The 54478-nt window shown below is 33.4% G+C and overlaps 1 protein-coding gene and 2 long non-coding RNA genes across 3 annotated transcripts; 2 read left to right on the top strand and 1 right to left on the bottom strand.

Moving 5' to 3' along the window:
* Positions 1 to 25: 25 nt before the first annotated feature.
* On the bottom strand, positions 26 to 616 carry LOC145315149 (uncharacterized). Its single transcript, XR_013877960.1, has 2 exons — positions 528 to 616; positions 26 to 326 (listed from the first exon to the last, which is right to left on the bottom strand). It is a non-coding gene; the product is annotated as an uncharacterized LOC145315149 (long non-coding RNA).
* Positions 617 to 12511: 11895 nt separating this feature from the next.
* Positions 12512 to 49760, top strand: LOC145313615 (uncharacterized). The gene is made up of 14 exons (XM_080153089.1): positions 12512 to 12804; positions 13346 to 13395; positions 16037 to 16107; positions 16741 to 16775; positions 27492 to 27594; positions 29770 to 29851; positions 33651 to 33709; positions 33843 to 33905; positions 34201 to 34259; positions 34724 to 34796; positions 34965 to 35065; positions 35523 to 35578; positions 37058 to 37154; positions 49634 to 49760. Exons 1-13 carry the CDS (start codon positions 12735 to 12737, stop codon positions 37136 to 37138), a joined length of 903 nt encoding a protein of 300 aa, XP_080009215.1. The 5' UTR covers positions 12512 to 12734; the 3' UTR covers positions 37139 to 37154; positions 49634 to 49760.
* LOC145314794 (uncharacterized) lies at positions 49113 to 52483 on the top strand. Its single transcript, XR_013877879.1, has 3 exons — positions 49113 to 49126; positions 49858 to 49915; positions 50359 to 52483. It is a non-coding gene; the product is annotated as an uncharacterized LOC145314794 (long non-coding RNA).
* The last annotated feature ends 1995 nt before the right edge of the window (positions 52484 to 54478 follow it).

Genomic DNA, 54478 nt, shown 5'->3' with positions numbered 1-54478 from the left:
TTATACTGCCAAAATAAAACAAATATTGAAGTTGTACAGATTTATTAAAATAAAGAAAAAGATAGATACATACAGGTTAGGTGCAAAGCTTCTCTACAGGTGTCACGCCAGGATGACCCAATCTAACCACTTAGTCCTGGAATTACTAACCAAGACAAGGTTCAGAAGGCAAAGTAGAAGGAGATGACTCTAAACTCTGTTGTTAGTTGCTAACCTTTGCCCTGTCTCCAATCCTAGTTGTCAGTACAACCCGTATTGAGTAGGGCGCCAGTTAAAGCAACACTGGGTACAAGGTACACGGTATGGTGGAAACAGTTTGGTAGATTCTAAATAATAACATATTAAGAACAAATAATATAATAGATAACAACTATAGATTAACTATTAGAGTATCATAATAGAGTTAAACCTTACTATATTGCAATAGGCAAAGTACAAAAGTTAATTGAAAGAAAGCTGTTCTAATAGAGTGTCTATAGGGCCTTATATCTATTGGATAATGATAATTACAATTAATATCTACATACCTAAATACAGTGCTCATTAGGCGGCGGATTTCCTTAAACTGCAATTATCTACCATTTAGCTAGCCCTAACGTAAACTTATAGTTGAGCGATAACTAGTTTAGGACATAAACAATAGAAATTTAGTGTACTTAAAACAGAATATTTATTAAAAATCACAATAATTCTATAATTTAATGTACATGTTTTAAGTAATAATTTGTCAACGTTTTGTATTCATTTTTATTTATTAAGTACAAATGAACATTAATTAACCCTTTGGGGAAGAGTGCATATTCACCTTGCTGCTCATACGACAGCAGCTTTTAGCCAGCAGCTATACAAGCTTGCTATCTAAAATAAATAAGCAAACAACTTTTAGCAAAGGATACTACATCAAAATAAAAACTTTCATGTTGTGTAGTAAAAACAATACACATTGAATAACTTTATATGTATTGTAGTGGCGTGAACAGGATTTTGGAATGGGGGTGCATGCATCGAATAATTTTGAAAAAAAACCTTTAAACCCAATTCGAGGGGTTGTGAGGGTCCTAGGACAAACGCAGGAATCCAAAACGTCGAAGTGGACACAAACCTAACCTATTTTAGACCATCTTATAGGTTTTTTAATGCCTAACCTCCTGCGGGGGGCTTATTTGTACATTCATATATTAACCTAACCTAATCTGTATAGAAACACTTAATTAAATTAATATTTTAACTCTTCTGCGTTTGTCCATTGTGACCATTTGGGACACCTGCGTTTGTCCTGGAACCGTTATGGCCTTTACGAGGGTGTAATACAGACAACAAGAGAGGTGTTTTATTTAAGAAAAGAAAAAGTTTTAACTGGGACTTTAACTTTAGCAATCACTGTGGCTGCTTTAAGCGGGGGGAGGATTGTGTAAAACTCCTGTCAAGCGGGTTTAGAGGAGTGTAGGTGGGTGGACCCTTAGGGAGGCGTAATCAATTTACCCAACTAGCAAAACCTTTCAGCAGGCTTGTGTATGTATATATATGAGATAAGTAAAACAAAGCTTCTCTTTGTTCACCTATTCAGTGAATGATATTTTTATATGACAATTTTGATTTTAGTATCAGCGTTTAATCAAATAAATTGTCCTCTGTAAGATTGTTCTTATATGATATACTTCAAACACAAATTTTTAAGTGAAATTACACCCAAGCAAAGCAATATCTCTCCTCTGACATATATAAAGGTAAAAACTTTGAATTTTTTGTTTGTTATTTTTGCTCCTTTATGAACTAGATAATTTGAAAATGAAGATAGTATATCTATGCTTATAGAAGAGTTTTTAGCTCAGCATTTTTGTAATTTATTATCCTAGTTATTAGTTTCCATACTCGTTAGGAGTTAGGAATAGTCGTGTATTGGAATTGCATACCAGAGTAGTAGGACAATTTATCAGTAGGGTATATGAATAGAAAATTATATTCCAAAGTAGTAGGACAATTTATCAGTAGGGTATATGAATAGAAAATTATATTCCAAAGTAGTAGGATAATCATCGGTTGTGTATATGGAAAGAGAATTACATAGCAATAAGAGTAGTAGGTCATTTATCAGTTGGGTAAAATAAAGAACATTATACCATAGTAATAGTCTAATTTTTCAGTTGAAAATATAAGTAGAGAATTATATACCAGAGTAGTAGGACAATTTATCAATAGCAAATATGAGTAAGAAATTATATTCCAGAGTAGAAGAACATTTATCAATTGGGAATATGAATAGAAAATTACATCCTAGAGTAGTAGAAAATCATCTGTTGGGTATATGAATAGAGATTTACATGTCAATAAGAGTAATAGGACAATGCATTAGTTGGGCAAATGAGATGAGAATTATAAACTTAAGATTAAAATAATATGATATTAATTTTCAAAAATAAATATTCCTTGATTTAAGTGTATGCAATTATTTCTTACCATTCAAGTAAAAAAGAATTCCTTTACACACCACACTGTATGAATACATACTATGCCAGAGAATCATGGCTGTAAGGAAGATGGTAACTGCATTAATTATACACCATTCGTCTTGATTGATAATCCTTTTTTGTTTCTTCTGATAATTTGTGAAACGAATTGCTACTCAGAATATCTAAAAGAAATTCATTACCATTCCTTTCAGTTAATTTTTTTTTGTCAAAAAGTATATTCTTAGATAACTGATACCTTCTCATTCCTGCAAGGGACAAAGTGCACTAAGATGTACTGAATTTTAGTTTCCGAAAGTGTACCTAGCATCCGCGTCTAATCTCAATATTTACTACTTTCTAAAAAAGCTTCAAACTTCCAAAAAAAATCTAAATTTTAAATATTAAAATTTTGAATGTATAATGTATAAATCGTTTATACATTATATCGCTTTTCCCTTTGACCGGAGTAGCTGAAAATAGCGTTTGCAATAATTGGGTTATCTGCTGTACACATTTGGAAATTAATGAAGAAATAGGCAATCCATTTTCAGCACATCTGCACTAACTATCTTCAGTGTGTATACAAAACTAAAGAAATATATATACTATCATTGAATGGTATAAGATTGCCTGACACTTTCAGATTGTTTAAGCTAGATCCTTAATATGTGGATAATGAGTCAATAATCTTGGTTTAAATTTATTATGGAGGGGGGGAGAGGAAGAGGTTATAATAGTATCGTTTATGTCCTTCCCCCTTAAATGTTTATTTGAATTCCTATCCTGTTTGTTGCATAATATACATTAATGTTGGATCGAGCCAACTATTTTCTGTGTTGTGAGGACACCTTTATTGTGAATAGAGCCAACTACTCTCTGTATTGTGAGGACACCTTTATTTTAAATAGAGCCAACTATTTTCTGTATTGTGAGGACACCTTTATTTTAATTAGAGCCAACTACTCTCTGTATTGTAAGGACACCTTTTTTTGAATAGAGCCAACTATTCTCTGTATTGTGAGGACACCTTGATTTTGAATAGAGCCAACTATTCTCTGTATTGTGAGGACACCTTTATTTTGAATAGAGCCAACTATTCTCTGTATTGTAAGGACACCTTTATTTTGAATAGAGCCAACTACTCTCTGTATTGTGAGGACACCTTTATTTTGAATAGAGCCAACTATTTTCTGTATTGTGAGGACACCTTTATTTTGCATAGAGCCAACTATTCTCTGTATTGTGAGGACACCTTGATTTTGAATAGAGCCAACTATTCTCTGTATTGTGAGTAGACTTTCATTTTGAATAGAGCCAACTATTGTTCGATACTTGACCATCCATTATTTCAACATTCCAAGGATGGTAGAATTAACCAAAACCCTTTTATTTTTAATTATTTACCATCTTTCGAAGTAATTTGCATATAAGTCTCAGAGGGAAGATTATTAAAACCGTTTTTGTATCTGTACCAAACTATCTCGTAAGGTACTTCTACATTGAAATTTAATTTCTCATAGCAATTGATTACATTTAAATTACTATCCTTTTTGTTATCATTAAAATGATTGATTACAATTTTGCCTATGGGTTTTCAAAAGCATGAAACGGCTACAGGCATAAATATATTTCTCCAGATTGGTAAAATTCTAATAAGCAAGAATCTTATCTTTAATGTAAAAAGGTCTTCTTTAATTTTTAAAGTTATATTACCTAATTGTTTAATGAGCTAAGTTTTCTATTTTTGGGGTCCTAGTTAGGGCTGCAGGGTCCCTCCCCCCCCCCCCTCTGAAAACACAAAAATCTATTCGTGTATCTAACTGGTAAACATGAGTAGCAACTTTTTAATTTGCCATCTGTTTGAAATTAAACATTTTATTATTACAACTGCACGAACATATAAATAGTTATGATATTGCATATAAACTTAAGATCTCCCTCAAACATTACTTTCATACTGTCTCATTTCAAACTATGTAGCTGATTGTCTAGGGTTGGTAGATGCCAAAATACAACTTTGCTAGATCAAATTTATTATACACTTTAAAATAAAATCAAGGTATTTTAATAACAAAAAAATGTTTGTATAAGGATTTAGTTGATAGAAATTTTTTAAAAATGTTCTAGGTACTTTTTATATTTTTGAGAATTTTAATTGTTTCTGCAGGTACTCGTCAGTTCAGAGTTGGAACATGGAAATTAGAAACTAACCTTCTCTCTAAATCAAAGCTATTTTAAAGCTTTCAGCAGTTTCTGAAGAGGATAGGAATCAAAATAATGATATACTGTATGATTACGTGAAATATTAGTGAAGCCATTTCAAATAGAACGCTTTTTTGCTTCAGATATCGTAAACTCTATTTACAATATAGTATTCTGGATATGCTGAAATTAAATGAAATGCAAACAAAATGAGAAATTTCTCTCTGTGGATATGTATGTAAATATCTTCAATTTTAGATCCAGAATGATTTATGTGAGGAATTCTTTTTTTCATTCTGTGGCATGTTTTGCATCACATCTCAATTGTATTAGGTAGCTCAGGGGTTGCTTAACGCTATCTGTCCTAAAACTCTCTTTGTTTTACCAAAAAAATGTGAAAACAGGGAAAATATTTCCGTTATAACAATATTTGTAAGAACTAAAATTTATCCCTCACAAATTAACTACTCTTGTAATACTTTTATATTACAACCATTCACTAAGAAAAGTAATGTAAATGCTTTTGATATTGGTTAGGTTACATATTAGGGAATTTAGGCGTTAAGGGGGGAGGGGGAGTTCCTACGAATTCCCCCTTCAGTTATCACACCATTGATTTGGGATCAAGTTATATGCGGATTGAAATCCTTCAAATAGTATTTGTATTTGTTGCAATATATATATTTGGTATAAAATTGCAATGTTGGGATTTCATGCAAACATTATAATTCATTTATCATTGCCAAAATAGACTATATGTAATACATTTATACTGACTCACTGAGTTACTGAGGAACTTATGTATACACTTGTCAAAGGCGTATTCTATAACTCTGGTCTGTCCAACTCCACAGTCCACTTCTATGTTAAAATGAATATTCATTCATGAACTTTCATGTATACCGCTTTCATCGATTTTAACCTTATAAGATGTCCAGTATGTAAACACAGAAATTGATATCGTAATTACTTTTAAATATATGTAAATTATTCAAAATTATTATTACCAATGAATTGAGGATTAGCTATATGTTATATTTATGGTTTTAATTGTCCCTGTTTATATAACAAATTAGTTTAAGGGAAAACCTATGTTTAATCAGGAAGGATCTTGAACAAAGTAGCTTCGGACAAAGTAGCTTCATGACAAAGTAGCTTCAGGACAAAGTAGCTTCAGGCCAAAGTAGCTTCAGGACATTTACTTAAGAAAAGTAGCTTCTTAAGAAAAATTATTCTCCAATAGTAATAAAGGTCATGGCCGCAGCGATCGGCCCCTTGGCCTGCCTAGCCGCGGGCGCTCGGCCCCCTAGCCTATAACCTAACCTAACCTAATCTATGTTAGCCTCAGGACATTTAATTAAGTAAAATATCCTCAACTGTTAATACATAGGTGGTTTGGAATTTCATGGATTTTACAAAAAGTGGTTGGTAGATTTTTACAATTTTTAAAATGATGTTTTTACAAATTTTAGGTTAGGTTAGGTTAGTTTATAGGCTAGGGGGCCGAGCGCCCGCGGCTAGGCAGGCCAGGGGGCCGAGCGCTGCGGCCATGACCTTTATTAACAATGGAGGCTACTTTGTCCGAAGCTACTTTGTCCTAAAGCTACTTTGTCCTGAAGCTACTTTGTCCTGAAGCTACTTTGTCCGAAGTTACTTTGTCCGAAGCTACTTTGTTCGAAGCTACTTTGTCCAAGATCCATCAGGAATAGGGAAACATTTTTTAGCAATGTTCATGAGTTAATCGATCGATTTTATACGAAACTTCTTTAGATGATTTCAGTTTTCCACCATCAGAATATCCTATTTTTTTCAAATTTTCTAAATTTCAAGTTAAGCTTGACTAAATTTCTAGAGACGGTATTTTATATATTTATCATTTTCATGTTCTCTGTCATTTATTTTTCCCCCGGCATAAATACTGAAACCTATTGCATTGCATGTTATGCCAAATATTTTTTTCCCTATAAACTTTTTCATTCTATACCTATTTAAATTTTTTTTAAAGATAAATTTTCAATATGATTTATATTATTGATATATTTCAATTATCTATTTTTATCGGCTCTGTATGGTTTGTATATAGACTAATCAAATGAATTCAATACAATTAGTTGACAAAGCCTTAAACCAAACCCTTTGGCTATTGCTTTTTTTCTTTAGAATCGAAGCTACTCAATAATTTTCAATGGTTATCAGTAATAAACAATAAAGAGAGGTTTTTTCTCGGCTGTCCAAAGATTCAATGTAAAGATTCCCATACAAAAGAGAATTTATTCTAAAACGCTATTGTGATAATGGGTTGTATTGGAGGAATTAAATTTACTTCATTGCTTATTAATAGATATCTCAAAATTTTGTTTTTAAGATTTCTAAGACTCTTTTTACATACCAGCGGCTGTGCTCCTAGCGTCTTGGAGATATGTACTAAAGAAATATGGAAAATAGCTAAAAACCAAACTTAGATATAAAATTTGAATAGTCTAAAACAACTTAGGAACCTATAGAAAAATGCCATAAAATGAAGAACTATATCAGTTCAGTTATCGAAATCTTAAGCTACAGACAAAAAACCTTACTTTTTTATTTAATAATTTTATAATTTGCTTTGCTATTTTAATATGTTGTCAATCTTGTTTTATAACAATTTATTTAATTAGTGAAGGATATTTTGATTAATGGCACATGGCTATAAAACAGATTTAGATTAACTTAAAGAATAGACAGATAAATAAATCTAAAACATATGTAAACTTGGATAACAACATCCGTATGAACCATTGAACATAGCTTTAAAATATCAGACATTAAGTGAAAGCGCAATGAATGCTATCCCATTAAATTTTAGTTGTGCGCTGGTTAGTTTCAAATCATTTATTTTAACTCTCACTGTCCCCCATACTTTTAAAGGCGTCGGCAGATTTTCCTGAAGAATACTAGTTTTTAAAGTTGTAGTGACGAACACATACTTATTACAGAAAAGCCTTGTACACAAGACAAGATACTAAGAAATATAATCTAATTGAGATAATTTTCAAAATTAGTTATGCTATGTTCCTTAACTGTTTATAATTTACAAAAGTAAATACAAATCCTAACATACAGTAAAATGACGACTGTCTTTCCGATTGTCTGTCTACGAGTACAAACCATGAGACTGATTTGGTCCTCTACTATTCAAAGAATGCCTAACTGTTTATATGATATCTAATTTAAAGAAAAAAATTAAAGACCATAATCTATAAATGTTTTTTAATCTATCTATGAAGGGGCGCAAAAGCAAGTCTAAAACAATAAGAAAAATGGCCTACCAATGATGTACTTTTTCAAGAAAATAAGGTAATCTGTAGCAACTATAATACAATAACAATTCTCATTCAATTTTATTTAGCGTGACAAAACTGAATATCACGTACATAATATAATTTTGTTAAATATTCTTAGACAGTTGCGAACTTGAAATAATACTTAAAGAAGAATTACATTCTCAGATATTAATTTAATTCGATCTATGGCCATTTTTGCTCCCTTGACTTTTTGTCTGAATAAATTTACGGCAGTATTTTTTTTAATTTAAGCTAAAAGGGAATGTTATTTACAGGTAAAAATTTGATTTAGTAATTCAACGGATGAATTTTTGGTCCAGCTTGGCGGTGTGTGGCGGCGGGTTCTCCTATCTTAGGTGAAATGATAAACAAGAAATTGTATATTTCAAAATAAATACTGACTAAACTAAAAAAAAATTATACCAGGTAAAAATAAAGTTGTAAACTAAGAACATTTATTTTTAATTTATTGTAAGAATAAAGCCCGCAACAGTAATACATAGGACAAAATCATTATTTTCTGTGACCTTGCAAAATAATAAGTTGAAAATTTCAAAACACTAAAATTATAAATATACAAAACCATTTGATTTTTTATATTCTTAATTTACTTTTGTAGTAGATTCAATTGCATTTTGTTGATGATTTGATATAGGTCGTGATAACTGATTTTTATTAAAAAAGATACTACAACATTCATACACATTTGTGATTTTCGAAACTAATGCTTCAAGGGATTTATATTTAGAAACTACGCAACAAGAACTAAATTCAATTTTTAACCCCGAAACCAATCAAAGCATAACTTGTGGAGGGATTTCGCAACTACATTAAATTTCAGTATGAATTTACATAAATTTAATTTCTTGAAAATGAAAATTTTCAAACTTTGAATGTAGTTATAGAACTTTAATCATTATCTATTCAATTTTATAATATCTTAAATATTTTCAATTAATCTGTTTAATAAGAGTGCAGTATTATACACTGTCCTTACATACATTTGTAGTCTATTGAAGGTTTGTAAATTCCTAAGAATTACTTGGAAGCAAATTGTTAACTACCTGTGACAATGACATAAATGTGTCGCTTAAGCATAAAATTAAACCTAGTCTTGCTATTATAGGAGGAATGACAAGTGAAAGTTTTTGATATGAACCGCTATTACATCTAAAAAATGGTTGGTTGTCTACTAAGTTAATAAATTAGTTCATAAGAACCTATCACAAAGGTCTGACTCTTCGCTGATAACCATAAGCATCCTACAAAGTATTGCTTAGGTGTTAGATCAAGCTTGAGGCCATGTGCGACTTAGAGTATACCGAATTCTATACCATTAATCCATGAAAGACCTTGGTATGCTTTGACTTGGTATTGATTATAAGCTCTGTATTCGGCCTGGTATTCAAACTTGATTCAATACTTAAAGCTTAAGATTCCTTGGATGAATCAAATAAACTGATTTCACCAATAAATGTGTTAATGTATGTAAGTGTATTTTACAGGGTGTATCAGACTTTTTGTAAGTATGATACATAACTCTTAAAATTGTATATTGATTTCCATTAACCCTTACAGATCGGGCCCCAATTACCACCTTATAGGATCAAGGAGAGGGGGGGGGGGGCTCTAAGAGCCCCCCCTCTATCTCAGCGCCTTTTACAGATAAATAGCTGTCAGACCGCTCCTTAGTCGCTTTTTAGCGGCCAGCCGCTAAATATTAAAACAGCTGTAGAGCGGACAATTTTAAGGCTAAGATAACCAAATTTTAGGACGAACTTTTATTTTTCATAATAAAAAAATTTACTTTTGCTGACCATCGCCATTTTCTGCGGTTACGGCGGTAAAACGGCGGTTGTTAATATTGATATTGTTATTTTTATCTGTTTTAAAATTCGGCAACTGGCAGCTTAAAAACGGAAAACTAAAGGCAGGAAATAGAAAATCGGTCAAAGATCGGCCAAGAAGTGGTCAAACAGTCATGACCTTACTATTCACGGAGGTTCATTATTGCTCAAGGATTTACCAAAAATAGCTGTAATAGAAGCCACGATATTCATGATATAAGCCGGACAAAAAATCGGTCAGGGTGTGATCAAACGGTCAAGGGTCATAACACCACTTTTCTCAGATGTTCATTGATATCTTAGTATTCACCAAAAAAATTTTAGGTCTCTACCTTATACACAAAAGTCATGATGTAGAAATTAAGATTTATTTAGAATTTTGTTTAATTTTGGTGCATCCTAACCGACTTTGACCGGACACCACGACCGACACAGACCAGATATCCTTATAAAATCAACTCTTGCTGACGTTGTATAATTACTAAACTTAAAAAGTCATGAAGTCACAGCTCTCTATCTTACCTACTTAATAAATTACATTGAAAAAACTAGAGGGGGGAAGGCTCCCCCCCCCCTCGATCTGTAAGGGTTAATAATCCTTCTATGGATATAGAAAACTTTTGGAAAATTTGAAGTAGGTATTGTAAAAAATAGGTTAATCATGCGGCTGCTCTATTTTTAGAAGAAAATATAGGTGTAACACTCTGTATGTATATTGTATATGAATGTGTATTGATAGAAATTGTAAATATGCAGCTATTACGTATTAGGTAAGCTTAACATATGCATTAGACCAAAAGCATAAAGAACAAACATTAAGATTAATAAGACTTTAAAAACCTCCCATCCTGGCGGCTACAGAGAAATTCAAAATCTAGGCCAATAAATTTACATTTCTAATAAGACGTTTTAGAAAATGTTTAATTACAAACAAATAATTCTTCTTTGGAGCTTTATGAAATCTTGCAACCTTTTGCTTTTAGATAAATAAAGATTAATTCAAATGGATGATATTATAAACCCCTCCCTCTACTGGAGGCAGCATTCAAGCTTATTAAACAAGGATGACAACATCCATAAAAGCGAAGCACTGAAACGGTAGGACAAACGGACATTAACACTTGTATAGTATCTGAACTGAAAAATCGGAACATAAATGTATAAATGTCGAATCAAAATTGTAGGTAAATTTGTTGAAAAACTGCTTAAAATAGGATAATGTTTATGGACATACTTACATTTTTGGACTTGATTATAGAGTTGCTTCGCTTATAATATTGTTCTTTGTTGTCCCAGGAATCAATATACCAAAAATCAGATCAAACGGATAATTAAAACACTTGAAAATTTGTTGTTAAAAAAGTAGAAAAATCAACATGTTTAAAATGGACGTACGGACATTCTGGTAATGATTATAGAGTTGCTACGCTTTCTAAATCGTACCCAACTACTACAGGAATCATCATGCAAAGTTTGAAATCGATAGGACAATTCTAACATGCCTAAATTAACGAATAAAAGCTATCTATCTCGGACGGACGTACGGACGGACGGACAGACCGACCCTAATTACAGAAAAGCTTCGCTTTTAAAAATACTGTCCTTCGTATATTCTATTTATCTAAAATGTATAATTTGTTGTTAAAGTATATTTTCATTTATTCAACTTTTGTAGTTGTACTCGAAGATTCGGTACAATTAGGCTGAATTGTATTTAGTTTCTTTGAAATTCAAAAATTTGAACGTAAATTCACTCTACAAAAAACATTACATATAAGTTATTTTTAGTTTCTTAAGTATATGGTACAAGAAATATGATTTCTTTTCAAACAAGGATAACCATCCCGTAGCAAAAATTCCTATTATAAAAATTTGAAAGAAATGTGGAAAAAAGTTTTGGATCAGGTTCAGTTCACGGTAAAATGTATCTGGGAACGATTGTCTGCAAAAATCTATAAACTTTAAAGGCGTATGGTGGCCAAAAAAATTAATGTCTATATTACATTCGCATAAAATTTACTTACAAAAGAAGGCTTCCAAATTATCAGAGCTGGATCTTTAAATGTGTAGCCGTTGCCGTAGCTGTGGCCGTTGTCGTGGCCGTAGCCGTCGTCACTGCCAGTGCTGCCAATAAAACATGGATTTTTAAAACATTTAAAGATCCAGCTCTGTATAGCCCACATCCAATAATTCACAGATATCTCGCGGCGCACATCAATGCGCGGAAAAGAATTATTATACGAGTGTTTCTTCAGTCAAGATTTTCCTTCCATCATTAGATCTAGTCTCTTCCAGATTACTTATAGGCTTATACCGCTTATTACGATGTAAGTTCAGTCGTTTGGCAATACGATACCAGGAGCATTTCAACTTGAACTGAACAAGATCCAAAGTTTTTATCAACTCAAAATAGTAACAAATGTTTAAATATGTCATTCATATTGATTTGAAACAAAATACATAAAATAATAGTGTAGCTTTGCTACTTACAGAATAAATACCTTACCCAGTATTGAAGGTTGGTAAATGTTGGGTCTGCATGTCTGTATTAATTTATGTGTATCTGTTTGTTTGAGTATGTATGACTTTGTTCATCAACTATATGAAGGAAAGGAAAGCTGAGTTTCCTAGTTTTTAATGGACGCAACCAAATTGTATTCTAACTAAAACTAAGTAAAAGGAAGAAAGTAATGTTAGTGGTTTACAACAATATGTGGTAGAGCTGGTTTATAATAAACTTTCTTCTTTCATAGCATATTATATTTAATTCCTCAAGATTTACAAAGTTATGAGAACTTTATACTTTCAAATCATAATTGAAATAGTGAAATAGTATACCAAATAAATCCCGCAAGAGAAATGCTAAGACCAGCATGAATAATGTGAATTAAAAATGCGCCAATTACTTAATAATGGGTGCTAAAAATGACTTCTTAGTTTTGGTCATTACATTATATTTCTCCATTACTTATTCTAAGAAAGGTAAAATAGTTCTTCTCGTATTCATTCGAATCGGGTGGATAGGAACCGGTTCTCATCCATACGAAAAAACTATGTCTAGCATCTTATTATATCAAGCTTTCTACGTACATATAAAAATGTACAACCATAAGACTAAAACCAGTTTTTTAGCCCGTGTCTTCGGCACCTCAGAGCTAAAAAAACTGGTTTTAATCTTATAATTGTACATTCTAAATACGCGGAAAGCGGTTTATAATACGATGAAAGAAATAACTATTCCACATCTTTTTGAGTTTTAATGGTTTTCATTTACTTTGATTCTGTCTCTAATAATAACCATATTTGGTTTCTTTAGTTTCATTTGGATTAACAATTTTAAGTAAGGAAAAAATATTAATGGAAAAATTATACTTCAGTTAAGTATTTCATTAAAGTTCCTCATTAATAGATTTGTTTATTTCAAAAACCAAAATATATATAGCTTGTATCTGTATGTATAAGTAAATTTACTATTCTGTATCTATTTTATGTTTATCTTTATATATTTTTTATTTGTGTGTAGACTGTTTTGAAATTTGCTCATCTGGAAACTCCAACTGCACAATAAATCAGGTATTTATTTACATTCAGAAAGATAGGCATTGGAAAAAAAATAATTTATAACTTTGAGGAAATAAAAAGGTTGATGAGATATTATTATTGATTTACCCATCTTTTCAAGATATCATTAACATAAGAAAGTTTTAAATCTTTTGTTGAGTCACATTTGTAAATCTTTATCTTTTACAAAGAGGTAATGAATTGTGTTTATTTATGGTTTAATTTATTCCCCTTGTATTAATAGCAATAACACACAATTTACATTTCAGCATTACTTAAAATTTCACAGTTCTATTTTTAGAATCTTTATTTACTCACTAGTGGCTACGCTCCTGGAGGCATCTAGTGGCACTTGAGGCAGGGAGGAGGGGTAACATGACCGCCCTACTTTCATTTTTAGTTTTAAACAGAAAATAAAATAAAAAATTTGTGTGGTGGAGATTTTTTTTGTAGGAGCATTACTCTTGAGAGGTTCGTGGTAACCTCCCAAGTCCTTAAAATAGTCAAATCTATCACGGCCATGAAAAACTACACTTTAAAGAGAACCGTATCTGCTCGGCGGTTAGCGATATCCATCAGATTCAGAATACACAGACAGATACACATGATATTATATGATGTGATGATTACCTACTCGACTTCTAGTGGACACGTTTTTTTCTAAAGTTGCCCTGTGGATTCTTATCTACTTCTACCACTAGGCTAAATAAGTTATTTCATTTGTTTGTCAGAGTTTTATTGCTTTACTATCTCCTAGCTACGTTTACATCTATATAGAATGTAGAAGTTACTTAATCAATGATGTAAATTTACAAAGTTCACTGTATTAGATACAACTTTTGGAATCTAATTTTAAGCCAAAATTGTAAAATTTATTATAAACTAAAACGAGATAAAAATCAGTGTATTTAGAAATAAGCATATACCATGCATTACATTAATTATACCTAGCTATTCATGTGACATATTTGTTCCTAAAGTTTATTTTATATTGATGCCTCATAATTTAAGGTTGTTTATCAAAACTTGTTTGTTTAAACCTAGTTCCAAGATTAAGGGATCTTAATTCATGTCAATAACATAAAAACAAAGATTTGAAAAAACAGAATTGATATTTTCTATGAAAAAGACGACAATTCAAACAAGTTCAAAATTATTCTTGTGTATATCACAATATGTTTTATTTTCTTTGATAATTGATGTGATTTTCTTAATTAATTGCATTTGAAGATTTTTATAGACCAACAATGTAGGGGTTGTTTGGAAAATTTGAAGCAATAGACTTTTTTTTACATCTTTACTTATCTTTATATACCTAAATATAAGATAATCTAAAAATTTGAGAATTTTTTAGAAGAGCTCATGTCGAGACAATATATATGCTTCAAATTTAAAATATTTTTAAACATCAAACAATCTCAAGAAGATACTTCCACAAAATTTATTTCTAACATAAGATGCAGTATGAACAAGGGTAAACAAATACATTACAACATAGCTCTATGGAAAATCAAATATATATGATCATTTACTTAAATTATGAATGCATATTAATAAAGTATCAAGAGAAAAATGAAATCCCAAATTAAAAAAGGGTTCTTTTTTTGTCTACTAGCAAATTGCTTTCTGCTCTTTTGTAGCGACTTTCCTTTGTTAATATTTCTGACGCTATTGACTGATATTGAAATTCCCAATTAAAAGTTAGCACAGGGTCCATGTAGTGGGGACATACAGTTATCCTTCGGTATTCCCACATATTGTTTTACTTTTATGGTTAATATAAGTATTATGCTCTGAATATAAAGTAGCTTTGCTCTTTAAAAATATATACATACATAAGTGAATAAGTTGACTGTACTCTCTGTTTAAAATAAGTTGTTGTGCATTGAGAAAATGTGGCTTCTTAGAATCAACAGCATCACATCAAAGTTTTTCGCAGTTCAATCCTTATTTTGTGATGTAATTTGCGCTAGATATAGATTTTAAGAAGCGACTAAAGTGACCCAGTTTAGATGCATTTTTTGTATACACCCCAGGACAATACAAATTAAATCTTTCTAAATTTTTTATTTGTTTTCTGTGGGTTGCAGTTACATATTTAAATCCCTTTTGTTCAAGTGAATAAAATTTAGGATAGAAGTTGCAGCTTTTTTAAAAGTGCACAGATACCCTCATCTTATCTCATGTCAAACACAGTCATTAACATCAAGATGATTACTCTCTCCATTCAGTACTGATTTCTTGCAGTTTTCCTAATGTCCTGTTTTGGAACTCCAACATGGTTGAATCCCTCGACACCTATATAATGTAAATAAGAAAGAAAATTAGAAATTAGGGAAATTGGCACATTTTCTTATCTCAATATAAAGATTATAACATTCATGCATAAAATACATAAAATAAGGAAAATTAACAATTTTTCGTAGGCTAGAAGAAGTTTTCTTTTTTTATATCTAAAAACATGTGAAAAAGACAAAGGCTTTAAAATTAATTTAATTTGAATCGAAAAATATAAATTTAATTGCAATATCTAAAATGTATCTTTGACTTAAAATGTAAAAGTTAAGACTAGTATTACAAGAATTTATCAACATCTCAATTGAAAGGTTTAGTGATTTTCTAAGATTTATTATATTTAATCTTTAATTCTCAGGATAGTTGTGAATTTTGTAACACTAGTTCAGACTGCACTGAGGGGACTTGCCTTCATCTTCAAAATATTGGGTAATACACTTTTAAATAACATTTGCTTTTAAGAGATGATTGTTTTTTCATTTACACTTATTTTGATGGTATTTTTAACATTTAAAAAACTAATATTTTTCAACTTTCTGTAAATATTTAGGGTTTGCTATACAATCAATGACTAAAAAGTATAATATTCCTAATAAATTTGTAAGATAGAATTCTTATTATATATTAGTATATTAAGATAATTAGACATTGGATTAACATAGAAATAATATTATGTAAAAATAATTCTGGAAGCATTTAATTATTTCCGCAAATGAGCCTCTTTTTCAGAATGGAAATATCCTAAATTTCGATGGCCCTTTGTTAACTTTTATTGATGATTATTACTCTGAAGCCTAGCTTGCCAATAACAAAGAAGTTGATTCCACGACCCTTGATTTTTAAAGCCAAATGATTATTGATTTCCCCTGGTAACTGTTATTTTTGACGTCTCAGATACGGGTAATGCTGAGATTAAAGACTTTATTAAATCATATTGCCAAAAGTTACCTTATAAGAAAAAAAATAGTAAAGCAATAAAAAAAACCTGTGTTATGATTGTTGGACACCTCCTTGTGTGGTAAACTAAATATATTCCTAATTATGTATTTATACTTATTACAGATTAATTCATTCTGGATACTGTAAAGAGTTTCAAGGTTAGTCACATTTTTTGTACCGTACATTCTCTAACTATAATATGTCAATTTGACAGATCTAATAAACAAAATAAACTTTTCTAGCGAATATGAAAGATAGAAGTCGGTTTTTAGGTTTGTGTAGAATTACATAACTGCGCGTTTATGCATATATATTAATATTGGCATGGAGTCCGCTCTTCAGTGGCGTGCGAAGCACTTTGTCTAGGGGGGGGCATTTTGAAGATTTTGTAAAATTTTGCCCCCCCCTAAATCAAAGTGCCCCGGGGGGGCACTTTGCTTTAGGGGGGGGCATTTTGATTATTTATACTAATTTTAAATAAGGGCGTTTTAAGGGGTGGGATTATTTGATTATGGGCCTTCTAGTCCTTATCCCTTCTTCCCCATCCTTTCCCCCATCCCTATTTCCCATTTATATCCCCATCTCTTCCCCCCCCCCATCTCTTCTCCCCCATCCCTTCTCCCCACCCTGCAATGACCGAAGGGAAGGGAGCTAGAAAGCATCTTCGAAAAAAAAGCACAGAAGATAATTTAACCCCCCCCCCCCCCCACCACAAAACATTTTTTATGGGTGGAAGGGGATGTTATAAAATTTCAGCAGGAAGGATGAATAACCCCATTAAAAAAATTTTGGTGGTAGGGAGATAAAAACACTCATTTTGGAAATAATTTACCAAAAATTAACCTAATATGTAAAACTGATTTTAAATATTTCTTTATTGTATGACAACAAGGATGACAACATCTTTAAGTAGCAAAGCACAAAAAATCATTAATAAGAATACAGACAAGTAGATTTAAAGAGCATCTGTTGAAATAAATATATATTTTAGATAGAAAAAGTCACAAATCCTTTTTGCTGTATGTTGTGTGATGACAGTCAAAGTAAATTACGTACTGGATGCTCGAAACAGCTAGAAATTTTTTTTTTTTTTAATTTTATAATCCACAAACAAATTTATCGTACCATAAAAACCAAAGATATAAAGAACTATGTAAAAAAAATTACTTGTCCTTTCATCTACAGATATAAAAATCTCTTAGAAATATGGAAAACTTTGGGGTATAGTCTCTTTTGTGGCAACGACTCTTAAGGGGCATTTCGTCGTATTTTCATAGTAGCTTTTAATAGGTTATTCTAGGTTAAGTTAGGTCAGGTGATTTCCCTGCAGGGTTAGGCAATTGGCCCCGCAGGAGCTATAAATAGGTGAAAAGCTACTGTGAAAAAACGACGAAATGCACCTTAAGAGGCAATGTCACAAAAGGGACTATACCCGAAATTTAAAAGATACAAAAATAGCCTAAAACGTCCTGAAAAGCAGTCCGACCTCCATGAATTTTTAATAGTTAATTATACTCCATAATGATGGGAATGTTAACATTAAGTTTTAGCCTTCTATCTTTAATTGCAGTTGAAAAAATCACATTTCCCCCTTAGCATTATGTACTGACAGCCATAGTGAATTATAGAGAAGCTAAAAAGTTATAACAACATATCCTACTCTCTTTAAATGGCACTTTAAAACTCTGCTAATTTTTGATTAAGTGGTGTTTCCAATGATTTATAAGGGCGGTGCGTGGAGTGCACCTAAAAATATTTACTCCCCCTTTGAACTAAAATTAATTAAAGACAACAAGAGTGGCGTATTTTATCAAGTTAGGAATATAGAGTGTAGTTAGTTTTAAGGGTTTTTAATGAAAATTGCCATAAAAAAACATGTCTTTTTCTAAGGGTATGTACACAAAAAAAATGATAAACTTATCTGAAAATAATATGACATCATATATAGTTATTCATTTAGACAGACATACAGTGTTGAGAAAAAGCCTTAGATAAATATTAACGCTGTTTCTTTTTTATATAAAATAACTTTTTGATTAAATATTTGTTGTTAACACATGTTTTTATAGAAATAAAAACAAAATTACAATGTGATAAAAAGCAGAAACCATTTGGAAGGGCGCGAAGCGCAAATTTTTTTCTTCAAATATGCAGGGAGGGAAGGGTTTTTGGGCTGTTTATTACACTAGTCCCCAATATTTCATATAAAATTTTCTTATTCGTTGGCTCAACAACTTTGGGGACTTTAATGGAATTTTGATTGGTTGGTTAATTAAGTCGAGTTTCCATACATTTCATCCACTAATTGTAATCTATATAAGGGGTAATTTTGTGTATCATCATTGGGGATGTACAAAATTTCTTTGGTAAAAAGTTTATATTATACAAAATAAAATACTTCCTATTACCTGGTTTGTTATGTTCAGTGAAAAAAGATTATAACCTAATTTCTACACTAATTAAAAAAATTTGGTAAGGTTAAATGAATAGTAACTGTCTGTTTGGCGCGAAGCGCCAAAATTTTTTTTTTGAGTATTTCTTGATCTTTTTTTTGGAAACTGGGTGTCTCAACCATGACACTTTGGTTGAGCTTGACTTCCGAATTAGCGGGAAGTTCACGAGATCAGTTGGCGAACATACAAACCCCCAATACCAGGAACCATCAAGTTTCAACAGCAGGTTTGAATATAGATTTATTGATGAAATTATTTCAAAGACCTGAAGCTCTTATGGTTTCAAATCCCTGATATACTAGGGTCGTTCACACACAATGAGACCAATGATAGGCCCAATTTTGTTCTCCGAAATCTTCACACTCTCATATCTCATTCAAAAGTAAAGAACGTGCGCATCCAAAATAAACAAACACTCTATGCCGCGCCACATTATGAAAGGAAAGCCCTAAAAGACGACATTTGCGCTTTGTTTTTGGTTAATGATAAGGAATTTAATTTCGAACTTGATAAACACAAAGCTTCCTCGAAAAGAGGTTAAGACACACCCCCCGTTTGAAAGTCAAATTAACTTCCTTAACGAGATTCAAGGTTTTTTTGCGCTGAGCACTAGCAACATTTCTCACTAAACTCAACTCACCATAATCACATGAGAATGGCCACATCCCGAAAACGTGACAATTTTGCTCCTAACTAAATGAAACCCCGTGAAATGCATACACAATATTACACTCCTCACTAAGACTCATAATACCTCACATTTTAGGATAGAAGGATGGGGATTGGTTTGTACCATACAACATTCCGTGCACATGACAATCACAAGATCACATACACAAATCCTAAAATAGATAATCCTATTAATCATGATGTTGTAATATAACAACTATACTAAATAATAATCATTTCATAATCAATAGGTAATAAATCATTATTAATAAATCAATAAGTACCTACGAAATCAGGTTGAAATGTAAATGTAAACAAATAATGGTAAAAATAAAACGAAATAAATCTTAGACAAGAAAATTAAGATTTATAGGTACTTAAAACTAAATTTGTTAAGCATCAAAAAGAGTAGTAAGAAAAAATTTTTCAAAATCCTTGGGCAGAAAGTTTTTCAAACCTAATGAATAAGAACTGTAATATCTTAATCAACAATAAAACTTTTTAATACTTAAAGAATAGCAAAATAATATCTTTGTTAGAATTTTCATCGAAATTATGAAAAAAATACCAATTTTTCTTTGTAAAAAAAAATGAGACTTTAAATATGAATTTTCAATCATTCCTTGATTTGAATAAAAATGTTTTACTTGATTGAAATTCATATATAATTTTAAAAAAATCTGCTAAAAAAATACTTGATTTTTTTCTTAGAATAAATATCGAATCACGCAACCTCGACACATTTATTCCTTTTTGTTAAACTTTTCAGGTAAGTTTTAAAATGAATTGTACTTTTGAAAAGAAATTAAACTCAATAAAATTAAATTTGAGCATATGAAATAGAAGAATATTTAATCGCATTTCATTTGATTCTTATTTTAGGCATAAAAATAGGCATGTGAAAAATGTGGTTTTTTTTTTACTAAAAAAATCTCAATTTCCATAAAATAAGAATCAATTATTAATCATAATTTTTAACAACTGCCTGACTGATACAGCATGTTCTTCTAGGGGAGATTTATCTGTCAGTCTGAACAAGACTCTTGCAGTCTTTCTTCCATCCTCAATTCTCGTCACTCGGCCCATCCTCAAACATCTCATCAGCGGATTGGTACTCGTAACCAGAACTATATCTCCGTCAGCTAGTGGCTCCGCCATCTCATCCTTCCACTTGGACATCCGTAATATCTTCGGTAGGATCTCCTGGCGGTAGGCAGTCCAAAACTGGGCAGACAAATCTTCCAACAACTTCAACCTGGAGGAAATTTGGTCCTCCGGTTTCATCGCCACATTGCACAACGGCTGGCGGTCAACATTTCCCAGCAGCTGGCCAGGGGTGATCAGCCGCCAATTCTCCACGTCGTTCGCAGCTTCAATCGTCAATGGTCTGCTATTCATCAATTTGCTAACCTCCGCCAACAGCACCAGGAGCTCGTTGAAATTAACAGAACTATTCACCAACTTCTTGGACAGCAATCTCTTGGTTAATCCCACCATTTTCTCCGCTTGCCCAATATAATGGTGGGCTCGGGCCGGGATCTGAGACCAAGAAAACTCTACCTGGCTGCCCAACTTCTGCTCTAAAACCTTGCGAGCACCGGATAATTGTGTGCCCATGTCGCTTACTATGATCTTCGGCAGACAATGAACAGCTTCCAACTTGCGCAGGGACAACAGGATACTGCTGGTATCATACTTTTCCAAGGCATCTAACCACAACGCCCCTGAGAATCTGCAGACCACCACGAACACCCACACCTTCTTCGTTGCTGTCTGACTCCTCGTTTTGGCGGCAGCTCTCCTCGTAACCAGCGGACCCATCAGGTCGACCTGCACAGCTTCAAAAGGCCTGCTCGGGACCAACTTGTCAGGTAACACGTCCTTCATGGTAGTACGACATTCCTTAGCCCTCTCAACACTGCAGGGCCAACATTTCTTCACTTCCATGATGGCCAACCTCCTTGCCTTCACAATCCAGCACCAACGGCGGCTCTCAGCTAAAGTTCCACGGACACCAGAGTGAAGCTCAACATGCGCTTCTCTCATAAAAACAGCAGCTAACCAATTACCAGGCTCCAAAATTATTAAACCTGGCATGTCTTCAAATATCATTTTACGGCCGCCAGTAATGGCGTCAATGACTGGCTGTCCTCGACCAACCATTTTAAGAATCCTCATCTCCCTGGTCATATAATTTCCACCGGGACCAACGACAGGCCAGGTCAATGATACTTCATGCACTAATGGATTTAATGACGCATAATTGCCTTTAGCGTCATTTATCCACTCATCTTCTTGGCTTCGTGACACAATGAAAAGTTCCGCCGCCGCCATAAAATTGTACAAAGACGGCTTGTACACAGAATCTGCGGCTGCTACATGACTACCAGCGGCTGTAGTCTTACTTTCTTGTCTGCTCTTTAGCTTCTTCAACCAGGTGTTCGCAACTTGCAGGACAGCTGCCATAATACGTTTGGCCTGTCCAAATGATCTCCTGTGCTTAAACCTAAAGACATCTTCAGCGGCTTCTCCGGCAACTTTCATTGAACATAACTTAACCATTTTGGTATTCAACTCCTCTGGGGGTAAAACCTGCTTGACTTCTTCGGCAGTTTTCACCGGCCACGCACTTTCATCCTGGCGCAACCATTCTGGGCCCAATCTGTACCTGGAACCTGGTCCCAAATCTGATACCTTGCAGGTGCTTCTGGTGCCCAAATCTGCAACGTTTTGCGTCCCCGGGACCCACCTCCAGTCATCCTTGTTGGTTGCAGATTGAATTTCTCCAATACGATGAGAATTAAATGTGTTCAACATAGCACTGTTGGAAACTATTTGTGATAAAACACACGATGAATCAGTAAAGTACATCACTCTGATAATATCAAAGGGCAGGGCATCTCTGACGGACTTTGCCAACCTTGTGGACATCTGGCACCCCATCAACTCAAGGCGTGGAATTGATTCACACTTGACCGGCGCAACTCTTGACTTGGTGGCTAGCAGAAACGTTTCAAAACCTTGTCTAGTTGGCCACCTCAAATATGCATTAGATGCATAAGCCTCTGATGACCCATCCGAAAACATCATCAAGGATGGAAGGCCAGTTGGTTCATCCGGGACCACACAACGGTCAAACTCCAATTTAGCGACCTCAGCTCTGTCCTCCAGCGACTGAACAAGTTCATCCCGTAGACTTTTTGGAATGAAATCTTGCCAGCCCAAATTCAGCAAACATGTTTTCCGCAGGACAAGTTTAATTCTCAACAGAATAGGGCTGCAAAGCCCGATCGGGTCGAAGGTTTGGGCGGCGAACCTGTGGACCATCTTCTTCGTCAGATTCTCGTCCAAGGCGTCCTGGAGGTTGTACAAATCAGCATCCTCTTTCACCTTCCTTCCCTTGACTTTACCATCTTGGTTGACTCTTGTGGCAATGGACAACACATCGGTGGCTGGCTTCCATATCAGCCCGAGAACCTTGGTAGGCTGGCAATCATCTCCAGAATATATGACTTGTTTGAAGGAAAAACTACCTTTGCCGATAATCCTGTCGGCCTCTTTCATCATCTCCTTGGCTTCTGGCTTCGATCCTGCTCCCGAAATAACGTCATCTATGAAGCTGTGCTTCTCAAGCTTAACTGCAACTGGAATCTGGGGTAACTTGAATTCCTCATCAGGGTAGGTAGGTATTTGTGGCTCCTTCCATAATTCAGGTTTGGCAACAATTTCACTACCGTTTATTTGTCCCTCTCCATACATCTCCTTGACCTCTGCTTCACTCTTTCCGCCGAACAGGCGGGACGTCAACTTCAGGGCTGTAACTGCCAAATTTCCCGCAGCTAACTCGCCGAAATTTACAACTTTGGTCAGGTAAATTTCAAGTGGACCATCTGGCGTCGGGGAAAATAAAACTCTCTTCATCTGGCTGTCGAACTCTGTGGCCAGGATGGAGTTATAAAACTTGGAGATATCCGCGGTTATACCAACCTTGTAACCGCGGAAAAGCATCAAATGATAAAATATCTTCTGCATTGGCGGCGGGCCTCCCAGCATTATGTTATTAAAACTGGTACCCTTGAACGTCAGAGAACTATTTGCACACAATCGCATGGGTGTGGAACTTGAATCCTCCTTGAAAGCAACCACTATTGATGAACAAGACTTAGGTCCTTCATACTGCAATTCTTCAGGCGTGGCTTTTTGAAAAACGCCTCTTCTTATGGCGTCGTTGAATACCTCCACATACATTCCATAGGTACCTTCCTTGACCATCCTGGCACGATCCTTTTCAGCAATTTTGCGGGCTAAACTCTCATTGTAAGGTAAAGTGTGAGGATCTTCAATATAAGCATATTGACCTGTCCACTTGTTGGACTGCAAGTCTAGTGTTAAACCTGCCTCAATTATCCTCTGCCTCTCACGCTGGTCCCAGGTAGTGCCGTCGGCCATAGCCTTGCACTCTTGACAAGCAGTACATCCTGGACAAAGTGCCTGCGGCTGTACGCCAAACGATTCAGACGTCAGAAAGTCTGGCAAAGTGCCTCCACTGACACTGACAGCCTTATAAGCCGACTTTTGATCTCCAGCTCCACCATCAGCACTCGTACAGATAAAACCACTACCAAAAATGGTTCGCCACAACATAGACTGGCCCACTTTCTGGTAGGTTGAAGGAAACACGTCAGGATGTGTATTTCCAATGATGATATCTAAGCCTCCACTAATATATGTAAACCTTTCTGGCGGCATTTTAAATATCTCGGCGGCAGTTTCGGGGTGGACCGAGCGCATCTCGTTGGCCCCGCCGAGGGTAGGCATGACAGCTGCCTCAAACTCCCTCAGATTGCCGTCCCTATCCTTCAGATAAAACACAACGTTGCGGCAAGAAGACTCACTGCCATCAGCTACAGAAATAGTTGTATATCTGCCAGTAGATTTCAGCTTCAACTTGTTGGATAACTTCTCAGACACAAGTGGCAAATTTGCCCCGGAGTCAAACATTACCGTGGCGTGGCAGGTGCCGCCGCCAGGTGCTACAACAGGAACTAACTGAAGTAAGAAGGTACAGGGGCTGGGTGCAGAACTTGACTTGTAAACTGTATTCACACCAGCACTAGCCTCATGGAGTAACCTGGAATGGTATCTGTCGCAATTATTGGTACCACAAACACCAAGCTTATCCGATTTATTACATTTGTCAGCAGTATGGCCGTCACATAGGCAAAGTTCACATAATTTCTTCTGCTGGACAACTTTCTTTCGGTCAACCACGTCCATCTTCTTAAACGTGAGGCAACGGAAAATCGGGTGTTTCTCCTTGCAGCTCTCCACAGGACATGCACTGTTCCACTTGGAAGCCTTGTCCTTTCCAGCCTTTCCATTCTTATTGTCGTTGCGGCCAGATACTTGCGCGGCGGCAGCTCTGTCACGATTTCTCTTGCCGGCGCCATTGTCATAGGACATATCACCAGCCAACATGGCACCCCTGGTCCTCTCCAGCAGTTCTACAATCTTCGGGATGTTTGGTTGGTTCATGCTACCTAGCTCCATCATAATCTTGTCTTTCAAATTTTCAGGGCACTTGTCTTTAAAAATATGAATAAGAGTTAGGTGGTTGTAATCCTTAGCTGCAGAACCAACGATGGCTTCTACCTCCTGCATCATGCTCTTGAAGGTAGCAATTGCGCTAACCACGTCCACAGGTTTATCCACAGGTTTCATCTTGTTCAACTTAGTTAAAATCCTCATGAACCGGCGAGTGTTTGATAAAAACATCTGATCAAGAAACGCCCATTGTTCATTATGATCTCTAATCGCTGACACTTGCTTGCGTAGTTCCGGGTTGGTTATCACCTTCTCCATACACAACATCAGACTTAACCTCTGGTCAGCAAATCCATAACCAGAGCATAGATCCTTAAAGACCTGTTTAAAGTTTGGGTAATCCGTGTCAGTACCGTCGAACGACGGCAACAAACTGTTGTCCCAGCGCCCATACTGCGGGTTGGAACTCCGAATATCCACAGCAGACATACTTCTGGAGAGCATGGCAGGTGTCCCACTCTCATCCAGATTAGATGAACAACGTTCCATCTCTCTAAGCCTTCGGTACATATCACGTACTTCTTGGCGCAACTCCACGGAAATTTTAAGCACTCCCATGTCCATCTTCACCTTCTCAATGACGTCAAGGTTCCTGGCGACAGTGCTTGACCTCGCGTCATCTGAATCATTGTCAAGCCAGTACAGAATTTTTGTACACTGCTCCAACGACGCATAAACTTTATCTGCAACAGTTTTCTGCTCACTAGCTTCATCCAAATCACGCTTGAACTCGCGCAGCTCACTAGTCTCCACGGCAGGTTTTAGACTTTTTATTAGGTCAGATTGGTCCTTGACCTCACTAAAAATGTCACGAATTGATTTTACAGTCACATTTTCACATGAATTAAAACTTTGGCAGGCTTTTAGATTGTCATAAAACACTTTTAACTGTTCATCAAAAACTTCTAGCCTTTCACTGCCAATAGCGATAGCTCGCTCAATTTTCTGCTTTTTGGTTAGTGGCATATTGATTCACTAGGTACTTATTTCACAGAAAAATTGTCACAGTTTATTGCATCAATAATTCACTGGATGCTATTGATCTCTTGATGAATGCTAACGCCTATTCATCAGATACTTTGAAATTGTCTCAACCATGACACTTTGGTTGAGCTTGACTTCCGAATTAGCGGGAAGTTCACGAGATCAGTTGGCGAACATACAAACCCCCAATACCAGGAACCATCAAGTTTCAACAGCAGGTTTGAATATAGATTTATTGATGAAATTATTTCAAAGACCTGAAGCTCTTATGGTTTCAAATCCCTGATATACTAGGGTCGTTCACACACAATGAGACCAATGATAGGCCCAATTTTGTTCTCCGAAATCTTCACACTCTCATATCTCATTCAAAAGTAAAGAACGTGCGCATCCAAAATAAACAAACACTCTATGCCGCGCCACATTATGAAAGGAAAGCCCTAAAAGACGACATTTGCGCTTTGTTTTTGGTTAATGATAAGGAATTTAATTTCGAACTTGATAAACACAAAGCTTCCTCGAAAAGAGGTTAAGACACTGGGATAGTTTTGCTTTTTGTAGGGTAGGGGGCAAAAAGGGGCATTTTTGTTGACCAGGGGGGGGCAAAATGGGGCATTTTTCAACATTTAGGGGGGGGCAGGGGGGGCGGTGGCTAGGGGGGGGCAGGGGGGGGCGTTTTAGTCGCTAGGGGGGGGCGATTGCCCCAAATGCCCCCTTCGGTTCGCACGCCACTGCCGCTCTTTGACTGCTTTTAATTTGTTTTTTTAGTATTTTTAAATTTTCTCTCCTGTAACAATAAATAGCCATACAAGTATAATTAAGGGACATTTGTAAAATAAGGAGAACTGCAATCAAACAGTAATCGATGTCAAAAATATTGAGTGAGCTTTAAGTACCCCTGGCAAAACCATGTGCACGCAACTATTTTTATTTGTACAAGACACTTGTTACAAGCAAGAAGAAAAACAATTAAACAATCTTGTTATAAATGATAACTTTAAAATCTGGACATAATTTTTGAAAGCGAATCTTTTCTATATTTAGGGTCAGAATAAAAATTACGTCCGTGTCGGATACTTTATCATGTTTATATTTAACTAAGTCTATTACAAGATTATTCAAATTATTACTAAAACTGTAAAATGAAATTATTTATTTTTTAAGGAAAATTATTTTCTTCGCATGATGGAACAAACAATGATATTGAATTCTTGATTATCCTCGGACTCGGACTTTTTGTGTCCTTGTTTGTTATTATTTGTTTCAGGTAAACTTTCAACTTTTATTTGTGTAAAACCATAGAAAATTAAAGATAAAAGGTCAGGTATTTTATTGCTCTCCTTCAAGCTGAAAAATAAACCCAAAGAAATACACAATATCATTTTCTGATACAATTTTTTTGGCGTTGTTATAATAAAATTTTTAAGAGACAAACCCCTTGAAAAAAAAACTTGTTATGACTTTGCAAGTAAAGCTTCGCTAAAATTAAACGTAATCGTCCATGTAAGACTAAAGTTTTGTATTGCAAAAACTGTGAGAATAGAGTTTCAGAGTTTAGGCACTAATTTTGCCAATATCCACACAACTTCTAGTGACCCATTTTCAAACATTAAAGTTTAAGTGCTAAAATATGTAAAAAAAAAAAAGGAAGGACAAAGTTAGTTTAAAAGTAGGTGCTAATTTGTCGGAATGAAACCCCATGAAAAACTCAAAACTCAAACATCGGAGTAATTATATTTTTATTATGAAATTCTTTGTCTAGAAAATTACATTTCCATGTAGAAATACTAGTCTACCTTAGCTTGCCTAGGAACAAATATAAAGTTCATTCGCTGCTAAAAATATTAATCAATTCTAAAGCTTTTGTTCTATAAATTATAAATCAAATGAAAGAAGAATAATTATCTCCAAACCTTTCAATGTTGTGTAATTTTTTTTGCATCAGATAATCTTTTATATCTAATTCTCATTATATGTTACATACAAGTTTTATTTGAGTCTACGAATGACGACCACATCATATTGATAAGAACACTCTCCTGAAAAGAATATGGGTTTTAAAATTATTTATATTTGTGCATGGACCTTTATTTCTGTACATGAACATTGATCACTAAGGATTATAAAACTCCAATAGGTATATGCTCCAACCGTTTACCCCCTTCAAATAATATTTCAGAAAAGAAATTTTGGAGTGGTTATATCAATTATACCCTTAAAATTATGTAAGAAAATACAAGAGTTTCTTCATTGTTGGCCTATATTTTCATACAACTATAACATGAGGTTTCAACCAAGCTCTAAGCTCCAGAGAGAAGGGAATGATTTGAATCAATAAAGAAATAAATACGACGCTGTGTGTGGTGTGGCTTACGGTGGCTCTTTCTACTTGCCTCAGGGAATGGTTGTATGCCTTACCATTTTTACTGGCCCGGTACCACACAATATAATAGTACACTCCTCTCCCTATGGACACCCACACTCACTAACACCCACGATATCGAGGTTTCCGAGTTATTACACAAACTCTTCCTTCCAGTTTTACAAAATTACATTTACAGTTAGAAAGGCTTTATATTTATCTTTAAACTTTCTTACAACTTTAATACTTTTTGTTTTGTTTAAATCTTTTATTTTACATAATCTTAAAGAATATGCTGTATGAAATAGTATATAAATGAAGCTTATTTTATCTTGTAAAACCCCCAAAACATCAATGTATTTTACCCAAGAAAAAGAAAATGAATGTAAGTGTATGTATGTATATACCATGAATGTGTATGTAACTCATAAACAAGTAACATTGATTGTGTCGTTCTGCTTTCCTACATCAAAAACTTTATATGCACATTAAAAGCTTTGTTTATGTCAAAACATGGTAAAAATATTAGATATATTAATAAAAAGTGATATTTACTTATGCAACAAAAGAAGTGTTTTAAAAAATTACCATCACCCAAACTTTGTTCAGCTTTTCAAACATACACATTACTTTCAACCTTTGCAAAGATTGCATAGGTAACAATGTAAGGAAGGGGGGGTGAAATTCTTCCCCCTGGAAAAGTTTTCATGCAAAAGATTGGATCTACTTCCTGTCCTTTGCATTTTCACTTGAATGTTATTTTATTCAATTCATTTATTTCAAATGTTTTGCACTCCTTTTTGGTTTTAAAGCTACTCTAAAATTATAAGATTGGTTAGTTTATCATGAAACTACGATGCATTGAAATTAAAATCATTTTCTAACATAACACACAAATCTTCTAATACTTTTTACTTCTTTTTTTACAAGGTTTATTCTATTTTTTATTTGTTAAGCTCCGTTGTTCCTATTTAAATAGAGGTTTAATTTGAAAATTTGTTCAATTCCTATTTCCCCCTTCTGTTGTAATAGTTTAATATATCTAATATTTTTTATTTAAAAATCTGAATATATTTGTAGAGTTGTTTGTGATTATTTTTCCTGGCGACAATGTTGTGAGTGTCAGTGTACAGTAGCTGTTCATTGTTGTTGTGAACCTAAGGTAAGATTACTATGCGCTAATTAAGGCTCAGGCTCAGATGTATTTCTTCAAAAAAATATTTTGTAGTAGCGAAGCTACTCTATAATTCACTTTGTCTGTCAGTCCGTCAGTCAGTAGTCAGTAACGCTATGGGGGAAATGGAATTTAATCAGCTCCTATATTAGATAAAAGGCTGAAAATTCTTGACAACATTTCCATCAATATGGAGCATAATTAAGTATAATTCATCAACAGCGGTCGGACTGTTTTTAAGCAGCTTTTTAGCTGCTTTTATTTTTCAAAACTGATTTTCTCAGCTCCTGTGAAAGATAGAAGGCTGAAACTTCTTGGTAATATTTCTACTAATATGGAGCATAATTAAGTATAAAACATCAATAGCGGTCGGACTGCTTTTGAGCAGCCTTTTAGCCGCTTTTACTGTTAACAACAGATTTCTAGGCTCCTACAAAAGATACACGGCTTAAACTTCTTGCCAATATTCCCTTCTTTATGGTTTTATAAGTAGGTATGAAAAATCTATGGTAGTCTGACTGCTTTTAAGCAGCTTTTTAACTGCTTTTGCTTTTAAAACTTTTACACATAAACCTTAATTTTTTAAAAGTATCGTGATTTTAGTTTTTGCATATTAATATGTATATTAAGATATATAAGTTGGAAAGAATTCTAATGTTAGATGGAGATTTGAAATCTGCATCAAATTTTAAGATTTTTTTAGAAATCTCCTTTTTTTAGAAATCTCCCACTAACATTAAAATTCCTTCCAACTTATATATCTTAATTTACATATGTGTCTTTTCTTTGTTTTGTTAATCTGCTCTATAAATTTGTCCGTTTTTCAATTTCATAAAATAATTTGTGCTTCGTTACTTATGGATGTTGTCATCCTTGTTTATATACACAACTCTATAATTTACAAGTGTTAGTGAGAAAATTAGTGCAATCAGTTCAATAGAAAAAAAACAGATCTTTTAAAAACCTAGAATATCCACATCCATCGGAAGAAAAAATACAGCAAACATTGATTAAGTTAAATATGTGCATTGGTTATATTTTTCAATTCAACATATCACACAGTGCAAATGAAGGTGCTTTGACTTTTGTGTCAGAACCTAAATTGGGACATAGTGCATTTCATTACCCTAGGTTAGGTAACTTCATTTCACTTTTCAATAAAGTCTAAAATGCAGCGGTTTTTGAGAAAATTAGATTTAAAAATTTCAAGTTCAATTTTCACCCACTAGGAGTTACCACATAATCATGACAAGAAAAGCTAAGATCATTTATCTAAAATTTTAAACAACCTTGCTTTTATAAAGTTCTTCATTTAAAGTTGTATAAAATTTTAACCCTTACAGATCGGGGGGGGGGGGTCATATTGACCCCCCCCTCTATTTTTTCAATGTAATTTTTTTTGTAGGTAAGATAGAGAGTTGTGACTTCATGACTTTTTAAGTTTAGTACTTAATTTTATACGGTCAAAGTCGGTTGGGTAGCACCAAAATTAAAAAAAAATTCCAAATAAATCTTAATTTCTACATTATGACTTTGTATATAAGGTAGAAACCTAAATTTTTTTTGGTGAATACTGAGATATCAATGACCTTATAAGAAAAGTGGTGTTATGACCGTTTGACCGCACCCTGACCGACTTTATGGCCGATTTTTGTCCGGCTTTTACTACAGACATATATCATGAATATCGTGGCTTTTATTACAGCTAGAGACCTATAAATTTTTTTGGTAAATCCTTGAGCAATAATAAACAGATAAAATATTAATTGGTGCCGCCAACCGCCGTTTTACCGCTGTAACCGCCGAAAATGGCGGTTTCCGTTATTTGCCGTTTTTTGGCGATGATCAGAAAAAGTAATTTTTTTGTTTTGAAAAATAAAAGTTTGGTCATCCTAGCTACAAAATTGGCCGCTTTACAGCTGTTTTAAAATTTAGCGGCTGGCCGCTAAAAAGCGGTTAAGGAGCGGCCTGACCGCTATGACTAGAAAAAGTAATTTTCTCTAAAAATACACATGAACCACCAGAAAAAATTTTTACGTCTTTATCTGTAACAGAAGCCGAGATAAAGGGGGGGGTCAATATGACCCCCCCCCCCCATCTATTAAGGTGGAAATAGGGGCCCGATCTGTAAGGGTTAAATAAATAATCTTTGCTTTTCTTGTCATGATTATGCGGTAACTCCTAGTGGTTGAAAATTGAACTTGAAATTTTTAAATCTATTTTTTTCAAAAACCGCTGCATTTTAGATTTTATTGAAAAGTGAAATGAAGTTACCTAACCTAGGGTAATGAAATGCACTATGTCCCAATTTAGGTTCTTACACTAAAGTCAAAGCACCTTCTAAGGCACTGTGATCAGTAATGAAATCTGACTCAATTTTTAAATGACACTCTATTGTACTTCAAAAAGCATTACTATTGAAAGATGTAACTTAAAATTATAAGGTCATTGTCTATATGTTTGTTTACAATTATTTACAAACACTAGAGAAAAAAACACTTAGTAACATCAAGTTTTTCGCTAAAATACACATAACACATTGTTTTCTTAAATAGTGATTGTGTGTGGTTTATGACTGTAGAAACCAGCAACTTTATGTGTGTCCTTGTAAAGTGCATCTAACTTTTGACAACTAAATTTTTTGTAAAAACTTTTCAATTCTCACACATTTTTCTCTCTTAGATACAAACTAAAAAGTTCTTTTAAAAAAAATCTATTGGCTGCTCCCTTAACCTCTATGGATTTCGTATTAAAGTATACCATCCAAGTTTATGAATAAAGAACAAAAAACTAAGAGCTAACTCCTCCTGAAAAGGAAAAATAAAAAAAAAATATCTTAAGAACTTGAGATCCACCCATGCACACAGATATAAAGAGTTTTTTTATGTATTAGATTTTAATTATAAGAATAAGATGAATAATTAACTCACTGAGATAATTGTGAACAAAAATTGGGAATAGTCCCTTTCGTAACCTCGCCCCATATGGGGCGATTCATCGTATTTTTAAAATGGCTTTTTATAAGTTATTTTAGGTTAGGTTATATTGGGTTAGGTGATTGCAGGGTTAGGTAATTGGCCCCGCAGGGTTAGAGCCCCCCGCAGGTGCTATAAATAGGAGAAAAGCTATCGTGAAAAATACGAAGAATCGCCCCATAAGGTGCGATGTTACGAAAGGGACTATACCCCAAAAATGACCCGCGACCGTGGCTCAACGTCAACACGTAGCGCATCCGCTCGTCGTCGGAAAAGTGATAGGTTCGAATCTCGGTCCGACACCGCATCATAACTAAAGACGTTAAAAATGGTTCCCACTGCTACTATGTCAGATGCGCGACGTAAATAGACAGAGTGGGGGGAATACCTTGGCCCAAAAACAGGCGCAACTCGTTACCATGCACAGTTGGGACTTTTCAGACAAAGGTCGTGCACCTCAGAGAGTTGGTTGTCTGATGGGCGAATGGACGCTTTACATCGCAATCATAAGCGGAGTATGTTACAAGGTGTGTGGTGCGAGGTCTAGTTACCTAGTACCCGAAGCGACACCAAGCCCCCTAGAGTCTTAATACTATACCCCAAAAATGAGTATAATAAAATAAATGGGAGAAATAGTTTTGTACTCTTACAACTTTTCTCCCAAGCAGTTTCAGGCTCCCAAGTACAGAAACTAGATAGTTAAGTTTAAGGGAAGATTGATTTATAATCCATTGTCTCTCAGCTCTCTTTCTCTTTGTAAATATGTGTTAAATATAAAATTTAATTAATTTTTAATTTTTGTTTTGTTTTAGATTCCAAGTTTGCGAGTGATACCCGCTACTGGTGATACAAATCCTCCTACAAGTCACGGGTAACTAGCTTTCAGTGACAGTGGTATTATAAAACTTTCTTGTTGGAAAAAATATCTTGCTTTAGGATTGCACTCCATCATAAAATAAAATGAACATGGCCACTTATTTTAACCCTAAATTAAAATTTTTTAGTGGCCTTGGAACACCTCCTCCATCATATTTGGAACTATATCCACAAGCACCACAAGATATTAGGTAAGAAAAGATTAAAGTTGCTCAATTAACGAATAAGGAGCGTTAAATGGTTTAAAGGGGAGATTACCAACACCCCTTCCTTCCAAACAAATTTGGCATCCCAAACGTTTTGAAAATTATATTAGAATTAACCCCCATTTTTAGGGGAGATTATTACCCTCGAAACCATATGAAACCCCTTAGATTATTTTTGCTATTATTTTTGATATTTTTTGTTTGTAGATCTAAGTACACCTTTTTTGCTTAAATATAAGATCCAAGTTTAGTCTATGTACGACGACATTTAATATTTTAGAGATCAGAACTATCCTCCATTGAATATAGAACCAGATATTGACACCTCAAATCTTGCAGGAACATTTACTTTAAATTTTAAAAAAGCCTAAGTAAAATTTAAGTATGAAAGTAAACTTAATATTTTACTATAAAAGATTGGCTTTATCATTGTCTCATGTCAAATGATGTAGATAAAAATATTCAAGGGTTGTGGAGCTCCACCCAACCCCTCCCCTGTTATATTAGAAACCAAAGATAGTAAAGTTGCTCGAAATTAAAAACCAGATTTCTTTTAAAATTGTTGCAGAATTTGTTTATGCTTGCTTGAATTTTTATAAATAACCAGCTTTAAAATAAAGCTTAAATAATTTTTTATTGTGGTATAATAAACGACGCTTTGTCACCGCCAATAATTCGGTAATTCGACGGTCAAAGATATTTGGTAGATATATTTATAAAGGGAACAATTCCTGAAAATTTGTGAAGGAGATGTTTATTTTATGTCCCCTTTAACTTACCAACAAGTAATATGGTATACATAGATTCCACTGGAAGCTATCTGCCCTACCCAGATTCTGCTAGACTAGAGGAAACTGAACATGTTGCTGATGCAGGGTATTTTTATAAAATTCAAATTTTGTATTTGTGATAATTCTTAAAATGACATAGAAAAAGAAGAAATTAGAACTGTAGGACTTGTGTAAAAATGTGACGTAAGCAAAAACATTACAAACAACTTATGCTCATATTTCATAAATGAAATTGCAGCGTTTATATTTTTAGTGTAGGTGAAATGCAACATATTCACGATGACAGTGGGTCAGACTGGGGCTCTATAGTCTCTATTGCTTCATTCCCACATCAACACAATAATAATGATCAAAGTAAGTACATGGACAATTAAACGGAAACTTGCGATTCAGACAAACAGACATAGCTGGAAGACTGATAGTCTACCTTTAATTAAACAATAACCTAGCTACTCCTAGATTTAACCTATATTCTAAACATTATGTTTTAAAATGAAAATAAAAACTTAATACATTATCATTATTAGTAAACTAAAATAATAGTTGAATCTTACCTTAGTTTCTAAACACCAGTAGAGCACTATTGAGTTGAAACTACCCTGGTAATATTTAGTGTAAATGTGTATGGCTTGAAATCAACAAATTAAACTGGATATATTGACTATAACTCTCATTAAACTACACAACTTTTACATAGCCTAAAGCTTTTGTTTTACAAAACTCATAAATATTTCTTATCATAAATATCCATTTGCCGAATGGACAACAATGTAGAAAAGCTTCGCTTTTAATATCATTTTTATTTGATTAGGACGTTTCATTGGTGGCCAAGGTCCTGTGAGAGAACAACCAACTAATAGCATACAAGTAGGCAATTTATATATATACTAAAAAAGCATTTTAATGTTTTTCAAGCATTAAACAATTTAGTTGGTTTATTGGTCCAACCCCAAACGTAGGAGTCCCAAACGTCGGAGTGGACAAAAGCAGGTGTCCCAAACGCAGGAGTCCCAAACGTCGGAGTGAACAAACGTAGGAGTGGGACAAACGTCGGAGTGGACATTGCTTAAGTAAAACCTAGGAGTGTCCGCTTTTTTAATAATATGACAATTTTGAAATTTTTTTACCCCTGTCTACGAAATAATGACTATGGCCGCAGCGCTCGGCCCCCTGGTCTATAACCTAACCTAACCTAACTAAGAAAAATAACGAGACCGAAAAGGGGGGGAGTTGTATAAAAAATTGAAAATTGAAAAAAAAATTTCGGACTCCTGTGTTTGTCCACTCCGACGTTTGTCCCAAAAATCCTGCGTTTGTCCACTCCGACGTTTGTCCCACTCCTGCGTTTGTCCCACTCTGACGTTTGGGACTCCTGTGTTTGGCGTGGAACCAGTTTATTCAGTTATTACACGAAAAATTATAATTGTTGAATACTTTTAGGAATAGTAGTGTTTAGCAATATAAAGGGCCTGAGTTCCTACATTCAGTTGTGTCTAAAAAATTCCTCCCCTTAAATTCAACTCATTTTGGGATGCATCACATAAGACTGAAAATTTCTGAGATCTTACTCCTACTCCTACATATATTAAGAAACACATAACAATTAACATAACTACATTAACTAGCTGCTTTAAACATGAAAATGTAATTGATATTTTTGCCTGTTTAAAATTTTTTATGAAATATGTGAAAATATTTTTAAAGTACACTTTTTAGTATGGTAGCTGCTCTATAACTATAGATTGCTTTATCGTCTCACTTATAATATATTGTATTTTTGCAGTCTTAACTTTTTAGTTTCTAAGCACTTTATATATATCTTTGTATTATAGATATATAATATACTGTTCTCCAACTCAACACAGTTCCTTTACTTAATTAAAAATTGTCATTAATTAATAATGCTTGTTGTTGCTGCATAACTTATATAATAAGTATCCTCGTTTATAACCTTGTAAAGTTGGTAGACCATGCAGAAAGAATGAGATGATTATTGAATAATTTCATTGCAGTTATTTACAAACAAAATTACAAAATATTTTTCTTTTAGTTACAAATAATAATAAGAAAATTAAGGAAGCAACTTCAAAAAGTAAAAACATATAATAATTGACTATAATAATAAGATCAAATGAATGGACAGACAAAGTTAGTTATAAAGTATAAAATTCTTAGTTAAGGAAATTTGTTAAATTCAGACAATTTGTTTCATTTCTATCTCAGGCATAGGACTGACAGAACGACAAAGATAGTTGTGGAATTGATGTTCAAAAGTCATAATACTAAACTAAAATATGTTTGCGTTTGACAAATTTGTATAATAACATTTATTTTACAAAATTTTAGAATCGAGATCAATTATTTACTATAACTGATCACCCTGGTTTCTCTTGTATTTCTGCAAACAACCGTCCTACTACTTGTTAATTATGCCCAGTTACAGGTATACAGTTTTTCTTCTCATTTTTTACAGTCATTTCTTATCGCGGCTTTGTGTCCTTTCTTTTATTTAGATAAATATTCCTACTCTAACTCCAATCAAGCCTCTAATATTTTTTTCAGTTGCTAAATTTTTATAATCGTAGCTGGCAGCCGTTATAAGGTTTTATGTTTTATAATTTATAGTATAGTAATTTATATACTCAGCGTTTATTGCAAAGGGATTATTGGAAACACATACATTTAATATCGAGGAAAAAAACATGGAGAGAAAAAACGTGATTTATAGAGCAGATTCTCGGCGGAAAAATAAAAAGATAAGATATGCAATCCTGAAACATTAACATATAATCTTTTAAATGCTCGACAGTCAGTAAGTTGTATACTGGATGCTCTTTTAGTTAGGGTTACCTTAACATAATCATCAGTCTAACTTAAATATCGATATAAGAAAACCACATTTCCATCATAGAATTTTTAGAATGACTGATATGATAGACAGTAATGAATAAAGTAGCTTTACTAAAACAAACACTGGTTATTTGGTTTAAATCAAATGTTAATTTTTAATGCTTTTAAACAATTTAATTCATGTGTCTAAATGATTGAAACAAAATTATATCAATCAATATAAAATTTGGCTAACCTTGAATTAATAGCATTTTGGCTAAACTGTAAGGATAATAAACAGATAAATGGAGTTCAATCTAAAATATAGATACATACATTTATACAGTTAGGGAGTTGAATCCATTTTTATAGAAGCAGAAACATAATCTATGATTATGGTTTGGACCCTCTAAAACTGTTATCTACCCTTCCACTTTCCCCTCTCTTGGTGAAGATATCTTCAACGCCGATACTATTTTTGAAATGTAAGATTCCACTTTTGCCTCTCTTGGTGAAGATATCTTCAACGCTGATACGATTTTTGAAATGTAAGATTCCACTTTCAATAGAGGCGGAACTAGAATCATGGTTTACATTTTTAATATCTATGTTTCTGTAATCTTCCATTACTTTTTTAACATCGACATAATAGAAATGTACCATACTATTTTAAAATTATGTCAATTGTGAAAAAAAGCATAGATTTTATACATAATTTAAACATTGTTGTATATTCTTAATTAAGTAAACAAAACATACAAAGAGCCTTTTATAAAAGATGTTTTGTTTATTTAAAAAAATACTTTTAAAAGTGTGTCAAATGAGTAATGAAAATTATTTTAAGAAAGTCGTTTATTAATTAATTCAATTGTATATATTTGTAATTTTTTTGTTCAATTTATTTCATCTTAATATTTCCCTAGTAATCTCTCACCGTGTAAGTAAGCACTTAAAGGTTAGTTGCTGATCTAATTGTGCATTTTTGTGGTAAATTACTGATCAATTACTGAACAATTTGGTCTGATTTGTGAGTTAAAAGTGGATGGAGTAAATAAATGGACATTTAAAGTAAAAGTTGCTTGTATCAGTTGAAGTGAAGAAAAAGAAGGAGGAGTAATGAAATGTAGACAGACTTACACAAGTTAATGATAGAGTAGTTTCAATATTTAATTCAAAGTACAAACAGATTTTTTAAGTATTTATTTATATTGGATTAAATGCAGTTTTGGGTAAATATGATTAAATATGTATACTTTATTTAGAAATGGTTAAATGGTTAAATGTATTAAATGATTCAAACTATTGATTATTTAAGCTGGAAAGTTCTGAAGTAGCAGGATGTCTGTTTGTGTGTAAGGACACCAAAGCAGTAGGATGGCTGTCTGTTTAATTAATACAAATGTATTAATTAACTATGCACTTTGAAGAGGTGGAATATCTGCCTGTGCAAACTTGTTGAAGTAGTAGGATGTCTGTAAATAGCTGAATTGGTCTAATAAGACTCGACTCCAAACCAGAAGTGTTCTGTGTGTGGACTCTCAATTGCAACTGTTTTAATAAATGTTCTCTTAACTCTTCCAGAATAATTAAGAGTAATTAAGAGTAAAAACTTAAACTTGTCTGCAACTTGAATATATGACAGTAATAAGGGGGGGGGGGGAAGTTCTGACACATTTGCGTAAACCTGGTGTATAGGCTTTATCTTTGGACTGAGAGGATAGGTTATTAGGAATAAAATCATTCTTATATGATGAATTTCCCCCAGATTTAAGATTTTTTGGATAGGCCTCCAGGTTCCGGAGCTTCAGGCCTCCAGGTGGTCTCTGTACCGATAAAAATTGAAAATAAGATTTTTTTTTGAAGGGTTAAAGGTTAACTTATAAAACAAAATATGCTTCTCTTTTGTTGTTATTCACATATTTGAAGAAAAAACATACATATTTTGTCTCATAAGCTGACTTCTAACTCTTAAAAAAATTTTTTTTTTCATTTTTACCTGTAGAGAGACCACCTGGAGGCCTGATTTTGTATATATATATAAGTCAAATAATTTTCATTGATTACTTAGTAGGGGTGTCATGCTTAGTGGTAGCACACTGAGCTAAATTGGTGAGAGTTCAAGTTCAATTCTCTATAGGTTGACTCTAATTTCTCATTCGCAACATTAATCGTGCATCATCCCCTGGTTGTGTAAGATGGGGATTATTGAGTAAGTTTGGATACCCAATAGTCACTTACTTACAGTACTACCTTTAACCCAAGCTCCTCTTTGGAGAGCGTCATTCATTACCATGACTTAATTTGGGACTAATTTGGGCCATATTCGGCAAGGGTAAGGTAAGAGTAGATCTTATGAGATAGCAAGTCAAGTCAAAATGTGCTTGAACATGGAGCCTGATAGCCCTATTTCTATGGAAAAGTGTCTCCGCCTACTCCAGGTCAAAACTATACAAATCTATGGCTAATCAATCAAATTGATTACTTAAAAGTATTTTATCATAATATAGCATGATTTGGTATATGAGCCAAATAAGCAATAGTTTTTATTGATTGATTTTGAGTATTTTTTTCGTAAAATTACCATGATTTGGACAATAGCAAAAATTTTGATTGATTGCTTGAAAGTAATTTATCAACAAATGGCATGATTTGGTATAAAAGCTTAATATACAAAAACTTTCATTAATTTCTTATAAACAATTAATCAAAAGTTCTTTTTGTACAAAATGAAAGAGTTAAATTTTCTTGCATTAGGGTGAGGGCGAACTAAACCGGTAATTTTTTCAGTTTTTGAAGAAAGAAAATAGGGAAAATATTAAACTGTTTTTAACCTATTTTTAAAACATATATCAAATATATACTATGACACCATTAGAATCAAACTGCAGAGCCTAAATTTGAATTAAGTCCCCAATAAACTTTTTGGGGGGATTTAAAAATTAATTTTTACTGTTGCTGTGGTCCTTTGTGATCAGAGCAAACGCTCTTTTTTTATTTGGTTAAAATTCATAGCTTTTAGAATGTTTTGCTTCATAAATATTGTATTCTGGTATAGAGTAAAATTAGGCCTTTTGATTTCATCTAAATTAATTCATTAAAAAGTTAATTCTTTACAATATATCAATGAATTAACATTATCATGTTTGTTTTCTATCACTTATTTAAAACACATAAAAATCAGCTGTAAAGGGTTAAATATATTATTAATAATGTAAGATGACAACAAATGTTTATGCAATACAACAAATTTATTTTTGTCACTTATACAAATATGATATAATTTAGGATTATTCAAACTTATTTTTTAAAATATTTTTAAAAAGTATGTATGTTTTATGTGTATGGTTTTCATTCTTTTCATTTTGATTAAATGAAAATTATTTAACTACATTGGAAATGAGTCACTTTGTGAAAACACTCTTTTTTGAAATGTAAAGAATTGAAATGAAAGAAGACTTCTTATTGGTTCAGACTTTAGAATTATATGTTTTATTGTATATGTTAGATTTTTCAATGAAATTAATTGTTTTAGAAAAAAAAATATTTCCATTGAACAGAGTTATGTTTTTTATTGTATCAATATAAAGTGAATTATATATAAATTGTTCCAAATGCCACAATATTACCCCGAGTAAAAAAGACCTTTTGCTCTAGTCAAAATGACCAGAGCAACATTAAAAAATAATTTTTAAATCCCCCCAAAAAAGTTTATTGGGGACTTAATTCAAATTTGGGCTCTGCAGTCTGATTCTATAGATGTCCTAGTATATTTTTGACACCCCATATAAAAATAGGTTAAAAACAGTTTAATATTTTCTAATGAAACCAAGAATGTTAGAAAGCTTATGGAAAAGACTATCAGGTTATCCTAGGATTTTAGATGTTTGATATAATTGGACTTAAAGTCGTTACTGATTAATACCCCACAGGGGGGCTAAACCAATAACGTTTTTTCAACCTAAAAAAAATCAATGAAAAACAGTCAATCAAACATAATTAGGTTAGGTTAGAGGGATTATCCACAAAAAATTTCATAAGGATTAGACTATTCCTTCTATGTCAAAAATCATTTTTTTTAAAGATGGGAAATTTTATTTTTTTTGCAAAAATTTTCTTTAAAAATAAAATATTTTCATAAAAATCCACTGTCCTACCCACTTTTTGGCCTAATTCTTAAAAAGCCCATATTGAATTTTTGAAAACCTGAAAATGGACCTTAAAAATCAAATTTAATTTTTTTTTCAAAATTACCTGAAAATACCCCCTCACCAACTCTGGACATTTAAAAAAAATATTAACTCTATTTTAAAGCACTCAACCGATTTGAAAAGTATGGACAATTCTTCGTTAAAAAGGTTTTTACGGATTAGTTCTAGGTCTTACCAATTTTTATGTAGGTCGATCTTTAACACCTACTATTTTGTCCAACTTTGAGACCCTTAAAGGGCGCCTGCAAGAAATACCACGCTCTAACTGCTAAAAGACTGCCACAATTAGACCCAATACCCCAAATTTAAAATCTTTAGCTTCAATAACAAAAAAGTTCTAGGCATTTCAAAATAACATGTTATGTACAATGAAAATTTTGAAAGATTTTCAATGCTCATAAAAAAAAACAATATTAAATTATGTTGCCTAGACACAAAATTATAACTTTATCTTTGTCAGAAACTTAGATTGCTGGTAACTGATTATATTTTTTAAATAAAACACCAAATTTCATAGTCAAAATCTATGAAAAAAATTCGATTTAAATTGCATTTGTAAACCAAAATCATAGAGGAAACAAAGGGGTAAACTAATACAAGCTCAGCTGTGTTTGGTTGCTTAGCTGATTCAGCTTTCTGATTGGCTACAGTACACTCGGTATAACGCGAGTTAAACTTAATTTTTTTTAATGATTGTGACTATAATAATGGGTATTTTTATTGTAAAAATATAATTAGTTACTGGCAACCTAAATTTATGACAAAATTAAGCTTATAATTTTGTTTCTAGGTCACGTAGTTCAATTTCAAAATTTCTAACATTAGCACTGAAATTCTTTCAAAATTTTCATAGTACATAAAATGTCATTTTAAAATGCCTAGAACTTTTTTGTTATAGAAGCTGAAGACTTCAAATTTGGGGTATTGGGTCAACTTGTGGCAGTCTTTCAGCAGTTAAAGCATGGTATTTCTTGCGTGGTTTAAAGCTATTTTCTTGGGGGTTGGGACACCCCCAACCCCCCCAAAAATGAAAATTCCCCCCCCCCGAAAAAAATAATTTTCTTGGGAACACATTAGACTATAAGCAGCACCAGTAGTACTATATTTTTTTTATTATCTCTTGGGACAAAGCCCTTAGAGGCTAGGGGTGAAGCCGCTAGTTACATATAAGCAATCAATGAAAATTATTATTTATTTGGCTTATATAACAAATTATGCTATTTTTGATAAATTACTTACAGGTAATCAATGAAAAACATTGCTTATTTGGCTTATATCAGTCAAATCTTATTTTTTTTCATTAACTGCATACAGGAAGGAAGGGATCAATTATTACTCCTCCTTTTTCTTCACTTCAACTTATATAAGCTACTTTTACTATAAATGACTGAGTATTTAAAGTGTGCTACCTTTTTATATGTTTCATTATTATTTGGCCACAACTTGGTCAAAAATGCTCACAAATCAGACCTTTTTCGACCAAAGATACTCAAATGGTTCCTTTACAAGCCCAAACTATATAATATGAAATAAATTTTAATTATCTTTCTTTTTAGCCATCAAACACATTAAAATGTTTCATATATGCAAAAATAACATTTTTTTAATGAATATTAAAATTTCCTTATATGACATTACATCACATCATATTCTTCAAATCATATGTCCAGGAAAAGTAGCTACAACTTGGAGGGTTGTGATATTTTTTAAAATATTAAATAAACTTAAATGGTAAAAATATTAGCATAACCTTTGTTAATTCAAATGCTTTATAATATGATTTTTTAATGTACCTAAATTCCTGATAGCAAATATTGCGTTATTGGTATACGAGGTAAAAAAACAACATTTTAAAGAAATTCTTTAAATATAAAACTCAACATGTATTGGCAGTACAAAAATCTTAATGCTAGCAGACATATGTTTATTAACATTAGCAGAAAACTTTTTCCACAAGAAAAATTATTCAAGTTCTACTTTATAATTTAAAATATTTTTTCTGATAAAATGTTTTACATATATTGTATAATCATTTACCAAAAAATTATTTTGATAATTTAGATTTCAGAGAATATCAGGCAAAACTTCTTAATTCTATTTTGTACTTCAGTTTGAATTTCTATTGGTTTGAAATAAATGCACATTTAAAATAATCTTTGTCTAAGAAAAGATAAATATACCATGCGTGATTTTGTTTTACTTTTTGGGCTGATTATTATTACTGAGAGAAAAGAAAAAATAAGTATTTTTTTCTGTTGATTTTTTGGTATCTGTGCATATAAAAGGAAATGGAATTATCCTCTTAGAATTTTTTTTAATCAATTTTGAAAATTTTGGTAACTACCCCCTTCCTCCGAGTGTGACTCTCATTGGTTGGAGTTTTTTTTAGCAAATAGCATCACGGTTCGTTTTTTATTAAATGAATAAGTTAGGGTACAATGTTTGGCACTTTCGATATAAGTAAATGATAATAAAAAACCCATAAAATACGATAATAACTTCAGAAAAATCGATGAAAATAGTTTTCATACTAAATTTTGTTTTTTTATTGTTTTTGAAAAATGTCATAGTAGAAGATGAAAAATGTCGTCTTAGTTTTTCTAAGGGATCTATATTCTCTGGAATCTAAATTATCAAAATAATTTTTTGGTAAATGATTATACGATATATGTCAAACATTTTATCAGAAAAAATATTTTAAATTATAAAGTAGAAACTTGAATAATTTTTCTTGTGGAAAAAGTTTTCTGCTAATGTTGATAAACATATGTCTGCTAGCATTAAGATCTTAATAAATTAGATTCAAAGGCCTTATAGATTTAATTAACTTTGTGATAATGGTAAAGGACAATGGAATATTAATTACCCTTGCCAAACCATTTCATTTTTATGTAAAAAGGTATGATAACCAATCTGCCATTGTCCTATCACTCTCAGATAAAGTTTAAACTTTGGCCTATGTTATATGTTATAACACATACTTAATAAAACCTAATGTAATGAAAAGCTTTCACTTAAAGGGAGTGTGAATGTAAAAATTTCTCATCTGATTATCAAATCTTAACATTTTGTAAGCACATTTCACTACACTGATCAACCAAAAATGTCCTATTAACAAAAATATCTAGGAATAATGCATTGATTTTATGGGTTTTTTTTTGGAGGGAAAAAGGAAAAAACAAGGAAAATCTGAACGTTTTTGTTTCTTAAAATGTTTGTAGGGGTATTTAACTTGTCATATATAGTTGAAACAATTTAGTTACTGTTAAGGAATTTATTTTGTATTAATTGACAAAAAAATACCTCAAAGTCTACAATGGGTTGAATATCATAGGTTATTTAAATAATGATATCCTTTTTTATTGTGTTGGACAATAAATAACCTACTTTGAAGAATTAGTTTACACTTTTATCAGACTGTTTATAAAGAAATATTGCACCTTTATTATTTACAAATTTGTAAATAAAGGTGGGCAAGAGATGGGCCATCTAAAGTTACTTGGAAACTAATAAAATAACCTGTTTCTAGATTTGTTATTGTATTTGGTTTTCAATAAAAAATATTACTTTATCAATTTTTAAGTAACTATACATTGGTTTACAGAAAGGATATTGTTAAAGGTGAGCTTAACCGTTAGGAAAAATAGAGAACTATGTCAAAAAGTTTAGTTTTAGCTATAGAAGGAAAAAAAGACAATTAACTGCACATTTATATAGTCAGGAAATTTTTTCCCCAAACTTGGACATAGTAAAAATCGTTGGAAAAAGCCGTTTTTTAAGGAAACAAGAGACAGTTTTGCCCTATATTTGAGATTATATTAATGATATGATGTTAAGGTTTGATAATCTGATGAGAAATTTTTTCGTTCACAGTCCCTTTAAGCAAAGCAAACAAATAAAATTATGAAACATATCAGGGATATAAAGAGATAAGACAATGGCCGATAAATTAATGCACATTCATAATGATGACGCTCTAAATAACCCCTTCTGTAGATTAAAATTAGTAGTTCCAACGTTTATAAACATAATTTAATCAACCAATCAAAATTCATTAAAAATCCCCAAAGCCAATGAATAAGAAAACGTTGTTGTAAAACTTTGTGTACTATTGTAATAAACAGTCAGTTGTCTCCTCCCTCTCTGGATACGAATACTAACTAAGAAAGAATAAAATGCGATGGTACTCTACAATTCACTTTTCTGCCTGTCCGCCATTCTGTCCATGATTTTTTATGATTTTCCAGTATGGCTACAAAACCAATTAATATCTGCTGGATTAGACCCGTCTAATCCATACTTGAAACCATGTATTGTATTGTATTATAGACATTTTTCTATAAATAGTAAAGTAAAAAGTTGTAATATGAACACCAGTTTTGTTAGACTGGGCCTTCGCCCCTTCAGGACTAACAAAACTGGAAAAACAGATGCAATAAACAACTAATCTTGGCTGTTTAGTTTTGACAATGCCAGTTTTTATCAACCAATTAAGATTAAATAAAAGTAAAAAAATTTATAAATCCAACAAATGTTTATAAAACTTTGGGTACTACTGAAATTTAAACCCTCCCTTATTATAGGCATTATTATGAAGACATAGTTATAGAAACCTGCAAACCATAAGAGTGATTTTTTTAGACATACATATAGACTTCTACCAACCCTTTTTGTAGAAAACGTCACTTAGAAGCAATGACATTTTGTATGTATCTTATCAATTTATATTGTCATAACTCTTATTATAATAAGCTTCGTCAAATGTTTTAAATGGACATTCAGGACTTTCTGATAACGATTACAGGGTGTTACTGTCCTTCTTATTCTGTTTTCTCATGTTATTATAGACAGAATTTATTTAATTTTTCGTCCATTTTTCCCTCCCTGTAGACAACTTTTATTGTACCCAGGGAGGTAGGGAACATTGAACTGAAATTACCTTCTTAGCTGGTCCAAAACCTCTAGGTACTTTAATTCAAGTTTATCGCCACTAGTGATCTGATGAGTTTAAGACAATAACCGATAAATGGATGTACATTCCCAAAAATACCCCTACTGTAATTTGCCTTCAGTGGTTGAAACGTTTTGACACTATACTAAATAAACTAACCAATTAAAATTCAGGAACAGTCCCCAAACATGTTAAGCAAACAAATATGAAAACGTTATTGTAAAACTTTGGGAACTAGCATAGAGAGAGGTGGACAATGGACTGTTTATTACACTAGTCCCCAAAGTTTTATGATAACGTTTTCTTATTAGCTGGCTTAACAACTTTTGGGACTTTTATTGGATTTTGAATGGTTAGGTTATTAAGTACTAGCAGCTTCGCCCCTAGCCTCTAGGAGCTTTGCCCCATGAGGTAATTTTTAAAAAAATAAAAATTCTGGTGCTGCGCCCATAATTTATGAGCATCACCAGAATATTTTTTTTTGGGTGGGGGGGAATTTTCATTTTTTGGGGGGTTGGGGTTGTCCCACCCCCCCAAGAAAATAGCTTAAAACCACAACAGGACCAATAGGTATATACCCTGAAGAGTAGAATCTGATCGGTTCTGTTGATCTGAGATCTTAAGGGACAGACGGATGGACGGACAGAAAGACATCATTCTACTTTGTATTATAGATAGTAGATCCAAATTCAGTAAAAGTCCCCAAAGTTGTTAAGCCAACGAATAAAAAAATTTATGTTTTGAGATTTCTAATATAAAATTTACTTTAAGATAAAAATTTTCTGAAAAAAATTGTTCTAGCTTCAAAAATAAGGAAATTAAAACCATTTAACATTTTAATTAACCTTAAAAAGAAAGTTGTTAAATGAAAGGGTGAAGTAAGCAAAAAATGACTTTGTCTCACTTAAAGTCGGAAATTTATTATTTAACAGGGAACATGCACAATTTTTTTTGCCATCTAACTCTAATAGGAGCCGAGATGATATGTGGGGGGGGGGGGGGAGCGTTGAACTATTAAGGTCCGGAAATGGGCCTGGTTGTTAAGTGTTAGCAACCTTTATTTTTAGGTCCTTTTTTTCTTAAAAACTTCAAACTAATAAAAATATAAAAAAAACTAACTAATATGTACCATTTCTACTATGTCGATTTAAATATATGATATGTTATCTTGAATGTATCATTCCAGTTTTGTCTCTATTGAAAGTAGAATGATACATTACTATTATGTCGATATAAAAAGTGAAATCAATGTTTATGAAAACGCTGATATGTAAACATGAATGTATGATTCCAGTTTCGCCTCTATTGAAAGTGGAATCTTACATTTCAAAAATCGTATCGGCGTTGAAGATATCTTCACCAAGAGAGGGGAAAGTGAAAGGGTAGATTACAGTTTTATAGGGTCCAAACCATAATCATAGATTATGTTTCTGCTTCTATAAAAATGGATTCAACTCCCTAACTGTTATATGTTAGGCGGGGAAGATTATTCTGAAAATAAAATACCTACTACATTCAAGTTTTCAAGAATGGTTTTGAAAGAATAAGATTTTTAGTTAAAATACCAGCACAAATTAATATTAATTGCCAAATAAAGTTCGCGCTATAGCGATAATGCTTTCCGAGCCATACCTTACCTTATAAATTTATTTTTAGATATGTAAGAAAAGTGTTTCATTGTCCAATGGTCATTTTTATGTTTGCATTACTGATTTTTAACTGTCAAAAAATCATCAATGATTTCAAGCCTAAAGGGTTTAACTTTTTTTTATATTATGACATATTTTTGAACACATTGAGTATTACATATAATATTATCATAGCATTGTTACAAAAGACCTAAACCTACAAAAGTTAAAGACCTAATCCACAAAAGTTAAAGACCTAATCCACAAAAGACCTAATCCTACATAAGACCTAATCCGACAAAAGATCTAATCATAAAAAAGTTAATCCTACAAAAGACCTAAAAATTCGTTTATCACCCCTTTACCCCCTCCCCACCTTGACTTCCATGCTTGCATAATGCAGTCTTATTTTTATGAAAAGCATGTCTTTTCTATTTAAAAAAAAAATAATTGAATTATTTGGTTCCTAGACATAATACGCTTTGTGTTTTGTTTATGAAGATTTTTATGACTGTAAAGCTAAAACATATTTAAGCATAAAGCAACCTTGGCAGTTAGATGCACATATTTGTTCTTGTTCTCAAAGTTTACTTTCATGAAAAAGCCTTTTACAAAGTGTTGTTTACTTTAGATATTAAAACAATATATTCTTGATTATTATTTTTTACTCTGAAATTAGTTAAAATTGAAAAAAAGATATATTGCAATTAACTCATTCGGAGTGGATGGGTGGAGAACTAATAGTCACCAATTTAGTTTGGATAAATTGAGATTCTTGGTTAAGAATGGAGTTAAATTGGTTAAATAGCACAATGAGAGTAAAACGAAATATTTATTTTCTTTTCAAAAGCCAAAGTACAGTCTAAATGATTATCAATCCACCCAAGAAATCTTTTTTTTTTAAATTGATGCAATCTTTATAATAATGTAAAATGATGTATATTTGTTTGTTCGTCTGTACCGAAGGATCTCGCCAACCACTGGCCCGATCGGGTTTTACTTAACAGGGTAGCTTCTCATAGGTCTCGGGAAGGTTTATAATTATTTGGGGGAGGGTACCACCACCCTCCCAAGAGATAACACCCCTAGAAAAATAAATTACCCGCAAATAAAAATGAAATATTCTTTCTTTAAAACTAAAATTTAAAAAATTGTTTACTTTTTAAAATCAAATTTAAAAAAATGTGTTTTTGGATTCACCCCCATCTTCAAGTGCCCGTAGAGGACTCTATGAATATAGGAATAATAGAGACGCTATGAATATACCAATAGATCCTGTTGATAAGGCATTATATTTTTTTTTTAGATTTTATGACAACCTTTCTGTGGTGGCTCTGGGGGCTTTTGTTTTCTGTGGGGTAAGTGGAGCTGCTATTTTTATGGGAGTGTCAGCTGCAGGGGGTATTTCGGCTCTGGAGGATAGATGGGATCAGGTACTATTAAATACTTTTTAAGTCAGGGGGGGGGGGTGGGGGGTCATACTATGATTTAAAATCTATCCTAAATAAGTTTTTTTTATTTGTCTTTTAGGCTCTCACCAGCTATTGAACCTTTTGAAATTAGGAAAGCTTCACAAAGGCCCCAAAAGGTTACTGACTTTTTTTTGAATTTAAGTCTTAAAGGGTTTTCAAGGCATCTGTCCCCTCTCTCCTAAAGCCCTAGATGCCAGGGGCACTGTCGCTGGTAACAGGATAGTTGAAAGTATAGGGGGAGCTAAAAAGGAACATAGAAGGAGTATAAACGGAGTCCTGCTACACTTTCGACTATAATATATATTGGGTTTATAGAAGCAAATACCGCAATCATAGGGCATAGGGCTGATAACCCTATCCCAAATAGATAAAAAAAGCCACATTGTTACAAAAACACTGACAATTTGTCAGCGGCCTATGCTCAACCTGTGGAGTGAAAAGGGCTTGTTACTGTTTTATAGATTGACTTGTCTTCTATTCTCATATATTTTGTAAGCCATACCCATGTTTCGAGAAGTCCACCTTGTTATTTATTTTATTTTTTGTTAAATTATTGTAGGAAAGTGGGTTGACTTGGCTGACAGTGACAAGTGTGGGAACAGTTGTCAGCTTTGTTCTGCTGGTCTGGTCCTGTATGGGCAAACAAGCTTACTATCATCAACCTACACATCAAAATAGAGAAAGATTCAAGAAATAACAAATAGACAATGTTTAGAGTAGTTTTGCTGCTTGAAAATGCTATAGACAATTGATTATTGACAATTTATTAAAACAAGGAGTCGAAGAAGGCAGACACGGATTAATATATTCCGGTAATTTATATTGAAGCAGACATTTAGCTTATTATCTTTAGTATATATTTACACCTACTTAATATCTTTGTCTGCCATATTCTAGATTTTGTTTAATATATATCTGTGGAAGCCCCATGGTGACATACATGCAATGTGATATTAGTCAACTAAAAAGAAGTCCCTCCAAAACAAGCGAAACAGGATCAAGTATGAATTGCGTCCAAAATATTGTAGACATTTTGAATTCATATATTAATACAATATTTAACAGTAATTATAATTAATGTAATGTTATAATTAAACAATTTTTTCTCAAACCTTTTCTCAACCTTCCAAATTTTTCAAAAAATGCATTCAGGTTCCAATTTAAAATTATTGTTTTTAATTAGTATGAAGTACTCAGTGGCTTGAACAGGAATTTGACAGGAAAATCTTGAGCTTTACTGGGATGTATTACAGAAAACAAGAAGAGTTAATTTATCGTGTGGGAATGCGGGGAGGGGGCATGCCCTTAGGATGTTTGAATACAAATTGCTGAAAAAACAGTCTTTAGTTAGTGGAATTTGCACAAAAACTTGGATACAAATCCTTAACATCACATGATATACTTACAGATTTTTTTCAGGCAGACATATAGTTCTAAAACAAAACTAAGATTTTTGAAAGTTTTTTTACACCCTCTTTACTGGATTAAAGGGTGTATCAAGGTGGGTAGGGTATATCTTTTTTGGAATCTCTTAATTTTGCCAGGCGAGGAGATACATTCCCATTCTGCACGCATTTGGGTACTATTGAAGCGAAGCTACTCTATAATTCGAAATGTCCGTCCGTCCGTCTGTCCGTCTGAGACAGAAGAGGGGAAACGTGATTTTCTCGGCTCCTGTTTAAGATAGAAGGCTGAAATTTCTTGTCAACATTCCCATTAATATAGAGCATAATTAAGTCTAAAACATGGATGCCAGTCGGACCCCTTTTTAGCAGGTATTAGGCTATTTTTATATTTTTCTAATTTTTCTCCATATCTTTGGTGTTTATGGTCCGATTTTCAAATTTTTTTCAGTTATAGATATCAAAATTGAATTTCCTGTCGATTAAAGAAAACAAGCATGACGGTCCGACTGCCTTTTTGCAGGTTTTAGGCTATTTTTACATTTTTCACATTTTTCTCCGTATCTTTGGTGTTTATGGTCCGATTTTAAATTTTTTTTCAGTTATATATATCAAAATTAAATTTCCTGTCGTTTTAAGAAACAAACATGGCAGTCCGACTGCCTTTTAGCAGGTTTTGGGCTATTTTTATATGTTTTACAATTTTTCCACATCTTTGGTGTTTTGGTTCAATTTTCAAACTTTTTTTCCAATTGTTATATGAGCATTTTTTATGTCGTCATCATACAAAATAAAACAAAGTTTCGTGTTTATTTTCTCCGATAAATCTATTCTTGATTTTTAAAAATACACTTTAAATCTACTTGTACACATTCCCATCCACGTTTTTGTGCTTCGCTACTTATGGATGTTGTCATCCTTGTTTTTCTATAAATTCTTTTATAATTTTTTGTTCCGAGTTTATTTACAAATAAATATTATGATGAAAAACCGCCTTTCTCTCTCCTTAGTTAGAAAATTTAAAGAATTAAGGCAGGTAAGCTTCATTTAGATGAGGAATATATTTACAACCCCAAAGAACTCTTTAAAATTTTTATTTATTTAAAATGTCAGTACCCTTTTGAGTAGCGAAGCTACTTAAGAATTTACCTTATCTGATCGTCCGTCCAAAACGATATATTCTATAACTAATGGACTATCAGCTCTGAAACTCATTTTATCCATTTGTCTTTCCATGCTTTTTTGCTTTACTTCTTATTAATTTTGTTATTCTTGTTTTTTAAACAACAATACACAAGTGCTTCTTAGTTATTATTGTTAGTTTCTTGGATTTTAATATGTATAAAACAAGTACTCCGAAGGTTTTCAAGTAAATAAGGCGAGTGCATATGTAGTTAATGGTATATAATTTTTATGCAAAACTTTTCTGCAATTCTTGATTTATAAATCAATACTTTATCGTTTACAAATCAAAGTTTTAATATTTTTTTCATTCAACTTTCAGCTATTTAGTTAAATTTCAGAGCTATGTTATAGTGTGGTAATACGGCAGCAGACGGACTGGTAGTTTACAGAGTTGCTATGCAGTGGCTTATCAAGTCAAGCCTTCTGCACTAATCCTATTATATTACCATTTACCTCATGACCGCAGATGACCCCGTCGCGCAGCGGTCAGATTGGACTGGCTAAATAGGGGAGGGGCAAGGACACTTAGCAACCCCGCGCCCCTCAGGCAACTATACAACCTGGAGATTATGCCTTCCCTTTTACTACAGCTTACCCCACAGATGTCTACCGCCGCGGGCTACGCCCTTGTCTCCCACACCCCCTTCAAACCTAACTTATTGTTATAATCTATTTTGTATATATATAGTAACCACCCATTGTAAATGTATTCAGTTAAATATAATTTCTGTATGAGTAAATCCTGCTAGTTTGTTTTGGTAGAATACTTCAAGGCTAGGGGCTTGTTGGATTCGAACTCGCAACTGGTGAGCTGAAACGCTTCGGCTTACCACAACTTGGTGTCAGCGTGTTTCAATCGAGCCCTACAGAAACTAGCCAATTCTACCTCTGATTGGACCCTTTTGCAAGTAAGGGGACAGTCAGCTGCCAACTGAGAAGCCAACTGACCCGCAAGACGGCCTTTTTAGGTCGATTTTCCATCATTTTGAACGCATTATGTAGGCCTCTGGCCTACGGCAAGCAGATTTAGCCTGCTAAAAGCGCCAGTTTACGGCGTTTTTCCGTACCGTGTGGGAGAAGCGCTAGGTGCGCAGCCACGGTAATCGGATAATTTAGCTCAGACGGCTACAGAACTGAGTCTAAATTGGCAAGTGTAGCTGGGACAAGCCCTAGGACACCCAGGCCAAACCTACGAGACGGACAGCTAAGTGCTGGTCTCCCTGAGAAGGCAATGTGTGGCTGCGAAGCTTCAGCACATAAGTAAGGCCTACCACTGCGACGGATAGCAGAATTTGAGCCAAAGGCACGGCAGGACGGGACATTCCCTGCCGTTACCTCCCAGGATTCGAACCCGAGGCGCTGCAGGAAGGGCCATTCCCTGCCGCCATCTTTCGGGATTTGAACCAGCGGCGCTGCAGGACGGGACATTCCCTGCTGCCGCCATCCATCGACCCTTGCAGGACGGACATTCCCTGCTGCCATTGCTTCCAGAATCACACCTAGAGCTCCTAGTGATAACTACACTAAGTGTTTATAAATGTCAACCAAGTGATAAAAAGAAATATAAAATTGTTGACCCAGTGATAATTGATAAGCTCTAGTGATTCGAAGCTACAGTATAAGCCACCACCAGCGGTCTACACACACCATGGTAAGCGATACTACCATAGCTGCGGTTCGGCCACCGCCGAAGTTTCTGCCGACCCCAGCCTAGCGGGAGGCCCCCTTGTCTCAAGGGTAGGACCTCCACTTCCCCTGCCACATCCGGGTGAGGTTCCCTACTCCTGACCCTGCCCAGCACGTACAGGTTGATGCCATGGTAGATTCTGGCAACCGTGTACCAGGGTCTGCTGTTATTTCTGAACACCTCATGCACGCAATGGGCGCCGAGCGCCCTTGGAGCCACACATGGCTCCGACACCTCAGCCCCTCCCAGCGCCGAGCCCGTCAAATCGCGGCCGGTGGCTCCCGGAGCCGAAGCTGACCCAGTGCCAGCCACTTACAGGCTAAGTGCTGTCACTCCAACCAATGGCCAACCACCCCAACTCCGTACGGCCAAGCGGGTGGTCTTGCCTGGCCGCGGTGTCATGG

This window comes from Acartia tonsa, chromosome 3, assembly GCF_053477335.1.
Source record: "Acartia tonsa isolate MP-2025a chromosome 3, ASM5347733v1, whole genome shotgun sequence".
NCBI lineage: Eukaryota > Metazoa > Arthropoda > Copepoda > Calanoida > Acartiidae > Acartia > Acartia tonsa.
Note: the sequence above shows the minus strand (reverse complement) of the source record. Positions and strands in the feature narration are given on the sequence as shown.

Coding starts and splice junctions, on each gene's coding strand:
- LOC145313615 (XM_080153089.1), top strand. CDS start 12,735: ATGGGTGCTAAAAATGACTTCTTAGTTTTGGTCATTACATTATATTTC. Junction 33,906..34,200: donor CAAGCACCACAAGATATTAG/GTAAGAAAAGAT, acceptor TTAATATTTTAG/AGATCAGAACTATCCTCCAT. Junction 34,260..34,723: donor TGACACCTCAAATCTTGCAG/GAACATTTACTT, acceptor TGGTATACATAG/ATTCCACTGGAAGCTATCTG.